Source organism: Candoia aspera, chromosome 7 (genome assembly GCF_035149785.1).
Source record: "Candoia aspera isolate rCanAsp1 chromosome 7, rCanAsp1.hap2, whole genome shotgun sequence".
NCBI lineage: Eukaryota > Metazoa > Chordata > Lepidosauria > Squamata > Boidae > Candoia > Candoia aspera.
In genome coordinates this window covers 54,699,339-54,771,427 of record NC_086159.1, presented here as the reverse complement: position 1 = coordinate 54,771,427, position 72,089 = coordinate 54,699,339, and the positions used below count along the sequence as shown (strand labels likewise).

The following is a 72,089-nucleotide window of genomic DNA, read 5'->3' as shown; positions in this document are numbered from 1 at the left end:
CGTTGCTTGGCAATGGAGTGCCAATTGTGGTTGTTAAGCGAGGACTACTTGTAGCTTTGCGAAATTCGTGGGACCTGATAAGTGAATCTGCATGGGACTGCTCTATTAGGCCAAAACCTTAAATGATTATATTAGACTGTAAGCCCCGCTGAACAGAGTAGTCTTTCTGTGAGGGCTATATTGGACAACAGTCTGAAACAATATTTTATATCATTATAAAAGATGGGTCTTTTATAATAATAAAGTACAGATGTCAACTGCTCATTCCACAGAGATATAACTTACCCTTAGGCCTTTAGCATGCGTAGATTTGAAACTAGAGAGACAGACTGACAGACAAATCTTGAGTATTACAGTTAGCAGCTGCTGGTCTTCTGCTACAAGTGAAGCTTTTCTAATACGTGGATAAAGAACTATGTCCTTGAATCTCTGCATGCAAAGCTGCTTATTCAAGTATAGATCTGGGGTAGAATGACACTTCTGTGCAAACATGCCTAACTTTTAACATGTTGTGTTTATTCCATATAGCAACTCAGCTTTAAAAAATACTACAGTTGAAAAAATCATAGAAGAATGATAAATACAAAATGTGTGTTTGTTATTATAGGGAATCAGTTACTCTGCAAATAAATGCTATTTATTTGCAGTGTATTGATGCACCAGTATGGTGAAAATAGTCCTTGCCAGCTTGGGATATGTATTAAAATTAGTTGGCAAATGAAATACAAATTGCATTGGTAACTAATACGAATGCAAATGAATGATCAGTAGTGGCAAACTAACTTAAACCTTTGAAGTGTTTCTATGATTAATAGCTGTTTGGTGCCACCTAGTGGTTAGTCTGCTCTTAAAATGGCTTAATGGTACTAATTTTAGTCATTCTTAATTGTTTTAGTCTAAGTTGCTATTTTCTTATACAGATATAGTTCAAACTAACTTGTTTCTGAATATTACATAATTATGATTGCTTTGCAAATTAGCCATCATATATATACTGTGAATTTATAAGTTGAATCAATCTTTATTTAGTTTGGCCAGATATTTTTGCCTCTTACGTATATTTTTATTCATTTATTATTTATACCCTTTCTTGCTCCACTTTATATGCACACCATCCATAAATTTTGTTTTGTCCCTGACATTTGGATATTTAATTCTTTTCATATCCCTTACAAGAACTTGCGGCCCTTCCTTCCTTCCTTCCTTCCTTCCTTCCTTCCTTCCTTCCTTCCTTCCTTCCTTCCTTCCTTCCTTCCTTCCTTCCCAAAGCAAATGGGATGAAGCATTTCAGTCTCAGTGACAAGATTTCAAATAATAAGTGAAGGCATCAAGCAACTGGAAGCACACTGGTGTTCAAGCGGATTAGTGCTATTTAACTTACGTAATGATTATTTAATTTCTTAATAACCAGCTGAAGCCAAAACAGTGGCATAGCAAAATCACCTTTGGAGACAGAATTAAAAGGAGAAAATCATATAAAAATGTATGAGTGTCTGCTGCAACTGGAGGTTTAGTCATGTGTGTTATGATATTAAGCTCTCATATACTTACATGTGACATTATGTCACAAGTTCAACGAGGGTAGAGTTTGCACTGCAACACACTTTTTAGTCATTTGATCCCAACTTGCCATCCCAAGGACATTTATGCACAAATGTAAAGTTCTTGGATCTCTGCTTTGGAAGAGAAGCCTGAAATTATCCGGTGAATATAAAGCAACCATAACTTCTGCAGCAGCCTGAAAAATGTCAGACTGCTGTAATGCACAGTAGGGAAATCCTCTGCATATACAACTAAAGTCAATAGGTTTCCTTCTCAAGGGATAGGAGAACCCACAATGATCCACTTCAACTAGCTGTCGACTGCCACAGCTTAGGGAAGCTGCAGCCTTCATGACAGCCAGTTTCATCCTTCAAATAGATGTTTAGAAGTCTTGCCAAGATGCAACCTTGGTGAATATTTGGGGAATTTTGAATACAGAGATACTGTAGTACCCTATAGTATTATTCAGAAGTTTTCTCAGACTAGCAAGATTTCTTCAAATTGCTTTTTTGTATGGTTAGAATAAGAAGGGGGAAATCATATTACTGAAACTTTCCAAGGTGATCTTAAAAGTCCAAAGTATCAAAATGTATGCTCATAAACAGTAGTTATGTGTACTTTTAAAAGTCTCTATAAAATCCTTAGAAAACTATAGCTGTGATAGCAGTAATGGCACAGGATGTAAAATGGTAGGATTTTAAGTCACATTTCTTCAATCCAAGACTATTTTTTAAGCCACAGAATTACTCTGGATTATAGCTAAACAATATTAGAATTCAGAATATTTTATTACCATCCTGAGAAGCTAAATACTTATATAACACTTGAAACTGACAGTTGCTAAGCTATGCAATTCTATTCAAACCCACTGTCCTAACAGTCAGAAATCACGCTGAGACGAGGAGTAGGTCTCTAGTGTTTATTACTGCTACATAAAACAGAACCCTAACAAACTGAAGAAGGGTGGGAAAAGCACAGACAGATAAACCCCAAAAGATAAGGAGGGTCTGATCTGTGTTTCTTTGAATGGCTGCTTAATTCCTCAATACTACGCATGCGTTTTCCCACCTCCTGTTCACCATCAGTACTCATGACATCACCCTTCCCTCCAGATTCACATTCCATTTCAGCCCCCTCCCTTCCAGAGGCTTGATAAGAGTCGACGTCTCCTTCTAAGCTCCCATGGGAACTGGGCAACGATGGAAAGTCTTCAAAGGAAAACTCCTCCAAGGACGAATCAGTGCTGCTCTCCAGGTCTGATAACTCTTCTGGCCCAGGTGGCTGCTGCTGAAAAATAGCTAGATAATTAGAAGAGTCGTCCCCCCTTCTCTCTGGGAAATGCAAGCCCGAGGTGGAGGGCTGCGGTTCCCCCCCCCCCCTCTGTTACTGGTGTCAAGGCTTCAGGCAGGGGTGGAAACTGCAAACTTACAAACTCCTCTGGTTGGGATTCCTCTGCTTGCTCAGCCAAGTGAGGAATCTCTGGTAGAGTGCGAGGCTTGGGTTTGTAAGGGAAAAGCTGATGGAATCGATGAACCAACATTGGTGCATGCACATCTCTGGCATTCTCCCACGTGCGCTCTTCCTCAGGGTACCCTTTCCAGTATGAAATATTGGATGCCCCTTCCCCTCCTCCTAGAGTCCAGAATTTCCTCGACTTCGTATTCCTCCTCCCCCTCCACAATTACTGGAGGTGGAGGGGGCAGTTGTGATCATAAGGCACTTGGGGTAGGGTCCTTGGCTAGCAAGGCTCTGTGAAAGACTGGATGGATTTTCATGGATGCTGGCAGCTTTAAGCGATAAGCCACTGGATTTATCTGCTGTACCACAGTGAAAGGGCCCACAAACTTAGAGTCCAACTTCTTGGAGGGCCTGGTAGAGGTCAAAAACTTGGTAGAGAGCCACACTTTGTCTCCTACCGCAATCGCTGGCCCCTCTTGTCTGTGAGCATCTGCAGCTCTCTTGTAAGCACTCTTTGCCCTGTTCAGCTGCTCCTTTAACAACTCCTGTGTGGCTTGTTGCTCTTTAAGAAAATCAGCCGTGGCTGGAACAGCTCCCTGCTGGGAGGAGGTGGGCAACACCCGAGGGTTAACCCCGTAGAGTGCTTGGAAAGGAGACATCTTGGTAGAGGATTGCACAGAGTTGTTAAAAGTAAATTCTGCCATGGGGAGCAGGGCTGGCCAATTGTCTTGCTGATAAGTGGTGTAACACCTGAGATACTGCTGTAACCATTGGTTAATTTTCTCAGCTTGCCCGTTACTAGCCGGATGATGCGATGATGATAGGTGGATCTGGACCCCTAATGACTGGAAAAGGGCCCTCCAGAACCTGGAAGTGAACCGAGGGCCTCTGTCACTCACCAAGTGATTCACCATGCCTCTATACCTAAAAACATGGTCCATGAACAACTGCGCTGTGGCTTGCGCAGATGGGAGGCCCTTGCATGGAATAAAATGCGCCATTTTTGTGAAAAGGTCCACCACCACTAGTATGGAAGTCAGCCCCTGGACCGGGGGTAAATCAGTGATGAAATCCATGGAGATTGTATCCCAAGGCCTACTGGGGGTGGGTAGGGGTTGCAAGAGTCCTGTGGGCTTCCCTGGGAGAGGCTTGGCTCGTCTACAGGTATGACAAGAAGCCACGTAGCCCTTTATGTCTGCAGTCATCTTAGGCCACCAGTAGTCTCTCAGAGCTCTATGGAGAGTTTTGAAAACACCTCCGTGGCCTGCTGTTTGATGGTCATGGCAAAGTGTCAGTACTTCTTCCCTCGATGAGGGGGGAATGTATAATCACCCGCTATGCCAGAGGATTCCTGCCTCCACATTGAATGGTGAGGCAGTGTCTTGCGGGCCCCTCTGGAGGTCATCCATCCTGGCCCTGGCATACGGGTCTTGTTGCTGCTGAGCTCTGACTTGTAAATAGGTCCTCTGCTTGTCTACCTGCTGCTAAAATCTCTGTTTGGTTCCCCCTCATAGACTGATCAAAGTTGTGAGGTTGTAATATAGTAGCCTGTACCTCCTGGTGAGTGGCAGGGGTTGCCTGAAAGGATCGAGACAGGGTGTCTGCCAAGCAGTTTTGCGCCCCGGAAACATAAGAAATAACAAAATTGAAACGGGAGAAAAACTGGCTCCATCTGATTTGGCGTGGGGTGAGGGATCTGGTGTTTTGTAGAAGCTGTAAATTCTTGTGATTGGTGCAAACTTCCACAGGAAAGGCTGCACCTTCTAGCCAGTGCCTCCACTCTTGGAATGCTGCTTTAATTGCTAGCAACTCCTTGTTAAAAACATCATAGTTTCTCTCTGCTGGTGAGAGCATGCGTGAAAAAAAGGCACAAGGAAGTAATGTATTCTCAGTTTTGTTTGTATATTGCAATAACACCGCCCCAATGGCAATATCGGAAGCATCTGAATGCATTATGAATTGCTTCGTGGGATCAGGGTGTTTTAACAGCGGCTGGGATGCAAAGAGTTGCTTGAATTCTTGGAATGCTGCTTGCTCCCTCTCCCCCCAAATGAATTTTGATCCTTTCTTCAAAAGCTGTGTGAGGGGTCTAGCCCTGTCACTAAAGTTTTTTATGAACCACCTGTAAAAATTGCAGAACCCTAGAAATCTTTGTACATCTTTCACATTTCGGGGGGGGTTGCCAAGAGAGAATTGCCTGGACCTTAGAAGGATCCATGGATATGCCTTCTGTTGATACCTTATAGCCCAGGAAATGTAATTCAGTTAAATCGAAGGCACACTTCTCTAGCTTGGCGAACAGCTTGTTCTCTCTCAGTCTTTGTAAGACATTACATACATGGGTTACATGAGTTGTAGCATCCTCAGAAAAAATTAATATGTCATCTAGATAAATGACCAGATACTTATCTAGTAAATCAGAGAAAATTTAATTCATAAATCGGGAAAATATGGCTCCTGCATTAGACAAGCCAAAGGGCAAAACAAGGTACTCAAATTTACCAAACCTGGTGTCGAAGGCAGTCAGATATTCATGCCCCTCTTTCATCCGGATCAGATTGTACGCATTCCTGAGGTCCAACCTAGTAAAAATGTGTGCTTTCTGTAAGCGATCCAGCAGATCAGATATTAACAGCATGGGATAATTTTCTTTTATTGTGAGTTCATTTAAAAAACTGAAATCATGGACCACTCCCATGGGTGCCTCCTGAGTTGCCAGTGCCAACGGGTCAGGCTTCTTTGGTACGAAGAAGGTAGGAGCAGACGCTGGGGAAGTAGATGGTCGGATGAACCCCTTTTGGAGATTAGAATCCAAGTAATCCTTTAAGGTGGCTAGTTCTTTGGGGGACATGGGATATTGTTTCCTTGCTGGAATCTTGGCTCCTGGTATCAACTCAATGGTGCAATCACAGTCCCTATGGGGGGGTAGTGCTGTGGCCTTTTGTTTGCTGAAAACATCTGCGAAATCTGCATACTTGGCTGGCAACTGGACCCCCCCTGCTTCTGTGACTGCGTTGGTTGCTGGAGAGAGGAGAGCGGCTTGAATCTTGTGGTGCTGGCATTCCTTAGCTGGGAAAGAGATTGCTCCCGTAGTCCAGTTCAACAATGGGTTGTGGATCTTCAGCCAAGGTGTGCCCAGGACTATAGGCACATTAAGTGATGCCGTAACATAAAGTTGGATCCACTCAATGTGATCTCCCGTTGTTAGTTGCACAGGTTCTGTGAACCTTCTAATGGACACTGCCTTGAGGGGCTGGCCGTCAATGGTCTCCACTTCTATGGGACGAGGCAATTCTATGGTCGGGATGTTGAAGTCTTGTATGGTCTGTACATCAATAAAATTGGTTGAAGCTCCGGAATCCACAAGGGCCTCTAGCTTGACCTGGTACTCTGGGTTTACGCGCATTATTAGTGGTAAGTAGTAAAAGGATTGCCTGGAATCCTCGGAATGAGCCCTTCTTAATTGATTGATGGTCTCCCTGCTGAGCTCTGTGGAGGGAGACCAATGGAGTTTCCCTGGTTGGAAGTAGAGGCGGAGGTGGCTCTTGTTTCAGCTGCTTGCCCTGGGGCTCTTACGGAATTTGCTTGGCTTCTCACTGGGCAAGCTCTCACCATGATATAAGGCTTCTAGGCTAGCTGGTGTTCCCTGGCACACTAATTCATTCTTAATTTCTTCATCCAGCCCCTGTTTGAATTGGTCTTTCAAGGCACTCTCATTCCAGTCCAGATCTCCTGCTAACAGCTTGAAATCAGCAATGTAGATTCCCACTCTCTTGTTGCCTTGCTTGAGCTTCCGAATTTCCCAGCTGGCAGTGACCTCTCTGATCGGGTCGTCAAAGTGTGCTCGGAACCCTGCCAGAAAATTCTGGTAGTCGTTGAGAATTGGGTCATTGTTTTCCACCATGGGAATAGCCCATTTGGCTGCTGGTCCTTTTAGCAGACTTAGAATGAAGGTGACTCTGGTTCTGTCTGTGGGAAACTCTGCTGGTCCGCTGTCGAAAAACATTGTGCACTGTGTGAGAAAGGTTCTCAGCTGTCCTGCTTCTCCTCCAAACTTCTCTGGTAGACTGCCTTGGGATCTCAAGACTATTGGTGGAGCTGCTGCTGCTGGCACCAGTTGTGGGTTAATCGGAGCTGGTTGTAACTGCTGTAGCATGGCAGCTTGTAATGTGTTGATCTGGAGATCTACTTGTTGATGGTGTTGTTGCAGGGCTGCTGCCAATTGTTGGATGGCTTGCCGAATTTATTTTTCTTTGTTCCTCCCTCTTTCAATGGGAGTAGGAGTTTGTTAGGATTGATGTCCTAACAGTCAGAAATCACGCTGAGATGAGTAGGTCTCCAGTGTTTATTACTGCTACATAAAACAGAATCCTAACAAACTGACGAAGCGTGGGAAAAACCCAGACAGATAAACCCCAAAAGTTAAGGTGGGTCTGATCTGTGTCTCTTTGAATGGCTGCTTAATTCTTCAGTACTATGCATGCATTTTCCCCCCTGGATAGAGGCCCCTTCCAGCTCACCATCAATACTCATGATACCCACTCATAGAAGAGATCTATTTTTAAAAAATCAATGAAGAAATCAACGCACTTTATCTAGGTTAGCTAATCACAGAGAAGTTGAAACAGTTTATTAGATTTTTATCCTGTTTTTTTTTTTTAATAGTCAACTTAAATGGTGTTGTAAATGGAGAAGTTGGGAAAAAGAATATGGACATTATGCATTCCACCCAGGGAAAAGCGTGGTAAAGAATCAATGTGTAGGATGAGTCAAGGACAGTTCAGTCTAGAAGGTGAAATGCAGAACTTTCTTCCTACTTCCCCTACTTTCTGTAGAGATCTTTTTTTTTTTTTTGAAACATAGGATGGCTCAAGGACACATCCCAAGTTGCAAAAAAGAAGAAATGTAACCAGTGAGAAAGTGAGTATTAGTTGAAGAAATGAAGCAGAGATAGAGAGGCTGAGGGAGTTAGACTGGAGAAGGGCCTTAGGAGTCTGCATCTTACCCAGAGACATTACATTTCATAGCAGTTACTGAAAGGATAAAATAGGCAGTATATCCTGACATGTGTGGAGCTGGCTATTTAAAAAGAGGTAAGACTTAGTGGTTTGGATCAATTGCTTACTGTACTTTTTTTATTTAATAAATTACAGCAACACAACAAACGAATTCCTGTTAGTAGGAATAAATGTATCTATGAATAAATAACTATACACTTAGTCCTTCTTTAGCATCCACAATTGGGACCGGCAACTCGGTCGTTAAGCAGAGCGATAGCTAAGTGAAACCGCGACTGTGCTTACTATCTCACTTCAGGTTTCCTTTGTTTTACAGACCTGTGAAAGTTGGAAATGCAAGAATTGGTCACAAAGTTACTTTTCCATCACCGTCATAACTGAATGGTTGCTGTACAAGGCAGCTGCTAAACAAGGACTGCCTGTATATAAATTTTAGTGCAACCTGCATGCCAGAAATGTTTTTCTCCAGCTCAGTTCATGCAGTTGTTTTAATGATATATAACTTTATTGCCGTTGCAATACTCGCATATTTCTTTGCAATCATGTTTTTTTGTTAGATTCATGCTCTAATATACACACATGCACACACATATACCTTCTGTATCTCTCAACCCCTACTAGGAAAAAAAATGATTATCTTGAGGAAACAGACTCCTATTTCATTCAAATAATCTAATGTGGTATGAAGCCAAGATGATAAAGAACATTTCTTCAGGAGTTCCTCTGAAAGCCATGCTATGTGCCTGAATATATCACTATTCCACTCCACACAGTAGCAACACAAATCGCTCATGTACGCCATAATAATTGAATACATTTAAATCCCATATGCTTCATCTGGAAGGTTATGCACCTGCTTAACTCTCTTCCACTGAAACTAACTGAACTTAAAGTACAGCTTTGCCTAGATTCTGTCTTTATATTCCTAATTAGGTTGCAAAGACAGCAGCAAAACAATGAAATAAATAAATATAAGTTTGTGGTATGCTCAGAAATATTTTATACTGAAGTGTATGACTGTTTTACCTTAAGATTAAATTTCATGCTAGCTTGTTAAGTAAAGCAACAACAGTAAATGATACATTTTGAGTTAGAATTGTGCCAGGCGCATGATTTTTATACCCATTCAAGAATACAAATTCCCAATCCTGTACGCTCAAAAGCAGGGAAAGAAAATGGGCAGTGGGAATTGAAGGTTAGGTTACTCCTTTTGGAATAGGCTAACAGCTAATCTTTTCCAGCAGTCTATAGCAAAGATAATTGTTGGAAATCCAAATGCAAAACATGAAAACAATTGCACTCACCCCTGCAGTGATTATATACAATGCCTCTGATCTTGCCTGTAGTATTTACAGCCATCATAACTAGTACCTATTGGTCCCTTCATATTCAATTAATTTGTTTACATTCCTTTAAAAACTCCTAGGTTGATGGGCATAATCACCACTTTTTATGTGTGAAGAAGTATTGTCTCATGACTGAACAATTCCAGATTCCAGTTCAATGAAGAAATGGGGAGAAATGTCTCCTCATATCCGACACAACTGCACCTGTTTTCTCCTAAATTAAAATAAGCAATTGTTCTAGCTTTTCTTCATTGGACAATCTGAATCAATCAGTCAAATCTTTATTTCACCACAGATCAGAATAAAATAGAATCAGGAAGAATGATGTCCATATCAATAATAACAGTGAAACCTAGAAGAGACAAAAGATTACTAAAAGCTAGGATTGCTAACACAAATACTAGAAAATTAAAATGCTAAGATATCTCTATAAAAATTCTTAACATTAATACTGTGGATTAAAGAGGGGCTTCTGAAGGCCACATAGAGAATGTAACAACAAACAAAGATTTAAAAAATAGGGATTCTCAATAAGTTTATCCATGCCCAGTATCTTACCCATGCCCAGTATCCTTAATTATCTGTTTGCAAGTTTTAATAGCTGCCAGGCAAAATCTAGTAATGTTGTATGTAACAAATTATCTCAGAGGAGAAAATCAAGAAGGAAACTTCCATTATTTATTTATTTAATTAATTAATTAATATTGCCGCCCATCTCAAACTAGTGACATCATATGTGTCAATAAAGGAAGAATGAACATTTCTTGATTACATTGGTAATACGGGCAGTGTAAAAGCACATGTGTGATGGTTATAATAGTATTTGTGCTACATGGACAGGTTCTCAAGTCTCAATCAGAATTTGTGTTTTATTCCAAGCAGATATTTTAGTGATCCTGCTTAAAATCTATTCCAACTCTGTTTAAAATGTCTTAAGTCTTTAATAACTATTTTTGGTACTCAGCATATTCACCTTATGGTTCTGAAATTATTTTCTTAATTTGATCACTTAACGTTTCTTTAAAAATGATTTTGTACTGGTCACATGAAGTGATGTTATGTTAAGGGAAGCTGTTTACCTTTAGGCAAGTTAAATCCATTCTTCCATCTATATTCAGCTTAGGGAAGGGTAAGGGCAGTTATTAACTGTTCAAGGACTAATAAGATTATGACTTGATTAACAGTAATGATTACTCTGATACTGATTTCATATTTATATAATTTCACAAAGTTAATGCTATCAGGATTGTTCCAACCACCTTTCCTATGATTATTTTAATCGTTAAAAAGCCATTTGATTCTCATTTTTTAAGTACATGATCAGTCAGTTGGTTGCTTCATTTTGGAATGTAAATTTACATCACAATTTAAGATCCACCACTTACCTTGCAGCCCCTTTACTCAATTAAAAATACATGTTATGTATATAATTGGGAAAGAAAGGAAGTGGTAGAGAGTTTGACTGATTCACATAACATCTCAAACATAACCACATTTATCTTCTGTTTTAAATTACAGTATCTCTGTCAGCTCTTAGAGGTAGTAGTCCAGACAAGAAGCACCAATCATGAGTACTAATAATTACCTTTTTTGTAAGGTTGTAGTAACAGAATCTTGCAAGTCTGAAAGTACATTTCTCCCCCTCTCATTTACCTTCCAAGAAACTAGGGAGGGTCCCTTCCATTTGCCATGCCCCCACTGCTTTTGCAGTCCAAGCTACCTGTCATCTGACTGTTGCCTAATCTGTACCTCCTCCTCCGCCTCCTCCTCCTCCTCCTCCTCTCTAAGACGTTCTCACAAACAATTACAGTCTCTTACCACTGATGATCATGTCTGGGGGTAGAGATAGCAGATCTGGGCTGCACAAATCTGGACAACCACTAGATGGAGTGGTAGTTCACCAATATCTGAAGACCACAGTTCTCCTACTCCCAAAGTAGAAAGATAAGACATAAGGCAGCTTCCTTTTTACAGCTGTTTATACTGTTTAAGGAAGGAAAGCCGTTTCCCTCAATTTGGTACACATTATAGGTGTTTTCTGCCAAATATGTATATTGGGGTTTCTAAAGATTCCCAATCCTGTTTCTTTCACCTCAGCCCTTGAGCTTCTTAATACTGGTGCTGACATTGTTTCACAACTCACACTTGAAAAAAAAGCAGGTTAGTCTTAGTTCACTTGGTTAGTCTTAGTCTTAGTTCATTTGAACAGTCTTATTTGCAGTAGAGATCTGGAAAGGTTTTCTATACAGGTTGTCCTCATTTACCGACTGCAGTTGGGACTGGCAACTCCATCACTAAGTGGCATGGTCATTAAGTGAAACACCGCATGACCACACTGTCTTACAATGTCAGTTCCAGCTTTGGTTGATAAATGAATCACTGTGGGTTATTAAGCGCAACATCACATGACGGTGACATGTGACTTGCTGCCAGCTTCCCCATTGACTTTGCTTGTTGGAAGCTGGCTGTGAAAGTCGCAAATGGCAATCACATGACGGTGGGATGCTAAGACCATTGTAAATGCACACCAATTGCCAGGTACCTGAATCACGATCATGTGACCGCGGGGACACTGCAATGGCTGCAACTTTGAGGACCAGTCATAAATCTCCTTTTTCAGTGCCATCATAACTTCAGTCACTGAACCAGTGGTTAGTAAGTGAGGACTACCTGGAGGTGATATTATTTGAATGTCAACCAATATTCATTTCTGTTTCATTGGGATGATGGAACACTATAGATAACAGAATGCACACAGAGACCTGTGATGTCAACTGAAATGAATGATGCAGGAGTCTTGATGCAACTCTTGAATATACATGGAGTTCAAATTGGGTATGGAAGTGTTTAGGAATAGAGTAAAATTGTGTTTCTAAAAAGAAAGGTAGGAGATAAGTTTTATTTATGTTTTTATTTGTTTAAATAATGTATATTGTCAAACATTACACTCCAATAGAGCAAAAACAAAAGGTAAAACATCTCAGTTAAAATCTAACCAGAAATTAATAGGTGACCAGAAATTCACATTCATACCCCCTGGAACTCCAATCAATCTGTCCCCAATGCTCAAGGAAAAAAACAGTTGTTTTTTGCCTTTCTGAGAGCCTAAAGAGTCAGGGCCAACTGTATCTTGGGAGAGATTGTTCCAGAGGGGAAGTGCCACAATGGAAAATGCACATCTGTTGGGTCTCATCAGATGGCATGGTTAAGTAGTGTTACATGAGTGTACCAAGGTGCACCCATAACTACCTGCATTGCTGCATTCTGGACCAATTGTAGCTTCCAGAAGGTCTTCAATGGAAGACTCATGTAGAGCACATTGCAAGAATGTAGCCAGGAGGGGACTAGGGCATGAATGACAATCAGCAAGGTCTCCCAATACAGAAATGCACACAAACTGGAGCATAAGATGGTTGTGCAAAGACCTTCCAGTTCACAGTTGCCAACTGCTCTTTGATCAGGACTTGTGAGTCCAGGAAGACCCCCAAATTTCTCAATAGGTCTTAGAAGGGAAGGGCAACCCCATCCAGAATCAAAGATGGAAAACCTCCAATTCTACTCAGTCTTGGCAGGGTTGAGACAGAGTCTGTTCTTTGGCCACTTGTAGATTGGATGTATCCTTTCAAAAATGAATACATTTTTACCTTTAAACTCAAGTGGTAAAAAAATCGATCCGATTTCGGAGTTTTTTAAAGGATAGATTAAAATTAAGCCACTACAAGAAAAATAGTTGCCCATCTTTTAGAAGAAGTTCTGTGGTAGTTCTTTTTCATCTCTCTTAATGGAAGATGGTTTCTATTCTCAGAAGGGACTTTCTGGATTCAGCCCCTTCTATGACTAACAAATTGAATATGGATCTGATACACACCCAGTAACACCATCTAGTAAATCATATTGAAATAATGTCATTCAAAATTGGAACGGCAGCTTGGGGACAGGTTCCCTGAAAGAGTATGTTCTCCTGTGTTTACTTGATGGACTCAACTATCTTTATCTAAGACAGTAGATAAGGGAGGAACAGCAGATGGCCTTAAAAGAAATGCTTGGTTAATAGAATTCCCCTTTGTGGAAATGCCTTTTCCAAACAGTGCTGATATATAATGTTTCTTGTAAAGATCATTTTATTTTCCTAGAAAACTTAGAAACCATTAAATTTACTGAATATTATGATGGTGGTGGTGGTGGTGATGGTGATGATTATGCTGCTAGTTTTATAAGATTATTATTACAGTATATAACATAGTACATACACTAGAAGTAATAGTGGATTTGTACACTGCTGAAGTAACTGGGGTTTGATGTAAGATCTAAACTAAACTGTGACAAGTAAATAAAAAAGAATTGTTTCTAATATGCTCAATTTCTTTTAAGAAACACAGAGGGTTAAACATTCAAATTAGGCTCCCCTACTGAATTATGAACTATTACATTCACCGGGAGATTGAATCATGTTTTTTTCTGAAATTAAATATCAACCTTTACTTCCAAGCAAAATAGGATCAGGAAGAATAGAACAAGTAGAAGACGTTATTTATAGGACTGCAACCAAAGCTTTTTATGTCAGCCACTTGGCATTTCATCTGTCTGCTCCTAAACTAGCTGGGGGGAAAAGTGGGGGTGGAATGACCTCCTCCCTTCTTTACAGTGAGAAAATAATTATCTACCCACACATTCCCCTTCCCCAAAATATTTTATTGGCAAAAGGAATTAAAGATTTTGGACTGATACGCTCATTTGACATTCTGTTTCTTAGTGTCTTTATCCCATGATAATACAGTTGAATATTGGGATAGTTGAACTAACCATTCAAAATATAATTCCTTATTTGGAGTTTAGCTATCAGCCCAAATTCAATGCAGGATGCACTTTCAAAGATGAGGTGGTGGGGCATGATACAAAATAGATCGTTGTTTGAATGTTAAAAAGACATTTCTAACATTTAGATTTTCAGTAGTAAACATGGGTGTATGCAGGCATCCCAATGACCGGAGACAATGGCTACAACAATGTGAATGAAGCCTTGCCCCTTTTTTCCATGCATCACAGGGCTTCAATCACATGGTTGTGGCTGCCATCTTGACTTTTTTGACCCCTTCAGGACACCCGTTAATAACTATCTCTCTGTCTCTTTAATATAAAAGACCAGAGTATATTATAAAAGTATATTATATACTCTTCTGGATATTGGTCTAAGCCTATTTTCTTCAGTTTAATAATGGCAATCTCTGCTGACATTTCTAATGTACATCAGGCTGAAAATAAATTTCTTAACTGAATGATGACATCTACATTTAAGAGTAATTTTCAAGGTAAGACAGTTATAATGATGAATTTGGAAGAGTTATAAAATAATAAAAAACAACTTGTTCATGTGGTCGCTAGGTTTTGAGAATGGCTTGATGGCACATAATATTTATGTTAAGGATGGTGTTCATTATAAGCAGGCAAAGCTTCTGGAAATAAAAATAACTATTTGTTTCATATATAAATTTTTAAGACTAACAATTTCTAAATATTAAAGTGTATAAGACTTTGGCTTGACAATAGCAGCTCTTAATTAGGAGGAGATGGTTTTACCTTAATTTATTCAAAAGACCACTCAGAATGTCATGATCCCAGCATCGAGTAAAATAAATAAATAAATAATACAATAATACAATAAAATAAAGAATAAATAAGAATGCTGTTATTTCTCAGTGACTTATATTTTCAGTCCACAAAGCTTTAACTAGACTTGTGCAGGTCAGTTTTACATGTAATTATTCTAAAGTAAGATTCCTCTCTAATGCAATGCTTATTTGTAGAAGAAAGTATGATTTCCTGAAATCTTTTTTTCAGAAGACAAAATAAGGTTCTCCACATTATGAATAAGCATTTATTTAATTCTACATAAATATTTGTAGAGAATAGTATATGCTGGGATCATTACATTCTGAGTGGTCTTTTGAATAAATTAAAGTAAAACCATTTCCTCCTAATTAAGAGCTGCTATTGTCAAGCCAAAGTCTTATACACTTTAATATTTAGAAATTGATAGTCTTAAAAATACATAAATGAAACAAATAGTATATTTATTTTAAAATCCTATGTTTTCTTCCTATCAGAAGATGCAAAATCAATCTGTTGACATTATAATGACAAGCTTGTTTTTAATAAATGCAAATACATTTTACATTCATGTGAAAGTTACAGAAAATGTTGATTGATATAATAACAAATAAGTTATATACAGCAATAATCATGCAGCTTTAAAATACAATAACGCATGCCTTCTTATGTAACAAAGGCCACGCAAATAGTATCAACAGTCTAGAAGTGAGTATTGATGTGTGCCTTAATCCTCACTTGCTCTGGGCATCATATGAAAAAACTTGTTCTTCATAGCTGTCACTTATCAATGATTGTGCATAGTACAATAATCATGTAAACATAGTACCAGCTTAGCCACTGATAAGCCACTCATCTGAACACTCCCATCACCTAAAATGTTTGTGCAATGTAGCTTTGCAATAATCCTCTTTTCCTTCTCCTTTTCTCTAAGTTTTCCCTCCCCCTATTGCCCCACTATAGCTATTCTGGGAATTACTATGGTTAACCATGTAATTGCTGTTTATTTCATTTTATCTGTAACATCTTCTGTGAAGATACTTTGACTTCATGTGTAGTACTGTTGACTTTGCACCATTAATACATTATAATAGTTCGTAGCAACTTATAAATTTCTAAAAGCTAGTTTATGAAGGGTTTGAATATAGTTACTTAGATACTTTCTATTGTTGTTGTTGTTATTAATTAAGCATGTTCAGTGTTCATTGGCATGGTTCACCAATGGTAAATATTGACTCTCTACTTTAAAATAAAATATTCACATGCATGGAAGGTCAAATTGCATATTTTGTTTTCTTTGTATTTTGACACAAATAGAAATCTTATCCATATAGAAATCATCAGAAGCTTTGATAAATATCCCAGTGTGGCAATTTATGCTTTTACTTTTGTGCTTTTGGTTTTCCATCTGTTGTTTGTTATATTATGAATAATTACTATCTCATCGCATTAATAATGACAAAGGTTCAGACCTTCAAATTAACCACAGGAGAAATATCTTCAAACTGTAATTTTCTTTGCAGTAGTCTCACTTTACAGGCCTTTAGAAAATGGCCTAACATATCATATCAAGTCTTTATTACGGTCATAGACCAACATAATGGCCTAACATATTTAACAAGCCATTGCTCCTATTAATAGGCCAGGGTTCCTTTTGCAATGTCAACTGCATTAGTAATCCTTGTTTCAAATCACAGAGTCTCAAATATCAGCTGCCACTACACAGACTGCTCCCTTTCAGTTTATATCAGAGAACCCAATGGAGTCTTTTGAAGAACCTGGTCATATTGGTAGGGAGAACTTACTTGAAGTTCCTACTTTAAGTGATTGTTTCTCAGAAGAAGAAGATGTTAAAGCTATGCATCAGCATCGTTTCTCCCCTGGTCCCCGAAGGCGGACTTCAGATTCTTCTGAAGAAATGGAAGCAGACGTCCCCTCAACTATTGCAAGAAAAGTTTCATTTGCTGATGCATTTGGTTTTGATCTTGTATCTGTTAAGGAGTTTGATACCTGGGATGTTCCAATTACCCTGCCCAATGACGACTTAGAAGATGAAGTTCTGCCTGTGGAGGAATTCTATTTAACTCCACTGTTTCTAATTCCCACCACACAAGAAGAACTTTTGCAAAATGTGCGTGCACATAAAGTATGTCTAGAGGTTGTAGAGTTTCTTCCAGGGATTACATGCATGAAAGGCATAATTCGTGTTCTGAATGTATCCTTTGAGAAGTTGGTCTATGTTCGAATGTCTTTGGACAACTGGCTAACCTATTACGACATCTTAGCAGATTATATGCCGAATTCTTGTGATGGTGAGACTGACCAGTTCTTATTCAAGATTTCATTGGTTCCTCCTTATCAGAAAGAAGGTGCTAAGGTTGAATTTTGCATACGATATGAGACATCTGTGGGAATATTTTGGTCAAACAACAACCATAAAAATTATATTTTGATTTGCCATAAAAAAGAAACTGCATCCTCACTGGAGGATAATAACCTTCAGGAAGAAGTTACAAATAAACATATCAAAGGCTGCTTAAAGACAACACTGAGCAGGTGAGGATGCTTGCTTTTTTATTGTAAAAACTCTTTGATCTATAGTTTCCAAAGCTATATTGTTTGTACACTAAGTAAAATGTGATGCACATACATGCATGCAAAGAATCAGTTGAGTATAGAATATTAAAACACTGATTATCAAAATGGTATAAAAACTCATAAGTAAGTGTAAACAGATAAAGCAGCTCATTAATAGCCCTATGAAGTCTAAGAACAGAGAGGCTATGAGAAGATTTGCATAAATTTGGTTGATGTGAATTTACCCATTCACAGCTTCTGCCTCCTTGCCCTGACTGTGTGACTGCAAACCATGTGTCTTCAGTTTGTTTACAGTTAAGTGTGAAATCCAGACTCAGGACAAGGAATATTTCTGGCCAGATCCTACTAAGGAATCTAGCCACACCGCTCAGGGAAAGGAGGCCAGTGGCCACAAGCAGGTGTATTTGCATTAATTAGCTGTTCTAGTTAACCAGATGTGTAAACCCAATATATGTGTTTGATCTTCTGTGGTCTGCATCCTGACTGCCTGAATTAAGCAGACGGGTATAAAGGAGATTGTAAACCTGGCCAAGTGAATGCAGTGTCAGTTTTCTCATGACTGTGAATGCAGTGTCAGTTTTCTCATGACTGTACAAAGTTCCTGATCAAGAAGAGAACTGCAACAGTTACAGACAAACACAGTTCTTAAATTGATCTTTCCCTGCAACTTAGGGAGGTTGATGGGTGAACAGCTGGTTTAGCAACTTCTCTTCATTTAGATTTTGTTGACATCAAGAAAAGAAAATCCCTGTTTAGGCTCTAGTTTCATTCCAGAGCAATATCATTCATTGAAAAAACTGAGTTGCAAGCTTACATTGTTTCTATATAGCCCCCAAATTTAAGACAACTTTCATATAGATTAAAAATATTTGAAATGTTTTAAAAGATCCAGATTGCTTTAACAGTTCTCCATTACCAGGTCCTCATTAATTTGTTAGTCTAGTCCAGACTGGATCATTGTCCCTTCTCCCTATCAGACCATTGTGGTCAGGAAGCTCTACGTATGTTCCATAGAGCTTCCTAGATGTATTTTATTTCCTGGCTACTCTGCTAATGTCCAGGAGAGTTTGCATTCTTCAAGGTCCAATTTTGTCAGGATTTCAATTGCTAATTTGTTCACTAGATAAAGAATAATGTTGTATTTGCGATTTTAACATTTATTGTTTGATACATTTACAGAAATAGGAAACAAATTATTCTAACAAATTATTCTTAATTGCCAAAAATTCATGATATAAATAACTTGATACAGGTTTTCATTTTTTTAAGAAATGAAATAATGATTTTTTTAAAAATCAGCATCTAGATCATATTCAAGAAATGGTGCATCTCTAATAATATCAGGATGCGTTGGCGGGCTCTCTGCCTACAACTGATGTAGGCCAAAGGCCATGGATGGGCACATCTCATATATGTGTACATATCCAAACAGACACAACAGTTACTCAAAAGGGATCTCAGTGCAGCTGAAATTGCTAAAGAGCTAAGTTTATAGCCTACCTTGTCCCATCCATTGCATTTTTGCTTTCTACCTCTTGACTTACTAATTTTGCAGTTACTGACAGAGTCTCTGGAAATCTCTATTCCTGAAAGGCCTAGGAACTAAGATTCAAACCAATGCAGAAGCAGAGGCTCAGAAGCTCGGATGCTCTGGTTCTGTCCCTGAAAGGGTTTTATAGTTGCTGAATTTTGCAGGAAGAAATTTCCCACAAAGCTCAGTGACTGTAAAGCCTGCTAAGTTCAGTAGTTAGAGCATCTGACGCAGTGACATTTGTACTTCAGTGTCTATGGTTGCAGGGCCTGACTAATAAAGTATTTTTTCTTCCTTTGGGTAGTTTAAGAGGGGGAATGGAACCACAAAGCCAACCTTTCCCACCTCTACCTTTAAAAAAATGTTAACAAAGACCTGAAATTGTGCTCCCAAACTTGAGAAAGAAGAAGGCCAAATTTTAGTGAAACAATTGTGGGCTATATGGGAAGGTTGGTAGTTTTAAGGTGCAACTGAGCAGTTTGCCTCCCGAAGATATCATAATCCCAACCTTTAAAAAAAAGAAGCTGAAATTGCATACTTCTGATTTTCAGGGGGACTGTTTCAAGATGCTAGGGGCTGAAAATAGGAACACATGCAATACACAGGCCACAGATTGCCTGTTTTTGTGATAGTGGTATTAGGCAGATATTTCAACCACAGTCAATGAAGATTCTCAGTCATCCAGGTGGAATTGTCTGTAGGTTGAGTCATGGCAACTGGATTTCTTTCTTTTTGGTAGAAACGACTGAAGAAGCTGCTTGGACAAGCAGCGAAACATTTCTACCAAAAAGAAAGAAATCCAGTTGCCATGACTCAACCTACAGACAACCACAGCAAGGTGCAGAAATGGACATGATACTAAGGAAATCTTGCATCTCATGTGAAGGACTGTTTTAAGGTTGAAGTTAGGCAGGATGGTCCAACAGCCTTTCCCTCTCCATCCATCTCCATCTGCCTACTTCACATATAAAGCAATTGGGTTAAATACAACCTATTAATAAAAGCAAATTGCATAGTGTTCTGTGCTGCTTATTACACATATATAACTAGCTTCTGATAAGGAACTTGTTATATAAATGTAAAGAAGTATCGAAGTAGCAGAAAACATGCTGCAAACCCAAAGCTTTCTGCATAGAAAATTGGCACAAAAGCTTGTTTAGGAAAAGAGTCTAGACAGAGAAATCTCAGGATCAGGAAGATCCAAGAATATACAACTTCCAGTCCATGGTTCCAGGTGATCCAACAAGAGCATACACACACACACACACACACACACACACACACACACACACACACGGGCCCCCTCTCTCCTGGCCTTCCAGAAAGAGTTAGACTGGTTCTGCCATCTCGCTTGGGGTAGGAAGAGGGGTAGTCAATCCTGGGGGTGGCTAGCACTTTAAAGTGGTTCCTGTGTACTTATGAATTTAAATCAGAACTTTTAATATTGCCATTCTGGATGCTAATTTATATTTATATTTAAGATACCTTGTTTTTATTGTATTTTAATTTCTTTTTAGCTTTACTGTAAAATGCCTAGAGTCCCTCTCTTGAGGCAGATGGGTATTGACAAAATTTGATAAATAAATAAAATTTGATAATAAACTCAAATGTTGTTTGCCACAAAGAACCAGTCACAAGAGCTAGAGAATCTCATTTATATTCAAATTCAGATTCTTTATTATAGGTCAGCAACCCAGACTAAATAAAACTTCCTTATCTAATAGTAAAAATTACACATAAATACTTTATTCCATCCCAGAAATGGAGTTAGAAGAAGCATTAGGACCTCTTTGCATATGTCTTGACAGAAATTATAATATAACAGAATATGAGTTTCTGTTTCAATATTGCCACCTTTAGGCATATAGAATTTTACGAAATTTTCCCTCCAGCTCAGCTGATGGTACAGAATTTAGTTATGTAAATTCTCACGAAAATTTATTTATTGCAAGTTGGTCTAGGTCCAATTATACCTAGGTGAGGGTTTACTATATTCTTACTGTTATTCTGTATCAAGGATCCTTTACTTAAGCACCACTGTTGTCTGATCTTGTCCCATGGGCATGAGTATCTCTCTCGAAAAAAACAATTCATATATATTTTTCTCAATTCTGAGTTTCCAAGAAGAATCATATTTATTGATTAATATTCACTGTGTCAGACCTTGAGACTGGAAATGAACCTTTAGCCAGTATTTCAATGGACATAGCTTTGCCCTTATTTCAATTTATTCCAACCAGAGGGCAGGCCATCTCTTTTATATAGCCCTGACTAAATGGATGAGTCACCATTCTTTCTTTCAGATTGGTGATTTCCTTTCCTCTTCTTTTCATAATTTGTGAGGCAATACTGGGCTTAGGATCTTGCCTAGCTTGGTGTCTCCTGAGGTGCCCTCTCTTCAGCTAATTAAAGCTGGCTGGGTGACCTTGGGCCAGTCGCTGTCTCAACCCAGCTCACCTCACAGGGTTGCTGTTGTGGGGAAAATAGGAGGAGGAAGGAGTATGAGGTATGTTCCCCGCCTTGAGTTATTTATAAAAGTAATAAAGGCGGGATAAAAATTAGATAAATAAATAATAATTCCTGAGGTGCCTGGAGAAACTCAGCTTGGCCAAGCTCTTCAGCCTCTGAATCTGAAGACCCAGACTGATCCCTAACACACAGGAAAGGAGAGCTGAACTGCTTCCTGTTGTACCTTCCCTCTCTGCATTCAGGCTCTTGTTTAAGTACTTTTCTTCACTTCTAATATATTTCTGATATCTACGTTGGGAGGAAAGAAAAGCCCAAAGTTTATAGATTCTGATCTGAAATACTAAAGCAAACTCCTAAGCACCCCAAACTACTAACTACACATGGACCACCATACCAATAATCTAGAGGGGTTTTTTTGTCAATTGAACCGTCCATTTATTATTTATTTAATTAATTTTTATCCCGCCTTTACTATTTTTATAAATAACTCAAGTCAACAAACATACTCCTTCCTCCTATTTTCTCCACAACAGCAACCCTGTGAGGTAAGTTGGGCTGAGAGAGAGTGATTGGTCCAAAGTCACGCAGCCAGCTTTCATGCCTAAGGCAGGACTAGAACTCTCAGTCTCCTGGTTTCTAGCCCATTGCCTTAACCACTAGACCAAACTGGCTCTCATTATTAGCTAAGATGCCTTCTCTTATCAAAAAATTAAATAAATTCACCTAGGTACAGAATATCTTTCTCAACCAAGAAACCATTAAAATCAGCCTTCACTATTTCAACACTTTCCAACAGGGCCAAATTAAAATCTCTCATAATTGGGTCTCAAAATGATCTATGTGTATTTGTAGTATATTGAATGTATATAATATATTCATAGATCTATGTAATGCAAATATGGGAGAGTTAAAACTTTTTTGTGGATTCTGGGGAACTTTCTGGGCCCCATACATTGTGTCCATTGTACCCAATGAATAATCCTGCCTTGCTATCCAGATACATTGGTCTCTAATAGCCATAATTCCTACATACTAGCACGAAAATATGGGGGCTATAGTCCAAGATATCTGAGGAGCAGTGGGTTGTAGAAAGCTGCAGGTGCTATGAAAGTCACTTTCTAGATGATGCTGTGCAAATCCTTTTCTCTCTTAACTAAATATTTCTTACAGAGTTGCTGTAAGACATAAATAGAATAAGACTGTACTGCAATGTATTCTGTACAGATTGCTACCTAGAATTGGCCTGAATGCTAACACCAGAAAATACTATTTTCGGCAGTATTTATTTCCTGTTATTATTACAGTTAATTATGGTTGGGAGTTCACAGTGCACCAAACCATATTCTGGCCCCATATCACTGTAAAGCCACTTCTCTCAGTTGTCTGGACATCCATTATACCATTAGCCAAGGAGTATCTGTTAATATTAGGGACGCGGTGGCGCTGCGGGTTAAACCGCTGAGCTGTCGATCAGAAGGTCGGCGGTTCGAAACCACGCGGCGGGGTGAGCTCCCGTTGCTCGTCCCAGCTTCTGCTCACCTAGCAGTTCGAAAACATGCAAATGTGAGTAGATCAATAGGTACCGCTTCGGCGGGAAGGTAACGGCGTTCCGAGTCATGCTGGCCACATGACCCGGAAGTGTCTATGACAACGCCGGCTCCAAGGCTTAGAAACGGAGATGAGCACCGCCCCCTAGAGTCGGATTCGACTGGACTTTACGTCAAGGGAAACCTTTACCTTTTATCTGTTAATATTAGAGGGGATGTATTGAACTGATATAGATTGTTGTGATTTTATATGAATTTTGCTAAAACCTATGGTTGCAAATGAATGTATATACAACCAACATATTATTCCAATTCTTCCTCTTAATTTTAAAGGTACTAGATATAGTGCAATAAACAAATAGCATAGTTTTGTCTGTACAACTAAATCAATCAATAAGCATCATATTAACATCGTATTTACAATTTGTAAATTTCATAAGGGCAATCCCATGTATCTAACACAAGTATAATTTGCTTCCTGGGTTGACGATCAAGATCTGCCTGCCCCCAATTTCATGTAGAACATTCAACAACCTGACTGGCAATTGAACCTTAGTTCAGCATTGCCAATGTGGTAACTTTTCCCATCATCAATGAGAGCATCAGGTCGGTTTAGAGAATTACAGGTGTGAAGTCACGAAGAGTCGGAAGTGACTAAACGAATAAACAACACAGGAGGCAGTGGTCTATTCCAGCTTGTAAATCTCTGAAGCATCTCTCAATGCTGGATATAAATTCCACATTTGCCATCACACCCCATATTTACTGTTTCTTTTACATCAATCTCTTTACCAATATCATGCATTTGATATTGAACAAACATTCCAAACAAATTTGATCTGAAATGTTGAAATTGAGTGAACATAAGGAGACACAAAGGGTCCTCATGAATCTGTAGGCTGGTTTAGTCCAGTATTCCATAATGTGTTCTGTTTTTAAGAAATATCTTTCCCTTGTATTTCCTTCTTACAATGTTTCTTTGCCAGCTATTAATAGCTTATCTACTCCATGGAAAATCATCAGTTAAAAAGATACATTTTTTTTCATAGTTCAGGATTTTTGCCATAACCCCCAAGCTGACAAACTGCAATCAGCAAGTGGATTTGGTCAAGCTTTTTGCTATTATTAGGTAGTGATGATATGCCTGGTCTTTACCAGCAGAGCAGCTGTTCCCTGCTACTGTGAGGGGGCATTTGCATTTACAGAATGACAACTGAATAAACAACACTCTTGTTACTGGCTGATCCTCCTTAAGATGCTTTACACCAAACCAGCCTGAGTGCTAAGCGATTCAGTCTGAGAGCTTTTACCAGGAGCATTGTAAAAACATATTTAATCTTTTCTTGTTTCTTTGGGCTTAGCAGAGAACTAATATCCGTAGGCAAAAAGTAATATTTGGCTGGATAGCTATCCCTCTTCAACCTTGACTCTACTGTTCCAGCAGCCAACATCTCCAGTAATATTGGCTTGTTCCTATCCTATGTTTTATGCAAAATTTTACAAAGAAATTCGTAGAGATATAGAGAAACACACAATGTTGGATATCTTTGGCTTGCTGCAGCCAAAGCAAATAGGGAGTTTATTATTCCTTTTCTTTTTTAAAGAATAAAAATTTACCTCAGTAAAATCAAAGGAAGAGAAAATTACCATGCCAGCTTATGCAGAGAACATACTTAGCAAGAAGCATTTGCACACTGGCTTCTCCTCTTTTTCCAGCTTTGCCTGGCCATGTTCTGGATCTTGCTTGGTGAGGAACAGGACTAGCCTTGTTCCTGGGCCACAACAGCACATTTGCCGGCAGGGGCCATGGCTTTAGTGAAGGCAGTTGGAGGGGGCACAGGCAATGAAAGTGCCCAGATTTGCTGCTGGAGCTTTCAGGTTCTCTGTTCAGCATGAGCCTGCTGGAACTCCATCTGTCCCTTGGAGGAAAAGGAACAATTTAACATCTAGTTCTCAAGGATCACCTGGAAAAAATGGCTTAAAGTTTAAGTAGCATTATAATGTGAATGTAAAATAGACATTTAGCCATGATTCACAACGATCCCTTTCCTTTCTTCCTTGTATACCCGAACAATGATCAGATGATAAAATAAATAGCAAAAAGAGTATCTCATTGACAGACTTAACATTTTGTGGGAAGTTCTCAAAAAGGGCCTGTTGGCATTTATTGATATATATCAACTTGGAGGCTTTATGAGCCCAGCAAAAGTCTATAAAATAAACAGTCTTTTTTTTTTCAACCAAAATACAAATTCTGCAGCAATCAATTTTTGTCTTTCTATCCTGAGGCTTAGATTTTCTGAAGCCCTCAATGCTATTTATTATTACTTAGAATAGCAGTAAATATTAGCACACTGTGGATGAATTTGTAACACTTTTTGTTGATAAAATTGCTCATATCTGCTCCAACATGGATCCACATCAAAAGCAGATTGGAAGGTAGTGATTGTGGCAGCCAACTGTCAAATTTTGGTAGATACGTTTCTTATAATTCAGCCAAAGAATATGGACAAGGAACAAAGCCAAATGCATATACTCTTTGATGAGCTGTGTCTAACCTGGCTGATAATAGCTAGGTATGAGTATGGGCTCAGTTCCAGCTGTCAGCCCTTTTCCAACTTGGCTAATTTTGAAAAAAACTAGAGGGTGAGATCTGAAAAGTATGTAGATAGGGGATTACAAGGACTTCCCAGGACTGTGGGGTAGATTGGGAAATCAAGAAATCCTTCCACAAAGTGGCAGATGCAAACCACTTCTGAAGAATTGCTAAGAAATTCACTAGAAGTCAAATACAACTTAAGGAATCCTTATTTTCATGCCATATGTATAATGTAAATGAAAATGTCTAGGCTTCAATTTATTTAGGAAATGTTATTGTACATTCACCATTTAATAAATCTGTTTAACTAGTATTGGCCAGTTTTCAAATTTTCCTCTTTAAAATAACAGAACAAATGACTGCAGATCCAGGGTTTCTTGGATGAAGCTGATTATTTGAAGCTTTTCTGACCTGAGTTTGACCTGGTTTGGGGACAGAAACAGCTTGTGGAGTTCTTCAGAGTTATGTTTTGTCTCTAATGCTTTTTAAAATGTGCATTATGCTTCTGGGATAGTTTGACATTGATTTCATCAATACACTGATGACAGAGGGAGCTCTGTCTCTTATAGTCAACAGTTGACAAGGTGATGATGGCAGAACTATGGTCTGGACACAGTGAGTGATTGAAAGGCTAACAAATTGAAGTGTAATTAAGACAAGACAGATTTAATACCTGGTAGATAAACCAATCTAGGATAACAGGTACAGTCTGTTCTGGATAGGATAGTACACTTTCTGAAATATCAAATCCATTGTTTAGTCCAAGTCCATTCATGTCTCAGCTGAGTTCCTTGTGGATCAGGTGGTAGCTATGACCAGTAAATAATTTGCTAAGTCTTGCCTTGGCTGTGCTTCTTCCTGGAAAAGGTGAACAAGATTAACCAGACTAATCTGTGTAGTTATCAATTCCCATTGTTACAATATCATTTATGTTGAGCTGTCCCTTGAAGAATGCTCAAAAATACAGCTTAGAAAAAAAGCATCAGTAAGGTTATCGTCTGGTGTGTACTTTCTAGGATATTTTTTCAGAGCCTAGTTCAAAAGTTGTCTTTTATTCTAAAGCTTTAAGCAATCTTTAGCAATCTGAAGGACTTCTAAATACAGTTGTGCAGTGCTTGGGGTTCAAAGGCAGAAAGATGTTTCAAAGCATGTGAGTGCACACATACAAAAATCTGCTGTTCCTTAAACCCAATGCATATTTTTCTGGGAACCTGCTGTTGCAAAGATGTTGCTGCTTTAAAGAGGTATAGACAGGGGCTATGTGCATGTTTACCATCAGCTTTTTTCCTTCAGTGCTGAACATATGCATCTGGACAAATTTTACAACCTTTATCACAAGTATCAAAAAAGAGCAAATCTGATGCACTGATATTCCATCTAATGGAATATCTACCCTAGGGAGGTTAGATTGTCTGCAAATTTAATCTAGACTATGTTCTGACTGGCTATTGATTATTTTTAAACACCTCTCCCTGTTTTTGTTTTTGTTTTTTAATATTGATCTGTTCTATTTTAATTGATCAACTAGATAGATACATTTTTACATTTGATTTGTTGCCTTGGAGGCTGAAATTTGGAAACAGCAAGTTATGTAAAATGGTTTATCACTGCAGAAGACTGAAATATGATTTATTTTTTAAAAAAATAATTACATAATTCATAAATAAATACAGTATTCTCAGTTTCTATCAAATGCCCAATTCTTGCTGCAAGGGAAAGTATTTTCTAATGTGTTCTTTTTAAAAACCATCAGATATCAGTATTATCTGTAGCCCCTTCTCTTCCCAATTACATGCACTAGAACAGCCTCAATCAATACAATTATAAGCATAAGAAATAGTCTGCAATTTGAAGGTTCTTGTAGAGTGCAATGCTCTTGAATTTTACTATAGATGTTGCTGAAAATTGGTTTTCCCAGTAGTTAGAATATTAAGTAAAAGCCCAATAGAAAAATATTTTAAAAACTGAAGGGTCAGACCTAAGTAGAACAAGAACAGAATAAGGCTGGCTTGACAGTACAAGCTGTGTGGCTTGATAGTAATGTAAACTAGCTGAATTGGTCAATCCAATGCCCTATATCTCCATTTCATTATCTAACCAGGAAGCAAAGTCAACCTTGCTTTCTGTAATAGAAATTTAGCAAAGAATGCATTTTAGCTAGAAATAAACAAAGTTGCATTATAGTTGATGGGTAAAGCAAGTTTCTCACAATGATAGGAAAAAGATGAGTTAATTAACATATTAATATCCTACTGCACTTTGGTAAAATCTCTAATATATATGGATTTGAATATCAACTCATTATACAGCAAATCATGTTTCCAGCAGCTATATCTTTACCAGCAGATATAAACATCCAACAATAAGCATCTGTAACACCTTTCAATAATTAATATTGGAGGACTGGGGAAACAGAGGGCTATATTATTGTATAATATGGGTAGATAATCCAGTTATTCAACTTTATATGTGGATGTTACATTAATAGGATTATTAGAAACACTGACCTTTGGAGGTTAAACAAAACCAGATTTTTCTTTGATTTGCTTACTTGGACTTCATTGACTATCACTGTGTAGTAGTTACCGGACTGGAGAGGCTGAGGCAAAATTCATTGACCAAAGGGCTTAATGTGTGCCTTGGTGACCCAACAGATTGTCACAGTGATATTTTATGCACTGAAACAGAAATGATTTATGAATGATTGAATGCATGTGGAAGTGACACAGGTCAAAAATAGAGTGAGTATTCCCTACCAGTCTAATCTCTTATTTCTCTCCTGCAAACTAAGCATGTGATCTATCATACAAGTTTTTGGGTGCTGTGTATCATATAATTAACTGCTATATTCTGTTCTTTTCATACCTGACAGAGGAGTAAGTCAGTCACAAGCACAGGAAAAAAAAAAGGGTGGCAGACTTTTGTGTTTCCTTCTGTCCATTCAACTGATTGAAGCAAAGAGTTTAACTTCTCCAAGTGGTTGCTATTTAGAAGCACTGTGCTTCAGCAATCTTAATTCTTGGTCATTATACCCACTAGCAGGTTGGCTGAAAAATACAGCAGCTGCATATATCTGAAGACAGCTGGATGCCGCCAGGGAAGAAAGACAAATGCTTTGATTGTTCAACAGTGGAGGTTGTTCCAGCTAATTTCATTATAGATTTAGATACGGGGTCTGGCTTTCAAAGTTTAGTTCAGGCCATATAAACTATACAGACCCATGACTTTGGTTCCAAAGATCTATTACTTTTCCCCTTGGCAAACTACTTGATGTGGTTGCAGGCAAGATTAAAAGATACATAACTGTCAATAAAGTGATCCTTAACTCACAAGGCTTCCTTCCACCTAGGATATATATTTGGCTTCCTCCCTGTCCCATTTTAAGCAAGTTCTTTGTCTTACCTGCTTTAGTTGGGAGGCTTTTATCTTTTTATCCTGAGGTTTTGCCTTCTGTTGAATTGACATTTCAGCCAAATTTAAATTTAATTTTATGGTGTGTGTGTGGTTACTGCTGTTTTATGAAGCAGTATGCTTTATTTTATTAGTTTTACATTTGAATGTAAAAAACAACAAAAATGTCCTAGAAATACAGGAAATAAATAAATAACAGGCAATCCTTTAAGAGTTCATCCTACCTAAGTTTGCTGCAATGAATGGGACTAGCACAAAAACTTGTTTTAGGTTCTATTGTAAGCAGAAACATTGATTCTGAGATGTATTTAAATATCTGAAAGCTGATAAACTAGTTTTAGAATTTTCCTAGGCATACCTATTTAAAACAAGTAGGCAAACAGTTTATTATTCAGTCCCTACTAGTCTAGTCATTAGTTGCATAATGTCATGTTCCCCGTTGTAAGGCATATGTGCATCACAACGGGGAACATGCACATTAGGAAAGAGGAAGGGATAAGCATAATCCCTTAATCACTCACATATCCCTCAAGCACCCATATCCATAAAGGAATCACCAACATAATAGAAACGCCCCTCAGACCGGACTTGGCACCCATAGAAAGATTGGGGGAACGCCTTCCCATTACCCCGGGGGACGCACCTGCACCGGACGAAGGCGAGGAAACAAAGGAGAACGCTGAAGATCGCCGGAATCGCCCATCAGCAGACGCATCACAGTCCCAAGCACCCATCCGGTCCTGGCTCGAGGGTCAACAGGGGGTGGAGTAGGACAAGGTCCGCCACCGGGGTATAAACAGGACATCCTGCCAACACATAAGGATTCCCGTCTTTTTCATTGCATGCATACTGTTCCAATAAAGCCGGAAATCCTTAGACCCTCTAAATGAGTCCGTGTCTTTCTTGCAGCAAGGCTGCCCTTGACATAAAGACGGGAATCCAAAAAAAATTTTTCCCTAGCAACAATCCGGACCAGTTCTGTGAGGGATCCACGCTAGGATGGAAGACTTCAATTCACGGAGAAGTGGCTACCCGGCGACCGGCAACGGAACTCCTGTCCAGACGAACGGAAGATGCCCGAGGCCCCGACGGCGCGATGTCCAGGAGAGCTCAGGATTGAGTTTGGAGGGAGAAGCCACAGCGAGCAATACCCATGAGTCCCGAGGCCCATGGCTCACCCTCGACGAGACGGACGGATCCTCACCTGGATCGCATGGCACCCCAGAGGAACCGCGGGACGTCCCGACATCAAAGGCGTCAAGAACCGGAGGCCACCACACCATGGCGAGCTCGCGAATGGCGGCAAGGCTGAGCGCGGTCGAGGAAAAGCTGGAGGCGATGCGGCAGCTGCTCCAGAGGTTAGCAGAGGCATACGAGTCCCACAGCCGGGGAGCGGAGGGACCAGGCACCAGAAGCCCGACACCCTTCACCCCCCCCCCTCGGAGACGCACCAGCCGGAGAGACGGAGGAGAGGTCCAGAGGATGATGCAGCACCAGGCAGAGTCCGGTTCCAGGTACCCGCCAGATGGGCTGCACCCCACCCTCCCACCCCACAGCCGAGGCGAGTCCAACACACCGGAAGCCGACATGAGAGGGCACAAACACCACCCGACGCCAGATGGAGGGAATCCCCATGTCCCAACCACAGAGCCCCGACTGCCCGAAGTACCCAGCATCGCCCAGCTGCGGCTTGGAGCCCACCGAGAGTGGCGATCAAGGACTTCGGGATAAAGTTCGATGGGGACCCCACAAAACTTTCTTTCTTCCTCACGAATGCGAGGATCTACCTGGAAGAATGGGGCCCCTATTTTCAAACTGAGAGGGGCAAGGTAAATGCCCTAGCTGTCAAGCTGAAAGGACGTGCTGCCGACTGGTACATCCAGTTGTGCCAGTCAGGCGCCCCGGAACTCGACTGCAACGAGTTCCTATGGGCAGTGGAACTGTATTTCAGGGACCCCCTGGAAAGGGAGAGGGCAAAAAGAGCTTTGAAAGCCCTCAAACAAGGACAGCGCTCCGTGGCAGATTATGCCATGGAGTTCCAAGCCCTGGCCGGTAAGGTCGAGGTATGGTCCCAATCAACCCTCATCGAAAAATTCAAGGAAGGGTTGATCCTGAATGTACTCAGGTGGGCACTCTGCAGAAACAACCCCAACACTCTGGTGGAGTGGATCCGGCTGGCAGGGGAGGCAGAGGACGCCCAGAAAACTTTCCTCCAGACGCAGAGGGAAGCGCAGTATGCAGAGGCGGCGAGAGGACCCCGCACAGCTGCAAGACCCGTGAACCCAAGATCCCAACCTCGTAAGGACGACAGGGACCAACATTTTGCCAGTGGTCAGTGCTTCAAGTGCGGGGAGGAGAACCACAAGGCAGCGGCTTGCCCGAGAGCAAAGGCGAGAGACAGCCCGGGGAAGGCTCCAAACAAACCAACCCCAACACCAAGGAAAAGGCCAGCCGCAAAGGGGGAAACCTCGGCAAGGGAATTCCCTGACGTCATCGCTGATGAGGAAAGCGGAAACGACGAACCGGCGGGAAACGCCAGCCACCTGCCTTAAAGAGCGCCAAAGGACAGCTGGAAGACAACAAAGGGCGCGACAACTTTGGGGTGAGAACTGTCCCACCCTATATGTGAGAGTCACCCTGGCCCACAGGGGAAAAACAGAGAGAGTTTGGGCGCTGATTGATTTGGGCTGCTCGAAATGCCTCATGCACCCGGACCTGGTAGCCACACTCAACCTTCGCTGCTATCCACTTCAGCACCACTTGGTGTTCACACAGTTGGATGGATCAGCAGCGGGAGGGGGCCCGGTCACCCAATACACGGACAGAGTTGCGCTGAGGCTCGGCGACCACGAGAAAAGCCTGCCCTTCATAGTGGCACTGGTGGGCCAACCCCTACTCATCTTAGGGATCCTGTGGCTTGAGCATCACAACCCTCAAATAAATTGGACAACCAGAGAGATCACCTTTTCAGACGGGCGTTACCAAGCACCCACAGGGGATCGGGTTCCCTATGCTGCAGTGGGGAGGGCGACAACCACCTCGATGCACCTGGAGGCAGCAACCCCGGAGGGCCTGCCAGCCAGACATGCAGACTTTGCCGATGTTTTCGGGGAAAAGGAGGCTGACAAACTCACCCCCAGTGCTCACGAAACTCCGCAAGGCAGAGCTATACGCTAAGCTCTCCAAGTGTGAGTTTCACAAGGAGCAAATCGACTAGCTTGGCTATCAGATCTCAGCAAGGGGGATCGAAATGGACCCTAGCAAGGTCCAGGCCATACTGGAGTGGGAGCGCCCACGCACGAGGAGGCAACTTCAAAGTTTCCTCGGGTTCACTAATTTCTATAGGGGTTTCATCCAGGGGCTAGCGGAAATTGTGCTGCCGCTAACAAACCTACTCCGGACAAAGGGCCTAGGAGATACACGAAAATCACGAAACCCGGGGGCGCTGCTAAACTGGACAGCTGATTGTCAAACGGCTTTCGAATGCCTCAAAAGCCTCTTTACGGCGGAGCCAGTACTGCAGCATCCCGACCCCACCAGACCCTTTGTCGTGCAAGTAGACGCCTCAGATTTTTCTATCGGAGCACTCCTCCTTCAGCGCGATTTTGACAATCAGCTGAAGCCCTGTGCATACCTCTCCCGCAAGTTCTCTGAAACGGAACGGAGATGGCACATGTGGGAAAAGGAGGCGTTCGTGGTCAAGGCAGCCCTGGAAACATGGAGGCACCTCCTGGAAGGGGCCTCCTGCCCCTTCGAGGTCTGGACTGACCACAAAAACCTGGAGGCTTTCAGCACCCCAAAATGCCTCAGTCCAAAGCAAGTACGCTGGGCGCAGTTCTTTAGCAGATTTAACTTCAAACTTAAGTTCATACCGGGGAGAAAGAACTTCCTGGCAGATGCCCTTTCCCGACGACCTCAGGATGCCGGCCAGGCATCGAACATTGTGGGCACTGTGTGGACAGACACACAGCTGGGCTGCCCTGCTATCACACGCAGCCAGACAAAAACCCAACGCACCTCAGCGCAACCACCGGCGAACGGAGGGAGACGCAGGTCAATTTCACCGGACTGGCAACAAAGACTCGTTCAAGCCCTCAAGAAATATACATGGTTGCAAAACAACCAACACCATATATCTCTTACGAACGGGCTAGCCTGGAGACAAAAAACCCTATACATGCCAGAATCATTGAGAGCGGAGGTTTTAAACCGCTCCCATGATGATAAGATGGCTGGGCATTTTGGGTTTGTTAAAACCTTACACTTAATTAGGAGACAATTCTGGTGGCCCACCCTCAGAAAAGACGTCAAAGAATATGTCACGGCTTGCCCCACATGTGCAAGGTCAAAACGGAAGGTGGGGAAACCCCAAGGACTGCTGCAGAAAGTAGCAAGCCCCTCCCGCCCCTGGGAGGAGATTTCCATGGACTTCATAGTCGACCTGCCACCCAGCCAAAGAAAAACCATCATCTGGGTGGTAAAAGACTATTTTTCCAAGCAGGCACACTTCATACCCTGCGCATCCATCCCCTCCGCGCAACAGCTGGCACGCCTATTCCTCACCCACATCTACAAACTCCATGGCGCCCCCTCCCGTTTGGTGACCGATAGGGGCACACAATTTACCTCCAGGTTCTGGAAAGAATTCTTAAACCTCATTGGCATGAAGCAAGCACTGTCAATGGCTTGGCACCCCCACACAGATGGCTCTATGGAGATTCTCAACTCCACCCTGGAGCAGTTCCTACGAGCATTTATTAATTACCAACAGGACAATTGGGTGGACCTGCTACCTTTTGCAGAGGTGGCCTACAACAATGCAGTACACCAGAGCACAGGTCACACCCCATTCAAGGTGGTCTATGGCAGAGACTTTGTGCCAATCCCAGAACTGCCCCAACCAGACACCCCACCCTGTTCTCCAGATGACTGGGCAGCACAACTGGGCACGGTTTGGCCCATCATCCAACTGGCTCTTGCTGACACGCGAGCATCATACAAGAAGTTTGCAGATAATCACAGGGCAGCGCAACCAAACTACAAAGTGGGAGATAGGGTCTACCTCTCCACTAAGTTCATCAAATCCCCACAGCCCTCCAAGAAACTGGCACCCAAATTTATTGGACCGTTCCCAATCACAGAGATTATTAACCCAGTCACCTTTAAACTGGACTTACCCCACAATCTACGGCGCATACACCCAGTATTCCACTGTGCCCTCCTGAAACCAGCCACCCTTTCGAAATGGCACACAGAAAACCCCCCGCCCCCACCTATCATGATAGATGGGCAACAACATTTTGAGATACAAGAGGTACTCGACTCCAGGAGGCTGAGGGGCACACTGCAGTACCTCGTTAAATGGAGACATTTCCCACACCCAGAGTGGGTCCAAGCTCAACATGTCTCAGCTAAATGGCTGGTAAAGAGCTTCCATGAAGCATACCCATCTAAACCAGCACCCTAAGATTTTCTTTGGGGGGCAGCATGTCATGTTCCCCGTTGTAAGGCATATGTGCATCACAACGGGGAACGTGCACATTAGGAAAGAGGAAGGGATAAGCATAATCCCTTAATCACTCACATATCCCTCAAGCACCCATATCCATAAAGGAATCACCAACATAATAGAAACGCCCCTCAGACCGGACTTGGCACCCATAGAAAGATCGGGGGAATGCCTTCCCATTACCCCGGGGGACACACCTGCACCGGACGAAGGCGAGGAAACAAAGGAGAACGCCGAAGATCACCGGAATCGCCCATCAGCAGACGCATCACAGTCCCAAGCACCCATCCGGTCCTGGCTCGAGGGTCAACAGGGGGTGGAGTAGGACAAGGTCCGCCACCTGGGTATAAACAGGACACCCTGCCAACACATAAGGATTCCCGTCTTTTTCATTGCATGCATACTGTTCCAATAAAGCCGGAAATCCTTAGACCCTCTAAGTGAGTCCGTGTCTTTCTTGCAGCAAGGCTGCCCTTGACACATAATCCTGCTAGTGCCAAATGCTAGTTATAAGAGAAATGCCTGTGGGATCTTGGCTCACTCATTACTAGTGATATTTCCAAATGGAGAAAGTGCAGTTTACATACTTTGCAACACACTTATTTACTGAGTTAAATTATTGTTCCATGAAATGAAGCAGGCTAGGAATTAGATAGACTGCAACTGGTAATTCCCACCATGATGCCAGCCAGACATGCCATGTTGCATATAACTATGCCTATTGCATGGTAATTATAACTGCAAAAAAAAGACACAAACAAAAAAGAAACAAAAGATCTCACTGCATCCTCAAGAAGCCATCCAGCAGAACACTCGGGGGTCCTTTCTTTTTTTGTTTGTTTGTTTCAGAAAACCCACAGTTGAAGCCATAAAGAGTAAGGCACTATGGATAAAATTGCTTGTGTGTGTCTGAATATGAACTCTGCTTTTGAAACAGTGTATATTAAGATATCCAATGTATTATCTCATTTAACTATATGGAATCATTTTCAATTTATCAGATTGAAAGACAAGATTCTTGTAGCTATCCAGCTGTCAGCCTTTCCAGATAGACCAGGAAATAGGACCAGATGAGCTAATTCCACTTTATTGTAAAGCTACATTAAGAGAATCTTGCAAGTTTGAAAGTACTTCTCTCCCCATCCCCTTTACAGCCAAAACCTAGAGAGCGTCTCTTAGGCACCTCTTGCCCTGTCCACATTCCTGCTGCGGGCTCAGCTGCCCTCTCTCTGACCATTCCCTTGGCTGCATCTCTTTGCCCTATATCCGAAGGTCATTCCCACATACCATTACACCAGCCTACCACATTCTGTCTTGATCCTTGCCTATCTTCGCTTAAAGGAAGTAGTAGTCTACCCATTTCTAACAATATCCTCCCTATATCCAAAGGATTTGGTTAACTACCAAAATATACCTTTTGGGGGAGAGCTACTTGTCTATGCAGTAGATGCTCTTGAAGGATGCCAATAATCTTTAGCTTTTTCAGTTAGGTTTAAGTACAGATTGAGCCAAAATTGCCCTGATTGATAACCTCTGTGGGAAAGAGACATAAGGCCTATGATGATGTTCATCCAGCTTGATCTGTCAGTGATTTTGGATACTGTTTGGTCCTAAGAAAATACCACAGTATTTTCTTAGGACCATCCATGTGAATTAAGGATTGTGGCCACTGTTTTACAGTGGCTCTGTTCTATTGCAGGGATGGTTTCAGAGAGCAGTATGGAATGTCAGTACTTCTACAGTATTGCAGCTATGCTGTAGGTTAGCATGGGGCATTATTTTGTTACCGATGCTGTTAAACATCTATATGAAACCACTTGAGGTCATCATTAGGAGTTTGGGGAGTAAGTGTCATCAATACAGGAATGACATTCAGTCCTACTTCTCCATAGAATCTGAATTATGAAAAATTGGACACACCTTGAACAAGTATCTGGATGAAGTGATGGGTCAGATAAGGGCAAATAAACTGAGACTGACTCCCCAAAATATGGAGACTTTGCTCCTGGAGAATTTACCTGTGCTAAGCAAGTTATACGTCCTCCCCCAAAAGATGTATGTAGTGGGACGGTAGTTTTAGAGTTGTCATTGTCACTGAAAGCCCAAGTTGCATTAACAGAAGGAATGCCTAATTTCATGCATATATTCATTCAATTTATTCTGCATTTATTTCTTATGAACTCAAGGCAGTGTACATACCTAATGCTCCCACCTTGTATTTTCCCCACACCCTGTGTTGTAGTTTGGGCTGCGAGAGAGTGACTGGCCCAAGGTCACCCAGCTGGCTTTCATGTCTAAGGGAAGTCTAGAACTTAAAGTCTCCTGGTTTCTAGCCCAGCATCTTAGCCCCAACACCAAACCGGCTCTCAAAAATGGTTGATATACCAACTGTACCCCTTTCTTTATAGCCTAGTTGCAGTTGTTTGTGCATTAGTAATCTCATGTTTAGTTTATTGTAATGCACTCTGTGAGGCTATCTTTCCTTTAGGTCCAGAGGCTGCAGCTGTGGCAGAATGTGGCAGTTATTTGGGCAGCCAAGTTATTGAGTGGGGCACCTATCCATGCACATGTTATGTCTTTGTTGAAGCAACTGCACTGACTGCCAATTAACTACCAACTTAGCATCAAAGTTTTGGCTATATCATACAAGTTCCTCAACAATTTGGGACTGGGAACACTTGCCTGCTACATATACTGAGAATTGCTGAATGCCATCTGGTAGCTGCTTGCTGGCAGGCATTCTCTATGGTGGGTGCCCAACTCCACAATTTTATCATCTCAGGTGCCTGGTGAAAACCCTTCACCTAGGCCTTTCTATGAATGTTTTCCCCACTTCTTTTTTAATTGATGTTTTAATACTGTTTTATATTAAATGCAGCAAATGAAATACTGTTTTATTTTAATCCATTATTCTTTGGGTATTTTATGCTGTTTTTACTGTAAATTGCTTTGAGATGCTTCAACCTGAGAAGTGCACGTAAACAAGTTAAATGAATAAATAATAAACTCCAGTAGAAGAGAATAATAATAAACTTGAATTGAACTGGGTAAGAGATTTAACAGAACCTGGTTGGTGACCTTGTTACCCGCAGCAAAACCCTAAATCATTTCAACATACCCACTAAAATAGTTATGAGAACTGGCAGTTACTTGATATACTTGAAATGTCTGCCCAAGAATAAGGTCAAACTTCCAAACATGAATAAACCTCAGTTTCCTACCTTATGATTACATATCCTAATCCACTTCCATTTACACCTGAGAATATTTGCATATAATGGTACAACATGACTTTGGGTGGCGGCCTGTTATTTTTTAAGAATGTGTCTCCCCAGTCCCTGATTCCAGAGAATTCCCTCATAGTCCTGTAATGATATGTATACTATTTTCTGTATGTTAACCCTTACAGAGTGGTTCTGTATCTCATAAGACCACCACCGAATAAGTATTTTAGCTCAAGAACTTAAAAGCATAGTCCTAATGAAAGTGCCTCAAGCAGTTTTAAGGAGTGTGAAATTGGAGGTCCTATATGTTAAAAAACTGAAGAACAATTGCAAAAAAAAAAATATGCAGGGTTCCACACACCCCTTTTTTTCCACTGCAATTAAATACATGATATTTGAAGAAATAATTGAGCTGTACTCAAGTATAAAAGCAATTTTGCTACCCTTTGATTGGTTTCAACATTGGCCATACTAGTTTCAATAGTACTTTGGGGCAAATTTCTTTGGTGGTGAAGAGATTCAAAGGAGCTAAATTTCTTTTTCCAGATAGCACTTGTTGTGAGGTGCTTTCTGACTTTGGGGCAATTGCCAGAAACATGGCTGTCTCCTTGGATACTCACTGAATGCTATTACGAAGATAGATAGTAGCTAAATATCTACCGGAAAAAGAAAAACTACTTATTACAAAGTGGATGGATTGTTCCTTATTTGTTAGATTAATATTCCAGCTTTTTTACTGCACAAGTAGTGTACGTAGGGTTCCTTCTTCCCACACTTCCCAACAACAGCAATCCTGTGCGGTAGGTTGGGCTGAGAGAGAATAACAGGCCCAAAGTCACCCATTGAGAGCCAAGGCTCACCACTGCTGCTCCAATACTTTAATGACCACACCACTGTGGCTCTCTAGTTCCTTTTTTAGCTGATCGTATCTGAGAAATGTGCTATTAAATATTGTTCTGAAAAAAAAGGCAGTGATTGAACAGGCTTGTTGGAAAGATAAACTCTTATTATATTAAGCTAATGTAGAGCATACAGTTCATGTATAAGAAATGCCTTTGGTCAGCCTAACAAAGGATTAACCTCTTTATGGTTCATGGAATGCCAACTGATGGCTCAGGACAAGACTTGAAGCAGGTAGAATTGAGTATCATGGGAAAGAGTCTTTGCTGGTTGTCTGGAACTCTGAGCAGGCTCACGCAATTCGAAGCAATGTAGTTAAATATAATTGACAAGATCATCAGAAGAGTTTTCACTGTTTGTATAGCAAATCGTTTTTGAACCAAAACTAATTTTGCCTGATGAATACTCTGTATTCTTCTTCTTTGAACAACAGAACTTGTTTAAATATAAATTTAACTACATTGCTACATATATATAATTTGAAGTGTATCTGTACAGCATATTATAATGCAACCCCCTACTAAGAATCTGTCAAGGATGCTTTAATTTCGATTTCTGCACTGATGAGAATGTGGATTTGATGGCCTGAATGGCCACTTCCAACTCTAGCCTTCTTTCTATTCAGAAATAATTCTGACTTAGGTCTTAATACCAGTTAATTAGTTACACAGTTGTAGGTTAAGTCACCTATTGAAACTATGTCCTGCCATTTATTTTCTACTACAAGTATTTAACCATATTAAATATGCAGACCACCAACATTATAAAGGAAATGGAATAACTCTAAAATAAATGATGTGAAGAGGAAATGCCCCATTTACATTGCAACTGGTAACAGGATCCCTAATACTGAGTGGAAGAGGAACTCATGACATGTTATACAACTCAGCACTAACAGCCAGTGTATTTACTGCTAAAATTATTTTGGATTGGTATTTATTCCATAGTGTTTCTGAAATTTGAATATTCTTGATTTAAGGGCTATTCTGACATAGTCCAGAGGCAGTTTTGAAATTCTTACAACATTAGTATAGAAGATACATATTATGCATTTCTAAAGAGTATCCGATATTTCAGCAAGAGGCCATCTGCAAAACCTAGAAATTATTGTTTAGTTCATATCTTAGTTGTACCCTATAGAATTAGAAATGACATGGACATCTATACACAGTAACTGCTCACAGAATTTACCTAATTTGTGCTAGGATCTAAATATGGCATCAAAATCATCCAGCATGTTACTCTGAACTGTAAATTTGCATTATCTTGCTTTCAAAAGAGAAATTTTTAAAAATTTCTCATGATACTGGTTTTGTTTTATTTATTTTGCACAATCCTACAGTATCACATATGACACAGAAAAAGCTGCAATCAGACAACATCCTAAAATAGACCAACAGAGAGTCATGACCAGAAGGTTGTATCAATGGTCAGAAGGTTCAATCTGTGATTGAAAAGCTCAGTACTAATTTCTGATCCTTTAGGTGGATTCACTTCCATCTCAGGCTGCTGAATTTCCACAATTAATATTTCTCTGGATCAGAATCACTAAGCAGGACATTCTATTCTGATGCATGATTATTTATATAGCTTGAAGCCCAAGAAACCTATAGTGCAATAATATATAAATCTAAATACATAGAAAAGTCAGAGTCTCCCTTATTTGATTTTAAAACAGCTACAGTATACTAACAGAAATGAATCTATGACATCAGGATATTAAATCAAACTGAAGTTTTATGAGAGAAACTACATGGGATCAAGAAATATGGAATATATTTTGCTATATGAGTTTCACATATTATCTGAATGTTTTCCATTGTAAAGATGCTATCGAAACAACAGAGACACTGTTTAAATAAATACAGTATTTGTCAACAGGATTATTTTACTATGTATTATGAAAAGAAGAGAAAACAGGATTATAAATAAAAAGATGGTGACAACCCAGGCCACATGCAGACTATTTTAGCCAGGTATAAATTAACAAGCTCTTGCTGATTATTTCTGGTGAATAACATCAGTTTGCCTACAAGGTATTTGAATAAAATGAAAAAGGAAAGATGCATAATTGATTATAAGACCAGAACATGAGCTAATAGTGAAGAGAGCAAGTAGATTGGAAAAGACAGAATGTAAATATATAGGAGATCATCACCAGACATGTCTCCTACAGACAATCAACTAAAACATATTTTAGTTAATTTTAATGGTCCTCATGAAGGAAATGTTCCTCTTGAACTGAACTATAGGACTAGAATAGAAGTGAATTCTGTCTAGTCCAAATTGGAACATTTTTATTTACAAATATGAGTCAATTTGAGCCTGAATATAATAATAATATAATATAATATAATATAATATAATATAATATAATATAATATAATAATATGTAATCTCTCTCATTCTCTTTCTCTCAATAATAGAAGGAGCGTGCAAATGGTATGTAGTGATTGAGTAGCTGATAACAGTTGTCACATATTGCTGATATCTAAAGTACAACCATGTGAAGAGATTAATCTTAAATGCATTAGGCTATCTTACATATTTATACATATACTTAAAGTTAGAAACTACTTGCCTTTCTAATATTGTACTTATATCATGGGACTGTGTGTGTGTATGATCTTCATAGATTTTTTTTTTGTCCATGTGTATTAGGTAATCAGCATTCCTTGTTCTAACCATTCAACTAGCCTTATAGAATCTTTCCTTAAAAATATTAAATTGAATAAAATAAAGTAAAATTTAGATCTAAGATTGTCAATATAATTGCCAACTAGGATGATCTTGAAACAATTACAGAATTAGATCTAGCTAATATCTGAATGGGAGATTACTAGGACTATAGTTCGGTTGGGAACAAAAAGGATTTCAATACTGATTCAAAGGAGATTTTACCTTTATCTTTCTCAATATGAGTGTTATATTCTTTAGCATCAAAATGAATATACATATTTTCACATACAACTTACACGCATGTAAAATTCACTCCACCTTCCTTCCATTATGAAGCATAGGGCAGAATAAAAGACTATCCTTCTCAGGACTGACCAATCAAAATGTGTTTAGCTTTAGAAAAAAGAGGTTGTGTCCATCTTGAACTGAAGATAAGATGAGATATCTCCTGCATCTCAGATCAGTCACAGCATTTCAGAAAGACTCGGTCCAATGCAGCTGCTATGTGAAAAAAAAAATCCATGGATATTATCAATAAGCTAAGGAATTTAGAGTCATGAAAGGACCTCCTATTTTTTATCAAGCTATTTGATGATCCATAGTAAAACTATATGATACTGCCACTCAACAAAATGTTACCCTGGTTAAAATCAGAATATTAAGCTTATACAAGTAAGTTGCAGGACTTTCAAGTGAAACAGAACTTTTGGTTCTATTTGAATGAGAGTTGTACCCAGTTTCAAGGTTCTTATCTTAATTGCAGTGGTTCTGATAGATTATCTGAACCAGTCTGAATACATGAGTACATCCAACAACATCCGCTTGCTGCCAAAAAGTCTTTGTACCTGTTGAAGCTTCTATCAGTGAAACAGGCAAAGTGGTTATTTTTCCTCCATTTTATTTCCCTTGTAGAATTCTCCATCCTGTTTGGAAGACTTACCCAACCATATGGAACAGCTGGATGTAAGGGGGGTTGGATTTGGCAAAGACTACCCGTCTCCCTATTCCATTGACAGAAGTCTGAACTTGATAAAGTTATGGAATCCATCGCTCGCTCTTTCAAACTACTATAGAAACATCCTTTGTATTCAATTTTAAAGAACATTCATTAATGAAAGGGAAACATAAAATGATATCAAACTAGATTTCTCAAACTATACCAAAGCAGACCTCCTCAAAGCAACATAAAAATAACAAATACCCTACCCATTCTTGTTCTCAGCCTAAGCATATGCAAACTGATAAAAATGGAGAGCACATTCTGCTTTAAGGCCCTTGCAGCATGGTCCTTAGTGAACTAATATACAATATTCACATGAATAATTTGCAGAACAAAACATGGGATATCCAATTCCTTGTACTCCTTTTAGCCCAGGTTAGATTTATGGAAGGAACCATGGAGAGATTAGGTTACTGTCATTGTCTTTCTATGTGACATTAGATTATCACATGAAGCCAGATGTGGGGGCAATTATTTAAAGTTATATTTATACAAAATACAACATTAACTATGATAACATTATAGCTAAAAAAATTCAGAAGAGGATTTTGATAACTATCACTTAGTTTTCTTTGTCATTTAACAGTAAAGAGGAAACATTGGCAACAGCTGATGAAGACATTTGGAATAATCCCCGAATCCCAGGTAGAAAATCTCAGTCAATTCATCCTTCTGTAATGCATGTTATTATTTTTTTTAAGTAACAAAACATCCTGGTGGATATTATTTAATTATTTTGATTAAATCTTTAGACTTAGACATCCCCCGAATCCTTTATTCGCATGTGGATGATAACGAAATTAAACACAGGAAAGAAAATGAAGAAGAAAAAAATGTTGATTGTAATGAATATGAAAATGATAAAGAATTGGAGTTGCTGGTAAGCTTTCAAATCTATCTTTTACAGAACAATTTCAAGAAAGAAACTTTTGTGACTTTAAAGTACTCTAAAACTTGTTCAGCTGCATGTCAGAATGCTGGAAGTAGAATCAAACAGCATTCTCTGTTCTTTCATTTTTTAAAATAAACAAATATTCCTTCCCATTGCAAGCAATGCACATTTAATTAGACCAACCAAACTGGCTAACCAAATTTTTCCAGAGGAGAAGTTAGAAAGCTGGTGGGGCATAGAATTCTTCAGATTATTATTCCCTCTCATCCCACCCTCTCTGGCCTCCCACTGACCAATCATTCTGTGGACATTTTGAGGTTGGACACATTTTATTGAGTTTTCCAAGTATAAAATTCAAAAACTGGTGGTGAAAAATAAGCAGGGATTTGATGTTGGATTCCCCAGACAGACTATTCTGTCTATGATCTCAAGTTATGTACCCTGGTATATTTCTTCAGCAACCAAAGGATTGCAATCTTCTAACTAAGGGAGGTTGAGGGATGGTAGCTTACAGTGCATGAATCACACACAGCTCTGAAATTTTTGGGAAGAAGCAGAAATCATATTTAATTTTCATAACAAACTTTTCAGTCATTTTTCTTCAAAAAAATCCCTGAAGATTGTTTACGTCTAACATATCAAGAATGCTATCACTAAATCTCCATACCTCCAAAATTTAACCTTGTCTGCTTTGATGACATCAAATTACTGTCTTGTCTACTACGGTACTCGACCACCCAAAATAACTTTTTTAAAGAAAGAACAGTCTCTGGTCACCCAAACATTGTTCACTTCTGTTAGATAATATTATTATATATTCCACAAAAAGAAAGATCCTTCTCTGCTTCAACAATGGTGATAGGTATACTACATAATTTGCCAATGCTATGTTAGTATCAGAGCTTCAATTACTTATTTAGTATGATTAAAAGATATAGGATGTTTTGAAACAGTTTATTTTGTTATCTTTAATTTAACAACTTATTTCTCTTTTTTATCACAGGATATAAGGGACAATTTGAAAGCAATAGAAGAATAATAACTCAAATTCTTGTTTTCCTGATCTCTATGATCATATTTTTTCCCAATTTTTTTTTTAGTTCTACAGTTAGGGGGCTATACATAGGCTATAACTGATGGCTGCTCAGCAGTGATTTTTTGTAAGCTCATCAAAGAGCAATAGCAATGATGTTGGGAGTGAATCCTTTTAGCATTTGATAACTGGGTAAGATAAATTCTACTGTGGCCCCTGCTCCTTACCACTGATTAAGAAAAGTTTTGTTATGCTCCCTGTCCATAAATTTTGGTTCTGGAGAGAATAATAGTAGGGAAAATCTGTTATCCTTTTAAAGCTCAAAAATTGCACCTGATGATGGATACCACCTTCCAGATGTAAAACACACATTCCTAACATTGACTAAATCACAATGATTTTATAAAGAAATATATTCATATTAAACATTAATTTTATCTTCAATGCCATGTATGGTGAACACTGTATTGTGTGAATTTTATTAAATGGGTACACCTATATTTTATGAGAAGAAAAATCATAGCATAGTTACATACACAACTAAATAAGCAGGAATATAATGGTGGTTTGCTAGTGAAAACATAAAATCTGAAACACACAAAGGGACATGCTAAACATTAGCACCACACAGCCATTTTGGGTAGTGAATAAGACAATTTTTCACATAGAAGCCCAAAGCTATCTTAGCTCTAACTTTAGGAGAGTTCAAAGTTGTCATTCAGAATGGAGCTTTTACTGTCTGAATAATCAGCATCGAAGTATTATTATTTTTTATTAAGAAGAGAGAAACTATGAAAAGTCATAGTATTTCCCAATACAAGAAGACTTAAATGTATAGTTTTTAAAAAAAAAAAAACAAGTGATCATCTGTACAATAATTGAGAAGCATATATGTGTGCTATTCAGGTTTTAATTTACTTCATATGCTGTATAATGAATTAAACAATAGAGGTCTATAATAAATGGAAATGCAACCAAATCTTTGAAACCCATAGGCAATGGCTCACAAGACAGCTCGGCAGTTGACAAGTAACATCAGCCTTATGTGAGAAGGGGAAATCGTAAGATTTGCATATAATTATTGAAATCATGCAAATGTCAGTTATAAGGAGGGAGATTGGGGGGAAAAGAAACAGGCATCTCACTATTAAATCCTGACAGTTGGCATCACTGAAAAGCTCAGATACATTTGAGCACTAGTTGGCAGAGGGTCATTAAAACAGAATTTGCAGAAACATTAGTTCCTTCACTTTTCTTTGAGTGACGTTTTACTATTAATAGTTTGCAGAGGCTTTGCAGAAAACATATTAATAAGAGACACTGTAATAGGGGTATCTGCAGCAAGTGTAAATGTAATAAGGGGGTATCCAAGAAGCTACCCTCTAATTGATTGGTATAGAACCATCCATCCGAGCATTTGAAAGCAAGGGAAGAATGCCATAAGGAGCAAACGCTGTTGAATAAAATAATTTGATATTGGGGTAATGCTGAAGAAACTTATGTGTGGCCTTTCCTAACTCTCAGTTTCTGGAGTTTCTAAAACATTCCTGTCTGAGGGGTCCTGGGAGAAATGAGTCAAACATAACCTTTGTAGTATTTGTCAGTGTGAAAATGTGTCTTTATTTTACTGGACAATCCTGTACATTCTTTAGCTTTGATGCACTGTGTCACTGCACTCACTTTAAAATAAAGCATGCCTAGAATGGAATGTGCTCTGTGAATGAATTAGCTTGCCTTGTACAGAATATTCTCTTCAGGATTCATTTCTATGAAACAGACTTAATGCTTACTGAGCTCATGAATAAACAGGGTTAGATGGGGAGGGACATAAAAAAGAAGGGTGGAGAACTGAGATATATTTTATTTCTTGCTTCTTACACAGTCTAATGTTGCCCTTTGTGGCTGTGTGTGCATGCACATGTGTTTATATTCATGTTATAAATAGCTTGGAAACGTGTTTTCTGAAAACAGTTTTTACTGGAAAAAAGACCTTTCCTGAATTAAATCCTTTTTCATGTGTGTATGTGTGTGTATATGTGTGTGTGCATTTAGTCTATTCACACACACATTCACACACATTCTCACTCTTTTTTTTTTTATTCTATTGTTTCAGCTAAGTCAGCACTTCACTAGAAGCAGAGGTTCTTCAACGAGTGAAAGGAGTTCATATGCAACTGAGCCAGTTAGATTTCCAAATGAACCACAGGAACTGGGGGACAAGCTAGTCTCTGGCTTGCTTAGACAACCTCTGCCTATAAGCTCTTCAACAGAACATGCTTTACAAGACAAAGAACTGCAGAATAACCAAACATGTTCCATTGGAAATGATAGGCAGTTATTATTCCCAGAAAAATGCACTGAGGTTGACTCAGTAAACAAAAGTGCACAGTCCTCAGAGGATTTCAAGCCAAACAAAACCTATTTCTCACCAGAGTATTGGTCTGAACCGAAGGAAAATCAGACTGCCCATATTTCAGATATTGTCTCAAGCAATTGTGGAATGTATCATGCAGATATTCCAAATGATGAATCTAATAATGCCCCAGGAAGTAAAACAACAGAGACTTTATTCATAGGTGAGGATGATTATAACTTCAAAAAAGTGAGAGAGACAATTTCCTCAGAAGATGGTGAAGCAGGGCAGTTAAAAGAAAATGCATTAAAAATAAAGGATAATAATGCCAAGTCAGTTCAGGAGCAACTTATGCAGGAAATAGCTTCCCAAACTCCAGAGTCAAATTCAGAAAACATCATCAGACAAGAACCCCAAAGAGAGAAAGTTGAAAGCAAAAACCAATTATGTGTAAACAGAAGTTTAAATGGTGACACCCTAGCTGATGCTGATGTCACAGAAAATTATTTTGTAAGCTCTCATTCAGAAGACATTGTAGAAGAAAAATATAAGTCTGAATACCATGTTGATAAGGAGAAAGAAAGCATGTTGAGAATTTCAGAGAAATCTCCAGAAAAGCAAATATGTTCTACCAACAGATATAGAAAACATGATTATGAAATCAACAGGATAGATAAGACACCTCAAAGAGAAGAAGTAATGATTTCCAGTGTCCTAGATGAAAAAGAAGAAGAGCAAATGCCTAAATCAATAGGACTACCATATCTAAGTGATAGTGGAAACTCTGATAAAAATAAATCAGAAAGCAAAAGTCCCATTATGGATGAATCAAGTCATGACTCAAAAAGAACAGAAATTAGAATCCCTGAGAACATTCATAATACAAGTAGACTTCGGGAAAGTCACCCTCATGTTGTACCACCAACTGATGAAAGTATCATTATACAACCTACATCAATAAACACAAAGGAAATGTCTGATACCAGAAGCAACTTAGAAAAAAGAAAGTACAGTCAGAGCGATGACCCAGCAAACAGAAATATTTTAGAGATGGAACCCTGCCAAAGTGAACCTGACAGGGTTATTCTTAAAGATCAGAGCACCTGGGACAGATCGGTGATTCAGAGGCGGAGTGGTTCAGAAACTCAGCTGGCAGAAAGGCACAGTGAAGCAAATAAAAGAGTGCAGATGAAGGAACTAACAGGTGGCAAAGCCATGGGGGGTATTAGCGATAATACAAGATGTCTGAAAGTAAGTCCCACGGATGAATTGTTTACCTGCCAAGACACACTAAGATATGAGGAGACTTCAGTCACTAGGCATGATAGTACAGGGGAAGAAGAGGCAGTTACAGCTGCTTATATAATTAAAATGACATCAGAAAGTATTCCTGAAAAAATGTCTGCTGGTGAAAAAGCAGTAATTGTTAAGCTACCCCAAGAGACTGCACTAAGTGACAGGCCCACAGAGAAAAAAGAAGGTGTGTTTGATATACATGAAGGAAGAAATGATGGGTTACATTATCCTCTTTGTCAATGCAATAGAGAAGGTGTATTATATGACACCAGATTTGGAAAGGAATCTGCTTCAGATATTAATAATGTACACACACATGAAACAGTACATAAGGAAATGATTTCAACACATGCTACAAATGAAATACTTGCCAAAGCAGAACCTAATTCCATAAATAATTCACCATCCACTGAAATATTGTGGCCTTTTTCGGCAGAAGGAGAAACTGTTTCTGAGCAAGGTGTACATTCTGAAGTACCATTGAAACATTCAGAACATTCTTCACAAGGCTTACACAATGAAGAAGCTGAAGAGAGAAGCATCTGGAGATCATTTTCTCACATAGCTCCCAAAACTGAACCAAAAATATCCAGTTTGGATAAAAATATGGAGGGAAGCTGTTATGAAAGCTCTTCAGTGATATCTTCCAAAGGATTTGTAGGTGCTCATACTGCTGATATAGAAGAGGTGTTGCCTCCACATATGGATGCTTCAACTGAAATTGCAGCTCAGTCTGGATGCAACTTCAACCCAGCAGGTGAAATAACTCATGCTATTCTAAATATCACTAAACCCCAAGAATTTCCTCCTAATGAGAACAGAGAAGAAAACATAGGCCAGTTTTCCCTTCAAACAGAGTTCAGTCCACAAAAACAAATAGGGCCCACAATTCTAATTAGGGAACCAACTGAAGAAAGGGAAGAGACAAGCTTAGATTTAGAAGGTTTAATAACTGAAGAAAAATTGAATATTGTCGGACTTGGTAACCAGCCTTTTTCTGATCATATAGGAATTTCTGGCCAGCAAAATGAAGCTTATAATTTGCCTGCTGAGTGTCTTGCGTTAAAGCACATTGCTTACAAGATACTTTATTTCCTTTTGTTCATTGTATTTTGTGTAACATTGTATCACTATGATTTAATTGTTTGCTTTGCACTCTACTTATTTTCATTGTACTGGTTATATTGTGAGGGTAGGAGAAACAAAAAATCTGTCAAAAAGGAATAGTATAAATATTCACATCTTCTTTAAAATTTAATAACTGCATGTCCCAAAGGGCAACAGTGTCTACTCTTAAAACCAAGATAAGACTCCTCTCCTCTTTTCAAATATTGCTTAAGAAGAATGCAGATGGAGTTTCTTCCTATACATGCATACATGCAACCTTCATACATGCAACCATCCTGCATAGGACCATTAAATACCTGTATGAATCAGAGGTCTGCAGCATATCAAATTACACTGAGTCTATCTGCTGTTTCTTATCCCATTATGAAAGTGGGAAGCTTCAGTCTGTTCAGATTGGATCATGTTCATTTATTTTGTAGTATAGCTTCATTTTCTGTGAATTAAAAAAATAAATACATTTAGCAATATAAATAAATATTTAATTTTTTTTAAAAAGAAGGAACTTGCTAACAGGGCATGTTAATACAAGAGTTTCCCTTGCTGAACAGTTGGCAATTAACACTGCAATGAATCGATGAGAAGAAGCACTCCCATTACTCTTCAGTATGTGTTGCCCAAGAGTTTTGGACACCATTCCTTTATATGGACTATGCCACCTGTGTTCCTCCCATGGTTTTCCTATTCTGCCATGTGGAAACCTTTGATTTCTAAGAATCTAGTGACCTAAATCCAAGCCCTCCTTCCTACTCAAACTCCTAACTAACTATGGTTATTTGACTATATTCTTAATAGATTAATACCAATCATGGACACAATTCACTGGAAATTTGATTTGTGCATGAACCACTGTAATCAATGGGACATAAAAAAATCATAAGGACTTCACTCACTAAATCTATTAAATATTATAGCCATCTTCTTCAGTGTGGCTCCTTCCAGATGTACTGGAATAGCAAATTCTTAGCTAATATGACCAAAGGCTGGCTGGGAATTCTACAAAGTACCAAGTTGGGAAAGGCTGATCTTTTGCTCTAATTAACTTGCAGATGTGGGTGGAAAAACTCTGTTACAGGTTACATTGCCTGCTTTTTTTCTTTTCTTTTTTTAATAAGAATTTTATTAAGTTTAAGCAAAGATTAAAAACTACAGAAAAACAAAAAACTGAAAAGAAAAAAAAATTACAAAAGTGTAGAAACACAAGAGAAAATTTTCAAAATGAAAAAAAGAGGTGACTTCTGACTTTTAACAGCAAGGATATACAACAATTTTCCATAATCAATCCCTTACTCTGTATTAAACCAAAATCACATTATTTCTATAAATTGACACATTATAAAAAGCACTAAATACAATTGCTCCCTCCCCTTAAATACACACACACACACATACTGTATATATCCTAATCAACCCCCCCAAAGAAAACATTTAATTATTTCCTTCCTACTACTGTTCTATACATTCCTGTCTACTGTAATAAAGATCAAACTAAAAACATATAAATTGTCTGCCATTATACTTGATAGTACAACAATTTTAACAATCTTAATCATATTAAACTTAAAACCAAACATTTATTATTTTTATTATACTTTAATAATCTTAATCCAAATCATTAAAGATAAATGAAATCAGCCAAACCCTAAAAGCAATCCGGATAAATATTCTTAAACCTTATCACACTTCAAAATAAACCAGAATATTTACATATCCCCACAATATGCACAGAGCTTTTTTCTTAAAAAAAAATTGAACAGCCCAACTGCCCCCCACAAAAACTCCAGCTTTTCTTCAGGAGACCTCCCATGCATAATGACCCCTACTTTTCCATGCTGTTCCATCAGAAAATCAATTTCACTTATGACTTGCAACTTGATGTCTCTCCTAAATTTCTTCAACTTGACTATCGGATCTTCATCCAGCATTTCAATAGAAGCCCCAATCACACTCTTAGAAGAAACGCTGTTGTCGCTGATAAATTCCTCAGTTTTCTCCACAACATCCCTAACCAGATGACACATTTTAAACCTCATATTTTCCACAACATCCTGAATGCCTTGCATAAAAACTTGACAGGAATCAAAAAGAATCCGTTTAAAATCTTCATGAAAGTCAGAGAAAGTCTGCTTAAACTCCTCCATGTCTCAAGCAGTAGATTATGGCACCCCCTAGGAGTTTAACCAGCGAAAGTCAAAGGTATGAAAGAATTCTGGAATGTGTTTACAAAACTGAAAGTGAAATAACAGACAGTTCCTGTCATGAGCACTGATGGTGAGCAGGAGGGGGCCCCTATCGGGGGGAAAATGCATGCGTAGTAGTGAGGAATTGAGCAGTCATTCAAAGAGACACAGAACAGACCCGCCTTGACTTTTGGGGTTTATCTGTATGGGTTTTCTCAAGCTTATTCAGTTTGTTAGGATTTTCTATCTAATGTAGCAGTAATAAAACACTAGAGACTTATTCCTCGTCTCAGCGTGGTTCCTGCCTGTTAAGACAGTTCCCCAGGGAAAGTAGAAGCAGAAAACTGAAATTTCAAAACTGCTGATTCAATGTGTAGGAAAATGCGAATATCTTCAAATTTAGTACAAAAATAATAACAGGGAGACAATTATTTACTCTCAATCCTCCTTAATATTTGGATGAAAAACAGAATCCAAAACTTAAAAAAAAAAAATTTAAATTAATCCCAAAAATAACAATAAGCACCAAGAGAACCTGCTTCTCCTTGCTGTAGAAAGCCTCTCTTAGGGTACGTGTACTTAAAAGAAATATAAATTGGGTGATTCAGAAATGGGGTGGCCGGTCTTAGTGTCCCTTTAAGGCTACAGTGCGGCTTGGAAATGACATCTCTGCCTCCCAGCTAGCTCTTACCAGTTGAGCATGTACGCTGTTTGTGATCTTCTGGCTGCAAGCAGCCATCCAGAGGACAGATGGGCTGACTCCAGGTGTTTTCCTTATCTGGAAAAACACTCCTGGGCTTCAAGAATTCTGGGAGTTGAAGTCCACACCTCTTCATGTTGCCAAGGTTGAGAAATACTGCACTAAAGGATACAAACTGGAGCCTCAGATGTTTATATTTCTGTAAATGAAGATTGTGTGATTTTCTTTACTTTTTTTTTCAGCATTATTATAGCATTTTGAAAGAGTGTCTGTATCTTTCAAAGATCATCTCATTAGTCCATAGAACAACCAGATCTTTGATAGGATCATCAACCCTAGTGGATAAGAAACTTCTAGAGCAGTCAGGACATATCAGGCTTTGAGACAGAACTCATATGTTTCTCTATTATTTTATAATGCTATATCATATCATATCAATATATTTATAATTTTATTGCTTTTTAATTAAAAACAGAAAAAACAAAACAAAACAAAATACAAAAATAGTAATATTAAGATACATACACTATCAAGAAAGGAAAAAAAACATAACAAATATATAATAAAAACAACAGGACCAGATGAAGTCTCCATCAATTGACTAGGATTTGCCCAGCTGGAGTCCAACTTCAAGTGAGTTCAAGTATCTTTATCCACTAAGTGTTAGAATATTCTTCATAAAAATTATGCATATTCCTGGAGCTCATTTGTACCCAGCAGGGAGCAAGTCACTTTAAACAGGGTTGCTGAACAGTTACTTGCAAATACAGTGTAGGCCTGTGTTTCTCAACCTTAGCAACTTGAACATCTGTGGACTTCAACTCCCAGAATTCCCCTGTCAGCATGCTGGCCGGGGAATTCTGGGAGTTGAAGTCCACAGATCTTCCAGCTGTCAAGGTTGAGAAACACTGGTGTAGACAGAGAAATAAGAACAGTTTGCCATTTGTATTACCACAACGTAATCCTTGATATATGGGATGCGGTGGTGCTGTGGGTTAAACCTCTGAGCTGCTGAGCTTGCCGATCGGAAGGTCAGCGGTTCGAATCCGCGTGACGGGGTGAGCTCTTGTTGCTAGTCCCAGCTCCTGCCAACCTAGCAGTTCGAAAACATGCAAATGTGAGTAGATTAATAGGTACTGCTTTGGCGGGCAGGTAACGGCATTCTGTTTAGTCATGCCAGCCACATGACCACGGAAGTGTCTACGGACAAACTCCGGCTCTTCAACTTTGAAACGGAGATGAGCACCTCCCCCTAGAGTCGGACACGACTGGACTTAATGTCAAGGGAAACCTTTACCTTTACCTAATCCTTGATATGGGCTCTTACATGACTTACTTTTAGTTATATCAAGTATAAGAAGCAAGGGATGCCTTGACAGGCTCCCTGTATATTATGAGATCAATTACCCTTCACCTTTCTGTATTCCTGATACACTGAAATACCTTTATTCAGGGGAATTTGGCTTTGAGGGAGCTTTGAAGAAACAAAAAGAAGAGTTTCAACTTTGGAAACATTGGCCTTGTGCAAAGCTTCCTTGCATGCACAGAATAGATGTAGGAATGAGACTTGGGAATTGTGCAGCCTAGTCTGCATGCACAGAATTTTTTATTTGTACTTGCAATATTTAGGGACAAAGTTGTCCACAACTGTGCAATAATAGATATTGATAATATATGTGTTTTTTAAATAAATTTGTCTATCATTTTGAAATATAAGGGGAAATAATATATATTTAAAAGTTAATAATATGAAATCATATTGGACATAGATCAAAAGCTGAAGGAGCAAAGAGTGCATCTAATTTTCTACAAGGAGCACTGAGACATTGCAAGAGAGATTAGCATGTGAGTATGTGCTAAAAGCCAAATTTAGGGAAGGCTGTACTTTCTTCCTTTCATGTGATAGCTCAAAACTATCTTGCCATTTCTGTCCTGCAGCTTTGACCTTTGCTTAAATCAAATGTTGAAATGCATTGCAAACCCCAAGAATAACAACAGGCTGAGTTCCTAATTTGATAATGTGCACACTGCTACAGAAAGTAAGTGTTCAGACAAAATGGTGCATTTAGTTTAGAATTATTGAGGATCATAAGGTTTAAAGTGCAAGAAATTCAACACTAGCAAATGCTGCCATGACCTTTTAGACTAGCTGATATGGTTGAATGACCACCTGCAGCTGTATGTCAAGGCATATGGGATGCAAACAGACAAGCAAGCACAGAACGCTGTAGAAATCTGTCGCAAAACACAACAGATGCTTATGGGGTAACACTGTATGGCTTCAGAGCTTGCTTCTTCCCCTTACTATCAATGCACATTTCATTTTCTATGTTCTCATCAACAGAGTAACTTTAGAGTTTTCTTTTTCAAATTAATCCCTAATATTTTGGGTTTTATTTTTCAAATTAATCTTTAATGTTTTCATCTATTTCAAAGAAGCCATATTCCATTCTCCCCACACACATTTTATTCTTGATTTGTGAGACACCGCATTCATAGCAAATCTTCATATATGCAACCTTCAGACAATAAATAGAGCAAATGAAGTTTTTCTCTTGTCTTGAGACATACTAATACAAGAGCCCCAGCCTCATCAGGTTTAAGAAGTTACAATTTACTGGATTAAATTTCAGCAAGCTCTTGAAGAAAATATATTATTGAAATACAGTTGTGAATATCAAGAAACATATTTTAATAGAAGTCAGAAAAAAATAGAATCTAGCAGAATTAACAGCTTTTGCTGGCTTTCTGGTTATCAATGCTCATTAAACATCTTCAGCTGTCTGCCCTAAAAAAATGTTAGAAGCAATTTGTATTTGAAACTGACCACAGTAGCAAAGTTTTACCAGGTAGCAAACACTAAAGACAATAAATGAACATCAAATGAAAAAGAAATAACAGTAAAAAAGGAACAAACACTGTAGATTACTCTTATTTGTTTTCTGTGACATGGTATATTTAGACAGCAAGAGATAAACATTTCAAGAGCTACATTCAAATGATAAGATGTGTTTTCTGTCTAGAACAAACAAGAACAATCCCACTTCTCAAAACCGGTTCTCAGTCACTGCATGCAGCTCTTCTATAATTACAGTATGGAGATTAAAACATGTATCTACATTAAAAAGAAAAAAGGCTTGGCAGGGGAAAAAAATTCAACCCTGCCCTTTGCCATCATTTTTGTATGGTGCACCATACAACATCATTCTGCCATTAACATGCTTGCTTGGATTTATATATCGTAATTTTGTCTGTAGGATAGGTTAGCCTGAGAAAAAGTATCTGGTTCAAAGGCATCCAGTATATAGTGTGGTCAAGTGGGGAGAGAGCCTGTGTCTCCCTGGTCAAAGCTGAGCTCACTCATACACAGCACTCTGTACACACACAATACTCAAAAACAGTGTTCTTGTAGTTGCCCATTGATATCTACATAACAAATCAGTAGGCATCCTGACATGGTTACTTTGTACCTGTACCTAAGACCTTGTGGAATACGGAGCTCAGGAAGGCTGTTCTTACAGAAAGTAATCAAGAAAGACCTATAAAATGTTACATTATTCCCTAGATTTAATTCTCCCAACACACACACATACAAACACAACCCCACCCCCCACGGAAAACTAAGCAGTTCACCACAGAGCTGTCACCAACCCATTTTATTAGCCCAGTATCTCCTGTCTTTCACTGCAGCCTAGCAGACAAGAAAACACTAGGTTCATACATTGCATTATGGCATGGTTTGTTTAAACAATTGTATTACAGCTCATATTCTAAAGCCTTTGACTGTGTGGACCATAACAAATTGTGGCAAGTTCTTAGTGGTATGGGGATACCAAGTCATCTTGTCTGCCTCCTGAAGAATCTGTATGATGACCAAGTAGCAACAGTAAGAACAGACCATGGAACAACGGACTGGTTTAAGATTGGGAAAGGAGTACGGCAGGGCTGTATACTCTCACCCTACCTATTCAACTTGTATGCAGAACACATCATGCAACAAGCTGGGCTTGAGGAATCCAAGGCTGGAGTTAAAATCACTGGAAGAAACATGAACAATCTCAGATATGCAGATGATACCACTTTGATGGCTGAAAGCGAAGAGGAACTGAGGAGCCTTATGATGAAGGTGAAAGAAGAAAGTGCAAAAGCTGGCTTGCAGCTAAACCTCAAAAAAACCAAGATTATGGCAACCAGCTTGATTGACAACTGGCAAATAGAGGGAGAAAATGTAGAAGCAGTGAAAGACTTTGTATTTCTAGGTGCAAAGATTACTGCAGATGCTGACTGCAGTCAGGAAATCAGAAGACGCTTAATCCTTGGGAGGAGAGCAATGACTAATCTCGATAAAATAGTTAAGAGCAGAGACATCACACTGACAACAAAGGTCCGCATAGTTAAAGCAATGGTGTTCCCCATAGTAACATATGGCTGCGAGAGCTGGACCATAAGGAAGGCTGACAGAAGGAAGATCGATGCTTTTGAACTGTGGTGTTGGAGGAAAATTCTGAGAGTGCCTTGGACTGCAAGAAGATCAAACCAGTCCATCCTCCAGGAAATAAAGCCAGACTGCTCACTTGAGGGAATGATATTAAAGGCCAAACTGAAATACTTTGGCCACATAATGAGAAGACAGGACACCCTGGAGAAGATGCTGATGCTAGGGAGAGTGGAAGGCAAAAGGAAGAGGGGCCGACCAAGGGCAAGATGGATGGATGATATTCTAGAGGTGATGGACTCATCCCTGGGGGAGCTGGGGGTGTTGACGACCGACAGGAAGCTCTGGCGTGGGCTGGTCCATGAAGTCACGAAGAGTCGGAAGCGACTAAATGAATAAACAACAACAACATTACAGCTCATTATGGCATGTGAACCAGGCTAAGTGTTTTTGAGTTTTTATGACTGAACAGATTAGTGCTAACTTAAGTGCATGTGATCAGTAATCATTTGACCAATCAAGCCAATGGAAGCATAGCTGAAAAATCAGAAATTGTTGCTAGATAGCATGAGCCTAAAGGCATCAAACTCATATTCTGTAGGGTTGGCAGTAGGAATAAAAATAGCTAAATGTTTAAATAAAGACATTGGATCTTTATTTTTTGATTTAATATATATCCCACCTTTATTCTGCACAGGTACAAGTTGGTGTATATAATGCCCTTTCCTCCTGTTTTCCCCTCAACAACAACCTTGTGAAATGGGAGAGAGTGACTGGCACAAAGTCACTCAACTGGCTTCCATGTCTAAAGAAGGACTATTTATTTTTTTCTTTATTTAAAATAGATTTAGAGATTGCCCAGCTCCAAACAGCTCTGGGCTGTTTACATATTAAAAATCACAAAGAATAAAAACAACAAAAAAGATCGTGAACAAAATTTGGATAGCACAAAATCCCCAAAACGGAACAACACCCCCCCCTCATATTGACAGGGGTGTCATCCTAGTATTTGCCTGAAAGCAAAGCCAAGTTTTCAATAACATACAGAACACCCTCAGGGTGGGAGCCATTGGGATTTCTTGGATGCTGTTCCAGACAGCAGTCACCGCGAACGAGAAGGCGTGCTTCCTAGGTCCTGATAGATGACATTGTTTAATTGAAGGGACCCGAAGCATGCCTCAGGGTCTCCTGGTTTCTGGTCCAATACCTCATTTACTGCACCAAACTGACTCTCTTTAGCTTTGTCTTCATTACAGAGCCTCTTGTTCATTCAAGGGAAAGGTATATAATAAAAAGATAGAAATGTTGACACTAAGTTGGCAATGTCCACTGAACTATGTTTTTGCAGATTTCTGGGACCACGTATGAATTGGTCCTGTGACGTCAGGTGAAATTCCTTCCCACATTCTTATTAGCTGAAATAATGATCCAGACAAACTAGTTTGTGTACACAACTGAATTTGTAATTGATTTTATTTTTAGAATATTAGCTCTGCATAAAAGTGTTTTCTCCAGCTGATTCTGATTTCTTGCCTACCTCTTTCAGAAATATGAACAATGAAGATAGGAATTGCCAAGAGCACTTGTTAGGCCACATTTGCTCTAATGCAGACTGTTTCATTTTGAAACTTTCTCTTACTCTTCACACTAACATTCACAACAACAATATGCTGTCAATTCTAAAATGCCCCTAACGCAGAGGAAATGAGAAAGAATTGGGTGAAGTGCTTAAGCACCTCCCATCTAGACAGGTATAAGGAATGAAGTATAGCACTTTTGATCAATGAAATATGTTAGGAAAATTGACATCTTTTGAAAAAGTAATTTATTTCTTTTTCAAGAAGAGATACCTACAAAAAACAATAACAAAACCCTTATGTAGAAACTTAGTGCCTGCTTGGGAAACGTTTGCTTCCAATATCACTGAATCCACAGGGCAAAAGCAAAACAATACACAAATCTTAAATATACTTTTACATATTTATTATTAATATAATAACAGTACTAAAATATTAAATAAAAGTATATTAAATATATTTTCAGAATGTTTATATTTACTTTGAGGGAGTTTTTCATATTGTCAGCCCTCCAAGGTATACCAGATCAGGAAACAGATTCCATAGGAAGATTAGAACTATACCTTATTGAGGTAAACTTTTGTTGTTGTTTATTCGTTTTGTCGCTTCCAACTCTTCGTGACTTCATGGACCAGCCCACGCCAAAGCTTCCTGTTGGTTGTTGCCACCCCCAGCTCCCCAAGGTCGAGTCCATCACCTCTAGAATATCGTCCATCCATCTTGCCCTTGGTTGGCCCGTCTTCCTTTTGCCTTCCACTTTCCCTAGCATCATCATCTTCTCCAGGGTGTCCTGTCTTCTCATTATGTGGCCAAAGTACTTCAGCTTTGCCTTTAATATCATTCCCTTTATTTCCTGGAGTATGGACTGGTTTGATCTTCTTGTAGTAACATAATTTTGCAAACCTGAATGTGCTTTACTCCCTTTCCTTTTATATACGAGTGAGTCAGGGAGAAGCCTGCCTGATCTTCTTCCGAATACTATCTTGTTTCTGTTCTGTTCTGAGTATGAATCAACCAGGAGGTGGTAGAATAGAGTTCTTTTTTTACAAATTCACAACTATTTACACAAATTAGAAATTAATTCAAATGGCAGCAATTATAGCCAACTCTCAAACCCATCTGGGCAAGGAGGTAGGACAGATCTGGGCTGTAGAGTTCTGTAACCTCGTTGAATAAAGTTCTGACGAAGTATGCGGCAAGGTGACAGGGCAAGACTCGGCTGAACAGCGAGGCAGGACAGCTAGGCAAGGCTTGGCTGAAGAATACCACGAAGTGGCAGGCCCAGACTTGGTTGTGGATTGCGGCAAGGTGGCAGGGCTAGGCTCAACTGTGGAACGTGGCAAGGTGACAGGGCAAGACTGGGCTATAAAACATGGCAAGGTGGCAAGGTGAGGCTTGGCTGGAGAATGCAGTGAAGTGGCAGGACGAGGCTCGATTGGGAAGTGCAGCAAAGCAACGGGACGAGGCTGGGCTGGAGGACGCAGCAAAGCGGTGCTAACAGTCCACATGGACTCAGTTGCAGCCTCTGAGTCTTTGCAGGTGCAGACCGGCTTGGAGTTTGTGGACTCAGCGGTTGAAGGTGCAGGATCAGACTGGAGATCGACGGATGCAGGCTTCAATGGAGCTTTTAGCGAACAGTTGTCTCCGGCAACCCGTTCCTGGCGCTGACATCCTTTTATTCTGTTACCTTCCCGCCGTTTCTCCTCCGTGCCCAATCAGGCTTCTTTCTGCTTGGTGTGCTTCTCAGCTCGCCTTTCTTGTGCACTCACAGGCGGTAGCGAATCCGCCTCCTGACTCTCACCAATCCGGAGCTCCGAACTTTCCCACCTTGCTGAATCATGCTCTACCTCATATTTCCCGCCTTTGTCGTTATTACCAACATTCAACTCCAACTCCCCTTCCTCCAAATCAGAGTCAGACTCCATTCTGACAGTTTCCCAGGATTTAAGGAATGTTTCAGCTCTCTTTGCTTACATAACAATTCTTGGCTTACATAACAATTCTTGCTTTTTCCCCCAAGGTCATCTCTTTGATTCTTTATGGCTGATATATCTTCTGGAAATTCTAATTTTATATAAGTTTGGGTCATCTTTGTTTTTGCAGTATTTTGGTACTAGTAAGTGTTAGAGGTTGCCACAAACATTCTTTTCAAAAACAGCAGATGGAGGTGATTTGTTCTTTAAGGAACCTTAATTTCCTCCGGTGGAAAATTAATATAACTTCTACATAGTTTTGGTGATGATGATGATGATGATGATGATGATTAAAAATACCAGCATTCTTACACTGTTTTTAGCCATTTTTACATTATAGAATTAACCTATTTTCATCTGCTTTTAGAGATAATACAGTATTTTACAATCCAAGTCAATCATGTTCTTTAAAGAAGCAACCATTTTGAATCTGAAGTTGAATATTGTCTCCCTGCAACAGTAAATTATATGCAGATTTAGAAAATAAATACAATTTCAATCGTTTCTTCTTTCTTCAGCCACTGTTCAGGCATGTCAGCTTAAAAACAGATTCCACACAGCAGGGACTATAAAAGACTAATAGAGGAAAATACAGATGAAGATTAGAATCATTTTAGTCTCTGTCAAACCCAGAGACTTTAATGCAAAAGAATACAAGTTTAATACAGTTCTAATCAGGGCACTTGAAATCTCTAAAAGAATTTATGTCTGTGTTGTCAGATTATATGCTGCAGTCACATAACCAAACAAGCATAAAATGTGTTATTTTTTATAGTATTGGCCTCAAGTTTATGTTTGATGGAACATTGATGTGAAATGTTGAATCTCTAGCCTTACAATTCTTATTTATTTATTTAATCTCACATTTATTATTTTTATAAATAACTGAAGGCAGCAAACATACCAAATACTCCTTCCTCCTATTTTCCCCACAACAACAATCCTGTGAGGCGAGTTGGGCTGAAAGTGACTGGCCCAAAGTCACCCAGCCGGCTTTCATGCCTAAAATGGGACTAGAACTCTCACTTTCCCGGTTTCTAGCCCATTGCCTTAATCACTAGACCAAATTGGCTCTCTAGTTTAATTTAACTTTAATTTAGTTTAAGTTTGGTTCTAATATAAATTGCAAAGATGTCTCAGAGACTTGTTATCAGATTAATGGAATCTATAAATATTGATCAAATTGTTTAGGAGTGGGGAAGAATATGTAAAAGAATTCTTTCAATATGTTTGTGTTTATATTTGTGCAATGTCAGATGTGTATCAAATCATTGCATTTAGCTTCAGTGCAGAATATAATTGTGGAATATGAGATAAATAATACTATCAGCATATCTTATATACAATAGCTATGAATAAGCAGTAGTCCCTAAACTCCATAATCTGGAATTGACCATCAAGTAGGAAGAGAAACATTACCATATAGAATCTCTAATCATTTTCTCAAAGAGCATATCCAGATGAATAGCATGACTCTTAAATTGTAAATAAAGATGAATACAATATTGAAAAAAAGTGTGAGCTCTATGAGAACAAACAAGAATCCATTTTTGCCCTCTCTTCCTTCTCCTGCCAGGTTATTCCTCAGGAAGTCAAAGTATCTTTCCCATGGTAGGTTTAAAGCCCAACTAAAATGGATTTAGAAAATAATGTTCAACCAAGAACGCTGGCACTGTCCAATGAGTACTTCCTTAACCAACTTGCCAAGAAGAGGATGTTAGAAACTCTTCTATAATTTAAAACTTCTGACTGCATGTTGGGTTTCTTCAGAATAGCCTAATCAGAATTAATTTCAAAAAGCCTCAAGTCCTCAAAGATGAATTTTCAGTATCTTCAATCCAGCCAGACATATATTTTATCATTTAGTCAATTATGATTGCTTGGACTGGGACAAGCAACTTGTCCCCAATCTCAGTTCTGAGCAACAGGAACTCATTCATTAAAACCAAACCAGACAGTCCTTAAGGCATCTCTAATAAAGGATCAGCATTAAATGTAGTACTTAAGTTATGATGGATATAAGATAGGCTTATATTCAAAGCATCCTACAAACTAATCACATCTTGCTTCTGTGGATTTCACTATGTGGCTTCAAAACCATATTGCAACAAGCCTCAAGAAAGCTTATTAGGTTGTAGCAAATACAGAAGCAAAGCTATCATCATCTCAAATAGGTCTGATGACCTACTACATAGATAGAACCATTGCTCTGATACAACAGTGGACTAGTAGACAATGATATATAGGTCTACCATATGAAGGGAAAACTCCATCACTGCAATTTAAGACACTCTGATGTGTCATTGTAGAGTGACATATTTACATAGGGAATTACACGACATTCCCCACCTCCCAGGTTGCAATTTGCATTCCAGGTTAAAGGAAGCAAACTAGCTGGCCATGAAAATGACTTCCTTTCCTTCTCTAAGTCATGTGCAACTTTGTTGTGGAGAGATCAAGATATCATGTTGATGGTATCTGGAAGTTGATGCCAGTTAGGACAATGGAAAGGAAAGATGCAGCAGGGTACATTGAGAATGCTTCTGCAGGAGCTGTAGTGTGGCAGCACTCATCCATACACTTCCTATGTTGGTTCCAACAGCATTACCCAGCACTGTCCCATTGCCATCTACTATCTGGACATATATTTGTTCTTTGAAGGCGGGGAAGGATCAAATCTCCTTCAGTAAAGAGAAAGCCTTGCTTTATGAAGAGATTGAAAGTTGCAGTAGATCTTAGATTTGGTGGCCTTAACCATTACTAATTTTTTATCTCACTCCAAACTTTCAGAAGTAATATGCAATCTGAAAAAATTTGCATGCATAAGGATATGCCTGCATAGCACTTACGTCCATACATCCATTGCATATAGTCATAAGTATATGTGTAAAAGCAAAAAGTTTAAACCACACATCATATTGATGAGTCTTTCCATTATACTGATAGCCTGAGAGTGAACACATTTTTCATTCCTGGATTTTACTGTAGGTCTAGAGTTGTAGTTTCTTTTCAACAATGCAAAGTCATGTTTTTAGCTACACTTGGAGCTCATTAAGTGCAGAATTGTTCAGAAATTAATTCCAAATTCATAATATATAGTTCAACATTACATTAGCATATTTATACTTTATTTCTCTTTTCCAAAATCAAATATTAGACCAAACTAGGACAACCACAGGACAAGCCCAAATTACCTGTATCAGAGTCCCCTCTAAAATATGCTACTTTATAAAAAGATTGTCACCCAGTCCTTAAACATCTGCTGGATTTGAATAAACTTGAAAAAGAATATCTTGATGATTCAGTCTCATCTTAAGGTCATAAGAAACTTATTCAACATTCTTTAGAACTTAAGCCCACTTGATTGTTAAAATAGTGAATTCAATTTTGTATTCCAGAATTCTCGCACATCTATATACTACTAAAACTCTTGTGTCTGTCTGTCTGTAAGCTTCAATGGGGCAAAACAGTGCATCAAGTCATTTTAGGCTTTGCTTTTACTCTTCCTCCATCTTGCCAGATCTAGTAGTTTTATGGGGAAACTCTGTAGAAGACAACACATTTTTCTTTAGTTGCCTCAAATATTCTTTCATGGACTCCATTTTGCTTCACTTCAAAACATAGCAAGCCTGTTGCTTATTTTGCTGAGCAAAGTCCCTGGTAAACTTGAAAGGACATAATCAATGAAAGTATAGCATTGTAGGGAAATGACATCCAATGAATACTTAAAAATAAGAACAAAAGATGCTGAGGCAGATAGATTGTGAGGTATCATGGACAACCTGTGATTCCAGAGATGCACATATTCTTAACTAAATTTCAGGCAGTTCTCAAGCTAATTAAAGAACCTTTGCAAGCAAACAGTTGAGATATACTGTATGGTTCAAACATGGGAAAGGAAAGAGTGAAAGAGAGAGAGAGAGAAAGAGACAGGGAGAAAAGGAGGTATTAGAGTATGGATAATTCCCTCCCATTTTTACTTTTGGTTCTCCCTATTGCTGTTTTCACCTCTACCATCTTAACATGTGTCCACCTGCAGATTAATGAGGTAAGTTGCATTCCCTTTGGAATAAAAATATTACTCAGTTCTGTTCTACAGATAATATTTATAACATAGATGAGTTAAATTCATTTTAAACACAGGAACATAACAAGCATTTGCTTTCTATGTTTTGGCTTTTACTAGGGAAATTTGACATTTTATTAAAGTTTTCATGCCACTGCCTTTCTAAGAGACAACATAAAGTTCCATAAATGAATGGTTAGAGTATTATATTTTATCAGAGCAAGTCTATACTACTTTCTCTTTTCAGCAAATGATGTTAGGCTGGTACTTCTTTACCCATTGCTTTGGGCTGAACTTTAAATGTACCTTTATCCCATTCAGATATTGTCTTCTGAGACAAAAGGACAATCTTTTAGCCACTCACAGTTCTTGAATGTTTAAATCAAATCTCTTTAAATCAAATCAAACCTTTTATCTAAGCATTGAACAAAAAAAGTTTACTGACATACTTTTAAAAATCCTCTTGACTGAAAAAAATGCTTAAAATTTGGGGTACACAGTTAGCAAAACTTAATTGAAAACCAAATATTTCAATGTATTAGTGGGAAAGATCTCAATATGTTGGGCTAGATCTAGCACTGATGTTTTGATCCATGCTCAGACCAGTAATTAACCAAATTAGGTGTCTGTTGACAGTTGTAAGGTCTCTATGTGATATTCAGTTACCAGCAAAAGCTCCTGATAGCTGCCTTTTGAGGCGATTTGATATCTCCTTGTTTGTTAGTTGACATTCTGTTCTTACCTTTCTGAGCAGGTGTTTACCTTTACTTTTAGGAGATAATCTACTCATAGGTTAGTTTGTTACTGAATATATTATTTTTGCAGAATCTCTGAACCAAATGTTTATGATGAGATTTTCTTTTCACTAGGATACTCAGTGTCTTTTTACATTAAATTAATTTCAGTGGAAGCTGCATGTGTAACTACACTGTTTCTAGATATTCTCTTCATTAAAATGATACTGTTGCAGAGTAAAAGGAGCCTAGAGACCAAATCTCTCCATGGTATGATTTCATTAATGGAGCATTTTAAGATTAAACTTAATTGTGAATTCATCTATTTTACATATCTGTCTATCAACCTTAAAACTTGCACAGAGCTATAACTGTATCTTCTGAGAACATATTTTATGCTATGTATTAAGACACTTTACAATCCTCATATATTCATATTTAATAGTAAATATGCATATAGAACATCTATTTTATGCTGAGCCTTTGAACCCCATTGCACTTTCCTGTTAGAAATATCTGAGATAATTGTTGTGAAAAGATTCCAAAAATATAATTTATCTTCCTTTGGAAAACCTTACCATTTACATGTACAAGCCTCTTGATAGAGGGCAGGGGGCAGAAAGAAAGAAAGAAACGGATATATTTAAAAGAAAATAATTTTGCCTAGAAGGACTTGCCATCCATGCCACCATCCAAAGATTGGTGAAAGAAAAGTCATATCTGAGTCAGTAAGGTCACCTTACTGTTTAACTGGACATGTCTGATCATAACAATTTGTGTCAGGCTGGGAAATAGGCTGCTTTGTCCTACTAAAGTTTATAATAAATAGGGTGAGTAAGATTCTGTGATTTTACCAAGTAGACAGAAGATAGAATGCTATTTTATGTCAAGTTCAAATGAATGAAATAACATCTGGCTTTTTCCTTGGATTGTTCAACATACTGGCCATTACAAGTTGGGTGGTGGGAAAAAAAAATTATTCAGAGTAAGAGTAGGAAATATTTCTTTTACTCCAATTTAATTCTATGATTTAACCAAATGTGATTGGTTCTGTGACAATGCCATCATACCAAGTGGCCACCAATTGGCAGGGATAATCTTAAACAGTTTATTTTAAAGGTGCAAAATTGCAGATTATAGAAAGAACAAAGCAACTGAGAACAGGAGGTGAACCATGCCTCTCAATAAAGCAAACCTTCCTTTTAAACCTGAATATATTGAAGGAATTATGTGCAGCATTAAGTATTTGAAGATATTTTTGATAAAGTATCTTCCAATCTTCCAGTGTGGCATTAATATTCAGTATAAGCAGATTTGTTCCATAAGAATAAATCCTCCAGCAGAGATTGTTTCTTCTTTTAAATTTGTTTTCTTTTATTTGTAAAAGTAACCTGTGATTCACTAAATTGCAATAAGTTCTCTATCCATTTATGAAGCTCCCCATGAAGTTAATAAATCCCTATTTAAGAATGCAAAAAGTGGGACGTGGTTCTGTAAACATCTGAGAAGACACAAGTTACCTTTGACCTTCATTTATAATGGATTGCATTTAACTTTGTTGGTTATAAATTGAGCAGACCTTGTAAAGAAGGGGGAATTCCAATCTTTGCTCTAGAAATATTTTTCAACAAAGAAAGTACAGGACATGATTTTAAGGAGGTTTATATTTCTTAACATACTGTATTATCTTAACATTGCAAGAAAATTATTAAAACAAGACCCTGCAACATAAAACTCATTTTATCTGGCCCTTTCACATTTCTTTACATATAAGCATTTGAAAAAAGTTAAAATGCTTTCTATATGACTATCAGTGATAGTATTTTAAAAAGCAATCTTAAATGGAATAAAATTATTAATCAAAAGTGCAAGGCATTTCTTTGTTGTTGTTTATTCGTTTAGTCGCTTCCGACTCTTCGTGACTTCATGGACCAGCCCACGCCAGAGCTTCCTGTCGGTCGTCAACACCCCCAGCTCCCCCAGGGACGAGTCCGTCACCTCTAGAATATCATCCATCCATCTTGCCCTTGGTCGACCCCTCTTCCTTTTGCCTTCCACTCTCCCTAGCATCAGCATCTTCTCCAGGGTGTCCTGTCTTCTCATTATGTGGCCAAAGTATTTCAGTTTGGCCTTTAATATCATTCCCTCAAGTGAGCAGTCTGGCTTTATTTCCTGGAGGATGGACTGGTTGGATCTTCTTGCAGTCCAAGGCACTCTCAGAATTTTCCTCCAACACCACAGTTCAAAAGCATCGATCTTCCTTCGCTCAGCCTTCCTTATGGTCCAGCTCTCGCAGCCATATGTTACTACAGGGAACACCATTGCTTTAACTATGCGGGCCTTTGTTGTCAGTGTGATGTCTCTGCTCTTAACTATTTTATCGAGATTTGTCATTGCTCTTCTCCCAAGGATTAAGCGTCTTCTGATTTCCTGACTGCAGTCAGCATCTGCAGTAATCTTTGCACCTAGGAATACAAAGTCTTTCACTGCTTCTACATTTTCTCCCTCTATTTGCCAGTTATCAATCAAGCTGGTTGCCATAATCTTGGTTTTTTTGAGGTTTAGCTGCAAACCAGCTTTTGCACTTTCTTCTTTCACCTTCATCATAAGGCTCCTCAGTTCCTCTTCACTTTCAGCCATCAAAGTGGTATCATCTGCATATCTGAGATTGTTAATGTTTCTTCCAGAGATTTTAACTCCAGCCTTGGCTTCCTCAAGCCCAGCTTGTCGCATGATGTGTTCTGCATACAAGTTGAATAGGTAGGGTGAGAGTATACAGCCCTGCCGTACTCCTTTCCCAATCTTAAAACCAGTCTGTTGTTCCGTGGTCTGTTCTTACTGTTGCTACTTGGTCGTTATACAGATTCTTCAGGAGGCATACAAGATGACTTGGTATCCCCATAACACTAAGAACTTTCCACAATTTGTTATGGTCCACACAGTCAAAGGCTTTAGAATAGTCAATAAAACAGAAATAGATGTTTTTCTGAAACTCCCTGGCTTTTTCCATTATCCAGCGGATATTGGCAATTTGGTCTCTAGTTCCTCTGCCTTTTCTAAACCCAGCTTGTACATCTGGCAATTCTCGCTCCATGAACTGCTGAAGTCTACCTTGCAGGATCTTGAGCATTACCTTACTGGCATGTGAAATGAGTGCCACTGTTCGATAGTTTGAACATTCTTTAGTGTTCCCCTTTTTTGGTATGGGGATATAAGTTGATTTTTTCCAGTCTGATGGCCATTCTTGTGTTTTCCAAATTTGCTGGCATATAGCATGCATTACCTTGACAGCATCATCTTGCAAGATTTTGAACAGTTCAGCTGGGATGCCGTCGTCTCCTGTTGCCTTGTTATTAGCAATGCTTCTTAAGGCCCACTCAACCTCACTCTTCAGGATGTCTGGCTCTAGCTCACCGACCACACCGTCAAAGCTATCCCCGATATTGTTATCCTTCCTATACAGGTTTTCTGTATATTCTTGCCACCTTTTCTTGATCTCTTCTTCTTCTGTTAGCTCCTTGCCATCTTTGTTTTTGATCATACCCATTTTTGCCTGGAATTTACCTCCAATGTTTCTAATTTTCTGGAAGAGGTCTCTTGTCCTTCCTATTCTATTGTCTTCTTCCACTTCCACGCATTGCTTGTTTAAAAATAATTCCTTATCTCTTCTGGCTAACCTCTGGAATTTTGCATTTAATTGGGCATATCTCCCCCTATCACTGTTGCCTTTTGCTTTCCTTCTTTCTTGGGCTACTTCTAGTGTCTCAGCAGACAACCATTTTGCCTTCTTGGTTTTCTCTTTCTTTGGGATGTATTTTGTTGCCGCCTCCTGAACAATGCTGCCAACTTCTGTCCAGAGTTCTTCCGGGACCCTATCTACTAAGTCCAGTCCCTTAAATCGATTCTTCACCTCCACTGCATATTCCTTAGGAATATTAGTGAGCTCATATCTAGCTGATCTGTGGGTCTTCCCTAATCTCTTTAGTCTGATCCTAAATTGTGCAAGAAGAAGTTCATGATCTGAACTACAGTCAGCTCCAGGCCTTGTTTTTACCGACTGTACAGATGTCCGCCACCTTTGGCTGCAAAGGATGTAATCAATCTGATTTCAGTGTTGTCCATCTGGTGAAGTCCATGTATAAAGCCGTCTCTTAGGTTGTTGGAAGACAGTGTTTGTTATGCAGAGTGAATTGTCTTGGCAAAATTCTATCAGCCTGTGTCCTGCTTCGTTTTGTTCTCCCAGGCCATAGTTACCTGTAATTCGAGGTGTCATTTGACTGCCCACCTTAGCATTCCAGTCTCCTGTGATGAAAATAACATCTCTTTTAGGCGTGTTGTCCAGTAGGTGCTGCAGATCCTCATAGAACTGCTCTACTTCAGCTTCTTCAGCATTTGTGGTTGGGGCGTATATTTGGATCACTGTGATGTTAGATGGCTTGCCCTGAATTCGAATTGAGATCATTCTGTCGTTTTTTGGGTTGTATCCAAGCACTGCTTTAGCCACTTTACTATTAATTATGAAGGCTACTCCATTTCTTCTGTGGTCCTCTTGTCCGCAGTAGCAGATCTGGTGGTCATTTGATGTGAAGTGGCCCATTCCAGTCCATTTCAGTTCACTGACACCCAGAATGTCTATCTTTAATCTTGACATCTCACCAATAACCACATCCAATTTGCCCTGGCTCATAGATCTTACATTCCAGGTTCCGATGGTGTGTTGATGCTTAGAACATCGGATTCGCCGTTCACCACCAGCACCGTCGGCCGCTAGCCGTCCTTTCGGCTTTGAGCTAGCTGCGTCATCACGTCTGGGGCTAGTTGAGCTCATCCTCTGTTCCTCCCCAGTAGCATTTTGACCATCTTCCGACCTAGGGGTCTCATCTTCCGATGGTATACCGACATATCTCTGGTTGTACTGATCCATTTAGTTTTCACGGCAAGAATACTGAGGTGGGTTGCCATTACCTTCCCCAGGCATTTCTTTAGTCACATGCTTATAATGACCTTTTTTGTTCTTACTTAGGAAGTAGTGTAAATCTTGTCATTTGGATCTGTAAATCATAGTTTATGGTTTAGCTGTATGTGATTCAGGGCAGATGCTGACTGCAGTCAGGAAATCAGAAGACGTTTAATCCTTGGGAGAAGAGCAATGACAAATCTCAGTAAAATAGCTAAGAGCAGAGACATCACACTGACAACAAAGGTCTGCATAGTTAAAGCAATGGTATTTCCTGTAGTAACATATGGCTGCGAGAGCTGGACCATAAGGAAGGCTGAGAGAAGGAAGATCGATGCTTTTGAACTGTGGTGTTGGAGGAAAATTCTGAGAGTGCCTTGGACTGCAAGAAGATCAAACCAGTCCATCCTCCAGGAAATAAAGCCAGACTGCTCACTTGAGGGAATGATATTAAAGGCAAAACTGAAATACTTTGGCCACATAATGAGAAGACAGGACACCCTGGAGAAGATGCTGATGCTAGGGAGAGCGGAAGGCAAAAGGAAGAGAGGCTGACCAAGGGCAAGATGGATGGATGATATTTTAGCAGTGACAGACTTTGTATTTCTAGGTGCAAAGATTACTGCAGATGCTGACTGCAGTCAGGAAATCAGAAGACGCTTAATCCTTGGGAGAAGAGCAATGACAAATCTTGATAAAATAGTCAAGAGCAGAGACATCACACTGACAACAAAGGTCCACATAGTTAAAGCAATGGTATTCCCAGTAGTAACATATGGCTGTGAGAGCTGGACCATAAGGAAGGCTGAGAGAAGGAAGATCGATGCTTTTGAACTGTGGTGTGGGAGGAAAATTCTGAGAGTGCCTTGGACTGCAAGAAGATCAAACCAGTCCATTCTCCAGGAAATAAAGCCAGACTGCTCACTTGAGGGAATGATATTAAAGGCAAAACTGAAATACTTTGGCCACATAATGAGAAGACAGGACACCCTGGAGAAGATGATGATGCTAGGGAAAGTGGAAGGCAAAAGGAAGAGGGGCCGACCAAGGGCAAGATGGATGGATGATATTCTAGAGGTGGTGGACTCGTCCCTGGGGGAGTTGGGGGTGGCCACAACCGACAGGAAGCTCTGGCGTGGGCTGGTCCATGAAGTCACGAAGAGTCGGAAGCAACTGAATAAACAACATTGTTAAACCATGACAGTGTGATGTGTGACTCCAGCCTAGTATAAATGCAACAGATGTAGATACAATGTATTAGTAAATAAAACTGTCCAAAGAGCCGTGATATTGTATTTAACTGCTTTATTACAGTCAATCATTAATGCCTAATATTACAGATATGTACAGCTGGTCCTCATTAGGGACCAGAATTGGGACTGGCAACTCAATCATTAAGTGAAGCGGTCACTAAGTGCAACAACTGTGCTCATGATCTTTCTTCAGCTTTCCTTTGCTTTATAGATCTGCAAAGGTTGTAAATGTGAGGACTGTTCATAAAGTTACTTATTCATCAATGTTGTATGCTAAACAAGGCAGTTGCTAACCAAGGACTACCTGTATAGTCATAATCTTGTTTATAATAATTATAAATTGGCAAAAATCCAAAGAATTATGCAACTTCTTCATATGACAGGATTATTCAATCTAGTGTCCTTTGTTTGAATTGCAACTCCCAAGATCACTAGCCACTGGACATACTAGCACTTCTGGTGTTTGATTGATTGATTACATGACATCAAGTCATTGTCAACTCTTAGCGACCACATAGATAGATCTTCTCCATGATGGTCTATTCCTAACCTAGCCCTCATCACCACTGTAACTGAGTCTATCCACCTTGCTGCTGGTTGTCCCCTTCTTCTTTTTCTTTCTTTCCACCTTTCCCAGAATTACAGCCTTCTCCAGAGAGCTAGGTCTTTGTATAATGTGTTCAAAGTAGGATAATTTGAGCCTGGTCATTTGTGCCTCAAATGAGAACTCTGGATCGATTTGTTCGATGATCCATTTGTTTGTTTTCTTGGCTGTCCATGGTATTCTCAGGTGTTTCACCCAAGCCTCAATTACTAAACAATAAGCCATTAAAAAAAAAAAGTCAGAAGTGTTCTGTTGGGCCTTTCAGTTTATTGAAGGCCAACCAGCATTATAACCTGCTTTGACTATTATTGTGGGGAATGTTTCAGGATGAAATTATGGCTTTCAAATTAAGTATACGGATCTTTGGGATCTTTTCTCTGTACAAGATGATCATTTAAGACCATCCAGGTTAAATGTGAGAGTTAATAATTAAAACAAATGAGGCAAACATAACACTCCTTTCTTGGATTTGG

The 72,089-nt window shown here is 39.2% G+C and overlaps 1 protein-coding gene across 1 annotated transcript; it reads left to right on the top strand.

The window, feature by feature from the left end:
* The first annotated feature begins 16,717 nt into the window (after positions 1-16,717).
* Positions 16,718-49,374, top strand: PPP1R3A (protein phosphatase 1 regulatory subunit 3A). The gene is made up of 4 exons (XM_063309453.1): positions 16,718-17,527; positions 43,025-43,083; positions 43,191-43,318; positions 46,477-49,374. Exons 1-4 carry the CDS (start codon positions 16,731-16,733, stop codon positions 49,237-49,239), a joined length of 3,747 nt encoding a protein of 1,248 aa, XP_063165523.1. The 5' UTR covers positions 16,718-16,730; the 3' UTR covers positions 49,240-49,374.
* Positions 49,375-72,089: the final 22,715 nt, after the last annotated feature.

Bases quoted from the DNA above. Each gene is read 5' to 3' on its own strand.
- PPP1R3A (XM_063309453.1), top strand. From the start codon at position 16,731: ATGGAGTCTTTTGAAGAACCTGGTCATATTGGTAGGGAGAACTTACTT. The intron at 17,528-43,024 runs GTGAGGATGCTT...GTCATTTAACAG, and splicing joins TTAAAGACAACACTGAGCAG to TAAAGAGGAAACATTGGCAA. The intron at 43,319-46,476 runs GTAAGCTTTCAA...CTATTGTTTCAG, and splicing joins ATAAAGAATTGGAGTTGCTG to CTAAGTCAGCACTTCACTAG.